The 72089-nt window shown below is 39.3% G+C and overlaps 1 protein-coding gene across 1 annotated transcript; it reads right to left on the minus strand.

Annotated features, from left to right (window-relative positions):
• Positions 1–17464: 17464 nt before the first annotated feature.
• LOC149464929 (granulocyte-macrophage colony-stimulating factor receptor subunit alpha-like) lies at positions 17465–53137 on the minus strand. The gene is made up of 9 exons (XM_089673887.1): positions 53010–53137; positions 47588–47736; positions 38770–38890; positions 31062–31182; positions 26501–26682; positions 24063–24193; positions 22863–23004; positions 20180–20276; positions 17465–17711 (listed from the first exon to the last, which is right to left on the minus strand). The coding sequence occupies exons 1-9, from the start codon at positions 53092–53094 to the stop codon at positions 17687–17689; spliced, it is 1053 nt and encodes a 350-aa protein (XP_089530013.1). The 5' UTR covers positions 53095–53137; the 3' UTR covers positions 17465–17686.
• Positions 53138–72089: the final 18952 nt, after the last annotated feature.

The following is a 72089-nucleotide window of genomic DNA, read 5'->3' on the forward strand; positions in this document are numbered from 1 at the left end:
CGGACAATCTTCATCTCCTCATGCAACAGATGTAGACTAAATGTACTGCTTGGTCTTCCCTTCCTATTAGCACCATAGGCCGGGTCAATCTTTTAAAAATTGTATTTCTACCTAAGGTTATCTATTTTTTTTGTCATAGACTGGTGCAGATCTCGCAGTCCTTTTTCTGTCCGATGGATGGTGTCGTCTCTGGGTTTATTTGGGCTGGAAGGACCCCTAGATTTTCCCTCTCTACTTTGCATCTACCTATTGATGGGGGTGGACTGACCCTTCCTAAACTGCTTTTATATTACTGGGCAGCAGTTCTGGTCACAGTGTGTTGGTGGCTCTCCCAGCCTAGGGATAATGCTGCGGTGATCCTGGAGGTGGCAATATTGAGCTCTTATGCAGCACTTCGTAACCTGATTCATTGAGGACCAAAGTCCAACTCGGCTATCACTCTTCCCATGCGGACGACCCCGAGGGTTTGGAGTCAGGCTAGAGCTCAGTTCAGTGTACATAAGTCATACTTCCCTCACACGCCGCTCTGGGGCAACCCTGCCCTTCCTCCATAAGGTGCCAGACCCTGTGGTGTGGGCTCAATATGGTATTAAAACATTGCACCATATTATGCCTAGTGGCGTCTTGCTTCTCTTTGCTGAACTCAAACGTAATTATGGCCTGCCTAACCATTTTTCTGGCTGTTACAATTGCATCATGCGGTGGCCGCTCAATTTCCTTCTCCACCTACCATACAGACTGATCCTTTAGAACAATTGCTGTCAATGGAGGACTTGTCAAAACCATTGTCCTCTCTCTCTTCTCTGTTGCTACCTCTATCTACCCCTAGAATGTAGTTGCTTTATGATAAATGGCACATAGACCTCCCTTCTCTGTCAGAGGATGACTGGGAGGATTGTCTTTTACAGTGCATCCCTACCATGATCTCAGCCAGGGACTGCTTCATACAGTTAAAATGTATTCATAGAGTGTATTACACCCCGCGATGATTGGCTGTGATATATCCTGATAGATCGGCAACTTGTCCTCGCTGTGACATGGAGGTGGGCACGTTTCACCATATGTTTTGGGAGTGCTCCAAGCTTCTCCCCTATTGGGTCAGGGTGCGGGATACTATTAACGCTGTTAGTCATTTGTCTATTCCTCTGGATCCGATGATTATGTTGTTGGGTCTCCTGGACCTCATGGAGACATCTAAGCATAATTGATTGTTCATCTTCTATGCTCTCTATTATGCTAGAAGAAAAATTTTCAGTCTGGAAATCGACAATCAACAGTGCGCTTCCACTGTATAAACGTACTTATATGAGTTGCAACTGTCCAGTTAAATTTGATAGAATGTGGGCTGGGTGGGTGGAGGCCCAGGGCCTTACAGTCTAATACTTGGGTTTTTTTGCTTTGCGGGAAAGTCCAGTTGTATTGTTTATTTGCTTGTGTTTATGTTTATGGGTTGCCTTTCCTCTTTGCCCCCTCCTCCCCCTCCACTTTCCTTCCTTCTTCCCCCCCCTTTTGTTTTTTTTTCCTCCTCATAGCTCCTGCCGTTAGATCTTTTTCCTACATCTAATTTGGTTGGAGATGATTATCTATAGTGTAATATGTCTGTCTCTCCTGATCTGACTCAGGATGACCGGTTGACTCTCTGGGATCTTTAGTGTTGGAATCTACTGTGTATTGTATATTTACTGACTGCTGTAAGCCTGCTTGTTCTCACGTACGCTGTTTTGTTATACTTCTGTACAATTTCAATAAATGCAACTGTTAAAAAAAAATAACTGACCTTACCCACCTGACCATTACCTTACTTGCGATAAACACTGCTCCCTTTTTAATATTTTCACAAATACAGGTATATCCAGGGTTAGGTTTCCCTTCCCCCCATTTACTCCCCTCTAAACTATTTTTGGAGGGAAGCTGCATTTAATATCTGGTTTTCCCCTATGTGTTCTCCTGCCTTAGATTACAGATCACATACCATTTCAGCAGAGGTGCCTAATTTACTTACTCTGGCAAAAGTATTCCAGAAACTCTACATTTGACTATTTTGTGTTTGTGTTTTACATGCAACTATTTTCATATTTCATATTGAAATTCCAATATTTTACTGCTTTTCTGTTCAGTCTTTATACCTATTATCATTTGTGTATTAATAATAATAATAATAATAATAATCATCATCATGAACTAAGATTTAACCATAATATATACATACAGTATGCAGTCGCCATTCCAGGTCCATATTTGTCTGCAGCACCTTTTCTGGATGCTTATTTTGTAAGTTTCTGAAAAACTGCACAAAGAAAGGCTGGTGTGAACACAAGTCAGCTGCTAATACAATTCTTAACTTAAATTTAGTAGAAAAACATCTGTAATTCCTGTTACACTTTTCAGGCAACTCACAGCACTATGGGTACGCTATAGATGATGCGATCGCTCGATTGATACAGTCATTGTTGATGGGGGAATCCCACCCACAGAGCTGTTGTATTCTCCCAGGGGAAGGGAGCTGCAGGGAGCCATCCCTGCCTGGAGCCCAAGGTGATTATTGCTAGCAACTATAGCCGCTGGCAATAATAGCATGTAAGAATCCAACATGCTGGTTGAACCAAAGTTATACAACAATCGAATTGGGTTCAATTAGACTGCCCATAGATGTATTGAATATTGGACGGTCCCTGCCGAACTGTCCGGGATTCAAACCATCTGTGACTGGCTTTAGTGTTAGAGTGTGTCTTCAATAGAGCTCCTACCCTACCCTATAGACTTACTTTTGTTCAGCTGAAGTTGCTCTTGTTTGTAAGGGAGTTTGTTACATATATTGCAACTCAATTAATGCAGTAAATAATAATAAAAAAAAATAGTAGGGCCAATAGTAGGAGTTAATAAAGCATCAGTTTTTTGTATATTTACTGATTATGTTGACTAGAATTCTCCTTTCAATAAAAGGCACCATAACTGTTGATTTTCAGATTTTTTCAATCTGCAACTCATCACTTGGACCTGGTTCACAAGTGATAAATTCATGCTGAATATGTACTGTATTCATGAAAAGTTTTCTCATTATTTGATACATTTTTAATTACTCTTTCTAAAATTATATTTGGTAAGAGTTTTGAAAAGCTTAGCTTGCAAGTATGTCCAAGTTATTTCTACGTAACACTGGTTTCCTAGAAGTCTAGTACTGTATAGTATGTATGTTTTCCTGTGATTATCACAAAATAGTTTATCTCTTTAGCTTCCTTCCTTATTGTTTATGTATAATGAACTCATATAGTTGCATATTTCCACTGTTCTTTGCATTCGCATGCAACACTGGTCATTGAACACAGTTTTATCTAATGTAGATATGATTGTGAAGATGTGTGGGGTTTCAGAGAAGGACAAATAAAACTATTAGGAGCTTATGAATTTATTTCCAAACTAAAGAAGATTTATAGCCTCTTGGTTTGCAGTTTTTTTTTATGAATTTGTCCACTGTTTCATATAACCTTTGAACAAAACTACCAAACTAATACAGAGGAAAATAGAGAGTCTCTGGTATTACTAGTACTGCCATGCTAATCCAGTAAGTTTTTTTTTTCACAACTTTCAACTGTGAAACATTACAAATACAGTCATGTGAAAAAGCAATTGCAAAAATGTTGATTTTTTTAGACATACTTGAACAAGCAAAAATGAGATCTTTATTCAATAAATGCCTAGTGCGAACTCTGATCAAAAATTCATTGAATAATTGCTTATTCAGCCAAACATATCAATAGATGTAATGGTGTACTGTAGAAAGAAGTACAACTTTCGTCTCAGATGCTGGTATTGCTACCTTTAGCAGGAATTATTTGATAACTGCATAATTGCCCATAATTCTCTAACATTCTCTTCAGTTGCAAGTGTTTGTGAGTTTTCATGTATGTATTGCCAGTTTCTAACCCCCCATAACATTTCAATGGGATTCAAATCGGGGCTTTCACCAGGCCAGTCCATAATTTTCCATTTCTTTTTTTAGAGACATTCTTCAGTGGATTTTCTAGTGTGCTTTGGATCTGCATTGTGTTAAAAGATTCATTTCAGCTTCACCTTCACCAGATGGTCTCAAATTCACATAAAGCTAACTTTGATATGATGTAGAATTCATATTTGGCTCAATGACTGCAATTTACCCAGGTCATGCAGCAGTAAATCAACCCAAAATTATATTTCCACCACCATGCTTCACAGTTGGTTTCTCTCCTGAAATGTTTTAATTTGCACCAAACATAATTACTGTTACTATAACCAAAAAACTCTATCTTTGATTCATCAGTCACCTTTATATTCAATGAAAACCTGCAGCGTTGTTTGATGCTCCTTTTGAACAGCAGAGGCTTTGTCCTGGCACACCTCCCATACAGATTAAAATTATTACATTTTCTTCTAATTGTAGATACATGCACTTTGACACAAACTATTGCAAGATTTACCTGAAGATCCCACAATGAAATCTCAGGGTACTTAGAGGCTACGTTTAGCATCAAATGATCATCTTCTTGGCTAAATTTGCTAGGCTAGCTAGCCCTGGACAAATCATCAGCTGTTTGCAATCTACACCACAGTGGAATGATTGACATAATTTTTTTAATAGCTTGACAGGCCCATGGGCATGGATCTCTTTAGATGCTGTATCTGTTTTATGCTATTCATAGCACTTAGGGTTCTCCTGTACTGTGAGTGCAATATATTGGGTTTTAATAAAGTGTGTTTTTAAGCAGAAGTACACTATCCCATTTCTGTCTTTTGCAAAGCAGCTTTTCACATAAAACCCTGTGCAGTGGTGTTCTAGTGCTCCATAAAGTTAGTGTACTTTAGGCAGATGGCAAGTGTCCATTAAGGCAAATAATTCACAGGAGGCAGCAAAGAGTCCATAGAGTCCATGGTCAGCAGCTAAAAGTCCATGAGTGTTTCAAGCCTCCAGACTCTACTGGGCAACAATGACTGGGTTCCCCTTTAACCACCAAAGGAGGTGATCATTCTTGCAGAGTAACAGCTACATTTTGTCAGTTTTTCTAAGGAAGAGCACACAGGTCATTTCAGTGAGCCCGTTTTATGCAGATCTCTGGAAAATTAGTAGGAAAATCTAGTCAATCAATTCCTCAGATCCACCTCACATCTACATTTTAACAATTTGCACCTGGCTGGCTCAGAAAACTTGAAGACATGAGAACAGACCGAAGAAACAGCATAGCTTGAACCAGATAGCTGTCAGCACAACAGAAAAATCTTAATCCCTTGTAGACACCTGTTTACAAGCGGACTGTAGTTCCACTCTAAACTCTGATAATTTTACAGATTTTCTTGAAAAGTAATAAAACCTGATAGTGGAAGAAGGAGCTGTTCTGGTTTTTACTTTGAAGCCTCAAGAGCCTGGCAGTGAAGTAGGATGTTTAGTATTGTTGCCCATATGGTTGCACAAAGCTTGAGAGGCTTATCCAGGGAACTGAATGATATTGTAAACTGAACAATTTTGGATGATCTGTCCTCAGGTTGTTTGATCCTCAAAAAGGAATTAAAATAGAAGTATAGCCAAAACTTTTTAATAGAGTGGTTACAACTCCCATCAAGCTTTTATTGCTGTCTGTGTCTGTTTGTGGGGATATTTCCACTTTATAATTATCCTTGTGACCATTGTTGCCAAAACAGAAAGTTATGGTAAACCCAACATTTTACATCTGTCTTCAGAACAGGACTAGAGGGAAAATCTTTCTTAGAGGGAAATATCCTTGGTAGGAAGGCACAGTGCGCATTTGGGGCTGCTCCTACACTGTTGTCAAATTTTAACATGCAGCTGTGTCTGTGCAGCTGCTGCATCTGCACCCACTTCTAGAAGTTTTACATTATACCCTCTCCTATATACACCATCGTGTCCTTATATTCATGACTCCTGCACTGTATGTGATACATTTTTGTTAGACTCCTGACTCCTGTACTGTATGTGCTGTGCTGTATATTTTTCTCCTGACCGCTGCACTATATACAGTATATTATATTGTACATTATACTCCTGACCCTTGCACTGCATATGTTATGTTGTACATTATACTTCTGACTCCTGCACTAACATACTATATTGTATAATTATACTGTTGACCTATGCACGATATACGCTATGTTGTATGTTATACTCCTGTCCCTTGCACTGCATTACTATGTTGTACACTGAATATGCTATGTTGTACATTATACTCCTGATGCCTGCAATGTATCAGCTATGTTTTACAATATACTTCTGATCCCTGCAATATATACACTATGTTGCATACAGGGGCGGACTGACCATTTAGGCACTTGGGCACTGCCTGAGGGCCCGGGGTCAGTAGGGGGCCCCATGAGATGCCCCTGGTACCTTTCATATGCTTTTTTGGGTGTGGTTTGAGTGTGGGAGAGGACACAGGGGCCCCATGATTTCATATTGCCCGGGGGCCCCATGAGTTGTCAGTCCGCTCCTGGTTGCATATTATATTCTTGATCTCAGCACTGCGCACAAGGAAAGGCACTGGTTGGTGCAGAACCATAAACTTTATCTATTTATTGTAAGGACTGGTCTGCTCATCTGTTGCTGCCAGAAGTAAACAATGCATGAAACCCAGGAACACTTTAACTAGGAATCTTATCCAGCAAGGCAGCAAACATATTTTTAGTGCAGGAAGGATTTGTAGAGGAGGTCCATAGCATTAAACAAGAAAAGCATCTGCTTGTTGAAGCCACTAAGAGAACTCAGGTCAGTTGTTTATTAACAGGGTGTCTCCTAAGGAGTTCATCATCACAAACAAGCAGCCTTAATACTTTTTAGATGTTCTGTTAGCACTCAGCCTTTTAACCCAACAGCAGACCCCCACAACAGAGTGAAAGAGCCCTGAGCATCAGTCAACTTGCATATATAAAGGGCTGTGGACAGATGAGATTATCAATGAGGTCTGACTACTAGGTAAGATGTGGACCTAGGCATGAAGGCTTTATCCCACCTAAAAATTTACAAAGCACTCCAAGACCCAGAACAGGACTTAGGATCTGAGATACAGTATATTTGTTTTCCCCCTATCAGCCAGAAACCCCTCACTATATGTATGTAAGAAATCTAAGTGACACACACATCATCCACAATCCCGCCAGCCAGTGCCTCACAATATGTATTTCTGAATGCATGTTTTAAGTGAAAAAGGGAGCAGCATCAGTTGTTTTGGAAATGTTAGTGGATTATATTTATTTTGAGGAACCTACAGTATTTGAGGAAGTTTGAATTTGAATATTTCAAAGGACTGTATTGCCCAAATAAATGTGAAACATACCAGCCTAAAAAAGATGGTGACTTTTTATATCTGAAACTATGACAAATTGTTAAATTTGAAACATGAAAATAACAACAATGATCCCTTTGGTGACATTTCCAAAAGAGAAGCTCTGTAGTTAGTTGCAAGTCAAGGGACATATTAAAGTAAAGAGAGTCTAGGCATATCACATTTTAGCATACTGGATGACTTCATTATCGTTTTTTTCCTGTAGACAGTTCCCAGAAAAAATTAAATAAGCAAAATGATAAAATATTTTGATATTGGTAACCAACTATATTTACTTTGGTAAATGATCAGGAGTACTGATCGCCAGTAAATTTCTCCATGTGACAAAATAATCAATATTTATTATTATTATTATTATTTAATAATACATTTCATATTTTATATAAAAAAACAGCTCTTATTATTTGTAAACATCCAGTATTATACAGTGTTCTAATAGGACATTCTGATCTTTGCGTGTTTTTCCCCTAAATGTTTTCAACCTTTTAATCATCAGTTCACAAACTTTCTGTGGAACTGAATTGCAAAATCTGAATCCAATGTTACTATACACATTTCTGGTTAAAATGATGTAAAACATCTAGAACAATGAGGAAACTCAAATGCAAAGATTTCAAGCCCGAAAAACATTCATTCTAATGGCACAATGCATGAATAAATACAACCACACAAATGAGTCAAAAATATGACATTGACAACAGAAACAGAGCAAAAATTCCAATGCTTTGGAAGACCAAACTGGTTTTGCTAAGTACAGCCAGATTCCTCAGAGGTGTGACTGTGATAGGTAATACTTGTGCCTTTTATATGCTCATCTATATGTGGCTACCATTAGCATGCTTCTTTAAAAAATGCGTTGGAGGTATTTCTGGATGCATACTAAAATAATTTAATGCTTAGCGGTATATAAATGCATTGCTGATTATGTCCTGACTATTGATGAGTGGAAGACAGAATATGCACTCTGCCAGTAATTTTGTTGAATATAGGCTAATATTATCTTTCTGTATGATAGCAGTTTTCTTGGAATATAGTGAACTAAGATAAAGGGGTCCTTTGTACGTGTTCCTAGTTCATTCAGGAGACCCATCCCATGTGAAGTAATTCCCTTAATAAAAAAACTATTCCTTCCTATGAGTTACTATATAAAGTCTAATAAAGAAGTACATCACTTACCTAAAAGTTGTCTGTCCTACCTCATAATCTTATGCACCCTCTGGGACTATATAAAAGAGGTATCCACCTAGGATTCTGTTTACATACCAGACACTGTTTAGCAAGTGAAGACAGGAAGGATGCACAGAGCATGGAATCCCTATATATCCCTATATAAAATGTTATGGGATCTAGGCAGGGTACTTTCAGCTTATCATGAGTTCTTTATTGCAGACAAAATTGCATGTAAAAATTGTATTTTGTGAAAGCATTTATGTACAGCTATTGTCTGGTGCATCTAGTTTCCAGGGGCATAGTTTGGAATCTCCTGTTTAACTCTTGATATCCTTCAGTGCAATGAACAAGCTGCTTTAAGAGGTGGGCTGCTCATTCAGTCCAACACAGAGCAAGTCTTCTGTATTTCAAGATCCTCCTTTAGTGTTGGTCAAGCACAGATTTATCTCCAAACGGGGTAACACATTATATTGGCTGTACGGTTAAGTGCAATACATAACTCATAGTGGAAGGCTATATATCCTTTAAATGAGGCTTTAATTTACAGACAAATCATATTGGGTGTGACAATCTATGTATGAATTACATTTATATTAACAGTCCTGAGATAAAGAACTAAAATAGAAAGTCATCTACCCATTCTTGTTTTTCTACTGCTCATACTGTCACTACTTGTTTGAATATTTGACAACGTAAATCTGCAACGTAGGTCCAGCAAATGCATGTTGTGAAAGGAACTTACAAGCAGGACTTTACACTTACTTTATTAAGTACACCAGTTCAATTGCTTGGTAACACAAATTGGAAAACAGCCAATCACATGGCAGCATTTAGGCATCTAGGTGTGGTGAAGATGACTTGCTAAAGTTTAAACCGAGCATCAGAATGGGGAAGAAAGGAGATTTAAGGGATTTGGAATGTGGCATGGTTGTTGGTGCCAGATGGACTGGTCTGACTATTTTAAAAACTGCTGATCTAGTGGGATTGTCACGTACAACCATCTCTCAGATTTACAGAGAATGGTCCGAAAAAAAGAAAATATCCAGTGAGCAGCAGTTCTGTTTACGAAAATGCCTTGTTGATGTCAGAGGTCAGAGGAAAATGGGCAGACTGGTTTGAGATGATAGAAAGGCAACAATAACACAAATAACCACTCATTACAAGGTATACAGAATACCATCTCTGCATGCACAACACATCTAACCTTAAAGCAGATGAGCTACAGCAGCAGAAGACCACACAGGGTGCCAGTGTAACCATCTTCTATTGGCTACTTCCAGCAGGATAATGCACCATATCACAAAGCTCAAATCATCTCAAACTGGTTTCTTGAATATGACAGTGAGTTCCCAGTTCTCAAATGGCCTCCACAGTCAGCAGATCTCAATCCAACAGAGCATCTTTGGGATGTGGTGGAACGGGAGATTTGCATCATGGATGTGCACCCAACAAATCTGCAGCAACTGCGTGATGCTATCATGTCAGTATGGACCAAAATCTCTGAGGAATGTTTCCAACACCTTGTTGACACCTTCTTGAATCTATGCCATGAAGAATTAAGGCAGTTCTGAAGGCAAAAGGGGGTCCAACCCAATATTAGCAAGGTGTACCTAATAAAGTGGCCGAGGAGTATATATACGTATAATGGAAATTTACACTTAAAGAAATTAATGGTTCTAGGCTGATGTCTTCTTGAAAAGGTATTACTCCAAATATTTGAACACTCCGGATGTATCTCCTTATTCACACACTAATTTTGAGGTTTCTCTTTTTGATGAATTTCTGTTATTTGTAAGCAAACACATTCTTCGTCTTCTTCAGGCAGATATTTCTTCATATTTTGTTCCTGAAACTAGAAAGGAAAGATTTCAGTGTACACATCTGATACATGCTCATGCAGAGCTCAAAACAAAATGGAAATAACTAGCCTTATTCACATTAGTGTAGCATGACACTGGGCATTGTCCTGCTTCCTGAGTAGGACAGCTCATTAATTTCAATAGGCTACCCTAAGCGCTACAAATTTGGCAAATAAACCCATGTACCATTTTTTCACATTTGCTTATTCTGTAATTTTAATTCCACATGTTTGTATGCATGATTTTGTGGAAGTTGTTACGCTACACTGATGTTGAATGGAGGCTTAAAGTGGCTTTGCATCTCAAAATTGTTTATGTGGTTTTAAAGTGAACCTGTCCCAAAACTGGGAAATGTCCTGAATGTAGAAAATAAGTAGATCCAGAGCATGAGGCAGCTAACATTCTCTGCAAATGTCAAATGTTGAACCTAACCACACTTTTTCCATCTCTTTTTTGGTCAGTTAGGCTTCCTAGTACATTTGAAGGAACAACAATGAACTTCATTATATAGGAGGGGCAGGGACAACTTTTACAGTAAACAAAGTTGAGACTGACATATAATTCTGGTTTCATCTCTGCATCTGGTGGCATTCAATTTTCATCCAAGATAAAATCTACTTCTCCATATGCCTGAGTTACCCATTTTTGTGACAGGTGTAGTTTAAGTTATAGCTAATGCTTTGAAATGCTAGTATTTTTAAGCAAACTGGTTTACCCATCACTTGTGTCCAGTGAAAGACTTTTGCTAGACACATTTTTTTTGCTCCTGTCTAAACATATTCTACAGTAGTATGGTTGCATTATATAGCAGTTTTGAATCCTGTATTTCTACACAGATTGATACCAGATTGGTTGCTGTTATATTTATATGTGGCTCAGCAGATGTTGTCTGTAACTGGGCTCTTTGTTTGCATTTTGCATGCTATCTGGACTGCTTGGCTTTGTGTAAAAAACAAAAACAAAAAAAAAAAATTTTTTGCCATTTTCCAAAAACTGTGGTAAAAAATAAATTCTTCTATTGATTCAAGATGCCTCTCAGCAAATAGTTTGGGGTGTCTACTTTCCAAAAAGGGGTCGTTTTGGGGGGTGGGGGCATTTTATGCCCAGCATTAGAAGTTTATGCCACACATCACTCACACAACCACCTGAAGATCAAGCCTTTTCTGACACTTTTTGTTCACATGAAAAAAATCTGTATTTTTTGCTAGGAAATTAATTTAACCCCCAAAACATTATATATTTTTTTTAAAACAAACACCCTAGTGAATATAATGGTGGGTACTACAATTTTTTATGTCACATAGTACTTGCGCAGCAATTTTTCAAATGCAAATTTAAAAAAAAATACACTTTTTTTTACTTTTAATGCACAAAAACACAATAATGCACAAAAAAAATATTGGCCAATTATTCGATAAAATATAAAAGATAATGGTAGCGATCAGCGACTTATGGCAGGACTGTGGCAATTGCGGCGGACATTCTGACACTGGGGGGGAACTGTCTTGGGGTCACTGACATCTTCAGTGACACCAATACAGTGATCAGTGCAATAAAAAACCACTGACACTGTACTGACACTGGGGAGGAAGGGATTAATCAAGGGGGCAATCAAAGGGTTAACTGTGTGAGGGGAGTGTTTCAGTAGTGGGCGGAGGGTGTGTACTTCACAGTAACACACTGATCCGGAAAGCTGAGCTCAAACTGACAGGGAGGAGAGCTGCAGTGTTTACACTCCCTGCCAGTGTTTGCCAGTAATCGCCGGGTTCCGGCGGGTAATCACTAGCCGGGACCCAGTGATTGACACCCGCGGCCGCAATCGGCGACGCGAGTAGGGCGGTCACATGCCTCGCGTGCGCCCCCTACCCAAAATGCAAAATCACGTATATATACGTGATTTTGCGCAGCGGTGCCGCTCTGCCGCAGTATATGTACTGTGGCTGGTTGGCAACCATCTAATATTGTTTTCTTATAGATTTTGTGAACAAAGCAATTCAATGAAAGAGAGCATTTTCCCTTTTGCTGCCTTAGGCCCTGCTGATGTTACTTTTTATGGATTGGTTTCCATAGGGTTTTGATTGGTTTTAAATGTCACTATGAACTTTATAATTGGGTTAATGTAATGTATTTAATATGACATTGTTAGACAAACATTGCTTATGATTATGAAACATTGCAATGGTTCTTTTTCCTGCAGAGGATAACTCTGTCTTAAAGCTTCAGTACGTTTTTTTTTTCTTTTTGCAAATTCCATGAGCCAATCATTTATAAATATACATGTTCACCTGAAGGTGTCTGAGGGACTGGTCATTGCTTAGGGTTTCTGAAAAGGAGGTGTGCAGTCTAGTGAAGGCTTGTTTACACCATACGTGCATGAAAACTGATGGCAAATGACACATAGAATTCACTTGCAGAGACTTCAGTTTACATCAGTTTTCAAGCACTCTTCAATTAGTTTTATATACCTTGCAGATTCACACAAACAAAAAATCTGCAGGTGATACTAGTGTTGTGGTGTAAACAGGGCACTTAGATTTAATTGCAGAACATGTGCAGAAAAACTGATGTCTCTGCACCATGGTGTGAACAAGCCCTTAATGACTAGTGATCCTAACTGTCTTTTTAAATATAGTAAAATAATAGGTTTTACTGTTACATGCACCTTTTTGGTTAGGTTTTGCAGACGCACATATATATATTTATATTTTTATATTTTTTATCACAGGTTTTTGGCACTATACTTATTATCTTTGTCTTTTTAAATATAACTGTAGTCCAGTAAAATAAAGGTCAGATGTTTGGCCATACCATTAATTCATTCTGTTCAACTGTTTCAAATATTTTTTCTGCTGGTTTTGGTATTTGTGGAAATAGCCTTTTCCATACTTGAAACCTAAATTAAAAAACAAAAAAAGCATATTTGACAATGTTTTTACAAATCCATGCAATGACTATTTGTAACTGGTACCTGCCAAACAGAAATGATAACAGAATTAATACAGATCGTTTTTGGAAATAATGTTTAACCTCCCTGGCGGTATTCCCAAGTGTAGCTCGGGGTAAAATGTCAGTACCAAAAGCGGTAACCCCGAGCTACACTCGGGCTTACCATGCGGCGCTGCATAGGGAGTCCCTGCAGAGGTTACCTTGTCCTTCGCTCCCGCGATGTGTCCCCTGAAGTGTCCCCGGCCATCTCCTCCGGCTGATGCCGGCATCCGGCTTCCGTGTTCCGGTCCCTGTGACGTCGGGACGTACGGGCGGCGGCGGGAAATTTGAAAATTTTAAAAAAATGTCATTTTTTTCAAAACAAATTTTACATAGTAAAACATTGCTGTTTCAAACCATTTCACATACATTTTGTCCCTACTGCTCTGTCCTGTCCCCTGTCTGCATTTTGACTGTTCTTTCTGCCTGGAAACTTAGAAAAGTCCATGGCGTCCAAAAAGCGTCCCTTTAGGTCTTAAGCGGTTTTAGACCGGCTAGAGAACAGCGATAGTAAATCAGAACCACTTGCAGAATTGAGTGATAATGATTTGTGGAGAAATTCGTCATCAGACAATGAAAACAATTTTGCGACTTTGCTCAGTGATGTCCGAACTTGGCGCTATAGTTCAAATTTCTGTGTTTTTGGTTTGATTATATTATTGAATTAAATGTATTTTTATTATATTATTATTTTTTATGATTATTTATTAAATTATAATTTATGATTTTGTGTTTCAAATTTTATCCTACCCGAGATGTTTAATAGACTCTTGTTTGGACAGATTTCAGTGAGTTATTCCTAAAAATTACAGCCTACAATAAAAAAACTACATATTTCCATGCAAAATAATGGTACCGCTTTCGGCACCAAAAATCTGAAATAATCATACCGCCAGGGAGGGTTATTATTGTTTGATTTCTACTGCTATCCAGGAGATCCTTGAGAGATATTTAACCTTACTTCAGGGTTGATTTACTAAATGTAAATAGGCTGTGCACTTCAAGTGTACTGCAAGTGCAGTTGCTTTATGTCCGAGGGAAAACTCTGAAATGAGGCAAAGCTCTGCTGATTTGTTTCATCCAATCATGTGCAAGCGTTCCCCTCAGATCTAGAGCAACTACACTTGCAGTGCACAGCATATTTACCTTTAGTAAATCAACTCCAGTCTGTCCTGCTTTTTTTACTTTTTTACTACAAGGAAGCCATAGGAGCTCTCCAATGATTTTTTTTTTTTAAGTAGAGGAAGGTTACAATCATTGTCAGATTTTTATGTTTGCTTGTGTCCGTGGCACAGATTTTCTTTCACTTCCTGCTTGGTAAAGCTATTATCCCCTGGACAGAGAGTGAGGGAAAACTTCTCTAAAGGAGCCCAAGGTAGCAGTAATTACCAGAGGTTTTAATACTACCCCACTTATAACCAGGGGCGAACTGACCATTTGGAAACTCGGCACTGCCTGAGGGCCCGGGGTCAGTAGGGGGCCCCATGAGATGCCCCTGGTACCTTTTTCATAGGCTTTTTTGAGTTTGGGCAAGAACACAGGGGCCTCATGATCCCCTATTGCCCGGGGGCCCCATGAGTTGTCAGTCCGCCCCTGCTCATAACGTAAAACCCCAAACATAACTAAAAATACATACACTTTAATAAAACTGCATACTGGTATGATATTGATACAAAAATAGCAATGTTAAAGGAACTGTCATAAAATGATGGAGGTTTCTGACTTTTAAAAAAAAAAGTCTAGTTGCTTGACTTTTAGGCTGCCCCACTGCCACCAATACTTTCTGATGTAGAATGTGCAGATATGGAATGCTGATGTGCTTTAATCATGACTGTCTTCCTTTATCAGCTATTGTACATATATATACATAGTTTTATAAAGCTTTTTGTACTAATACTATTTTAATGTTTTTTGACTGGGAAGGGATTCTGTAACTTCCCTTATATAGCAGGATTGCTAGAATCATGAAAGACTTAAAAGCACCCTGGGGCACAATATCAAGTCTAAGCTTTGGGTGCAACCAAACTATGTGCATGCAAAGTCTTCCACAGTAACAGGTATAACACATTCATCAATAATGGCAGGCAGGGTTAACTGAGATTATCATTTAGGTGTGCAGACTTATAGAACAAAGCAAAAACATATACAGGCCATAGACGAGACATTCGGCCGATAAACGGAAAATCGGCCGTTGCTGCCACCAATGGTTACGAAAAACATCCGTTTTTTGTAGATTTTCCAGCATGAAAGATAAAAAGAAACAAGAAGAACCACGAAAATCGTCCAACGACATTGCCCCACTAATGGTGTGAATATCGACCGATTTTTCGTTCGGACGAAAATTCGGCCTATAAACGACCCGTCTATGGCCTGCATAAGGGGGCACAAATGAGTGTGGACAATCAGCAATGGCAAGAAGCAAGGCAGGAGCAGTACATCAGAAAGCAGAATGCGGCACACTTAGACAAGTCAAGACCAATATGTAGAGCGGTGTTGCAAAGTTTATTTTGTATGTTATGTACAGAAGGATGTGGATTAGGGAAGTAACAACAGGGTGCAGGCCAAAAATCTTGATTCAAAAAATCTGTTACATTCTCTTGGTCAGCCAGTTAACTGCTGAGCTCTGCATGTAAGGTATCTACAAAGTTTGGCATTATGGCATTATTCTATCATGGCATGGTACCAGAGGCCCTGTTTCTTAAATGGAGCATATTGTTGTCCCAATCAGATAAAAAGTTGTCTGTAAGAGGTGATTTCCTTTCTGTTTTTCTTCTGCAGAATGAGTGTTACCTTACAGGCACAGGGAAGACAATAAAGACCACATAACTTGACAGAGAAAGAAATGTAATATAAGTTCCTATGGTAAATGAGAAGTGTAAAGTTTTTGGAGAAAAATAAGATTCCACTGTTCAACAGGTAAAAAGTTTTGGGCATAAAATTAGCTAATCTTACATAATTTTGGGGTGCTGAAAACGAAAATGACCCTAAAAAATGTTGATTGGCTCTAGTTTCCATGATATATTCACCCATCTAATGACGTAAGCCATTCAAAATTATGATGCAACTTCAGCTGCATATTGCGCAATTGATACTGGTGACCAATAGAAAATTGCATGTATACTGAGATGATGCAATATTAGCCTTTAATTGCATCACTTCACTGCATAAAAGCTGCAGTATCTGTAGCTGATTGTAGTTCGTCTTTACATTTCGTTTTATGCTTATATAGGCTACTCAGTAATGCCTCGAACTTGTGTGAATAAAGCAGATAATTTCTGCTATATCTGCGGTGAAATAACTTTTATCTCACAAAAAAGGAGGATAACAGGAATGATTAAGAAAGCCTACAACTTGTATTTTGGCTGCAAGATAGGAGACCAGGACAAGAGCTGGGCACCACATATATGCTGCAATTCTTGTGGGATGGCACTGGAGCAATGGTTGAATGGAAAAAAGGCATCTATGCCTTTCGCTGTGCCAATGATTTGGAGAGAGCCAACAGATCATGTTAGTAATTGTTACTTTTGTATGGTGCCTCCAATTGTAAAAGGGCTAAATAAGAAGAAAAAGTTATCTGTGCACTATCCAAATATTCCAACGGCAATACGTCCAGTTCCTCATGGAGAGGGGCTACCAATTCCTAAAGCACCAGAATCCTACGTGGTTGAGTCAAGTGAGGAAGAACCTGAAGCGTGTAGTCACGTGCAGTTGTAAGAGATAGCCCTTTCCTCGAATACAAGAGAAAAGCCAAGAGAAGCAAAACCGACAAAACTAGTGAGAATCCTAAGTATTAAAATGATTCAACTTAGCTTATGGCTATAATTTTTCTTGGTAATCCTATGCAATATATTATGCCATTTAGGCTTTGTTATGTAGTCAATATCACTTGCTTTATATTTGTGGAAAGACATCTATCTATATAATTATTGTGCATTATGTAGTCATTACGCCTATAGTAGAAAACTTTCCGTTTACAGAAAAACTAGAGCCAATTGACAAATTTCATTGTTATATTTGAACTCAGAATGTGAAATTCATTAAGAAATGGATCCTTTTGTTTCCAAAACTGGCAAAAAATAAAAATTTGTTGAACAGTGTTCTTAGTCAGCAGGATGACTTGTAAAGTATAATTCATATAATTTTTATTTAAAATGTCTAGTATCTGTGGAGAATTTTGTGAGTCATGACACCATGTACTCACATGAAATTAAACAGCTGCAGCATGTTCCAAGGGTTCTTCCATCAAATCATGTTAAGGGGGACTTTTTTTCCCTAGTTTCAAAACACAGTGATTGGCGTTATAATTTGTGGTAGATAGGACACATGGTGTTTCTGGAAGCAAAATTTTCATGTGCTGCTGGCAGAGATAAATCTGTGAACAACGTAAAAAGAGACAAAATGAGCCAAAGTAGGAGAAGGACAAGGTTGGTAAAAGTACAGGTCAGAGCAAGGTTGTGAAAAAAAGACGAAAGAAGAGGGATGAAAGTGAGTAAACACAGGAGAAGAGTAAGAGGAGCAGAGGATTAGGTGACCATGAAACAGACAGAACACACACTATTTACATAAGAAGGCATGACATACACTGAGAGCAAGAGACTCTGAATAGAAAAGCACCACTTACAGTGGACAGGCATACTAATGGCACCAAGGAGGATCTGCATAATAGTACTGAGCACACCAAGAGCCAAGCACTAGCTAACTAAAATAAATGTTAATGGAGGGATTGAGGTCACTAGTGGCACATTTTTTAACAAAAACACTCAGCAGGACACTGTGGGATTGTATTGGATTAGAAGGACCTATGGCTGCCATTGCTTCACCCATATGTGTGCTACATCAGAAGAAATGTTTGCTGAAATGTTCAACTTCCACTTTCCTCTTACAACAAAAATAGCTTTCCACAATTTTGACCAGTGTTGTTTATCATACAAATTGTTTGCTGTGGACAAATTTAAAAAATTTAACCTTTGGTGAGGATCATTGGCAACTGTGCTGAGTGGTCCCTGTAAGATTAGAAGCTGCTGCAAGCAGATGAGGCTATTTTGGTGCACTGTATTTGTAACTCTGTTTTGGGGTAACCATGTGAGATGAATTTACATCTAATTTCTCTATGTAACACCTGAAAATCTAAGCCACCACATACGAGAGAGATAGAGATATTGCTGACATCTCTTTAATTCAGTGTCTTCATTCGTAAGGGCCTTAGTCTTTGCAGTTGGGATACCCTGCTAAGAACACCCTGCCCTTAGGTAGTTCACTTACAGAGCCTGACAGTCTCTGGGTGAGGGTTAAACGTTTGTGCCACACAGTTACCACTATAATAAGTTTCCACAAACTTGAGGTACTAATGTTCCACTTCTTTAACTGAAGTTTCATAATACAACATGCACAAAGCCTATAAAAGGCCCTCTAGGTCTTGAGCTCCAACCAGGTATGTAGCCTGTTGATCTATAACTTCTACCTAAGGCAGGAGGGACTGAAAGACCTCTTCCAATGGACTCTTATAGAACGGTGCTCACCTTTCAGCTTAGTCCAACCACCTGGTAACAAGCTCACCTTAGATTGGTGAACTCTGAAACAGACAAAGCTCTCCACATGTCACAGGAACCTACTTAACAGAGTCAGGACAGTGTCAAGTCTATACAATAACATACCTGCTAAGAGCAGAGGCAATGTACTTACCTTTTCATTGGCACATGTCTTCAAATGCTACTGCTTCACTTCAAGTATCCCACCTGCTTCCTGCCATATGCTGTGGTTTCTCCCACTGGCTCATATGTCACTATAAGACATACACGTCTGTGGGAGAAACCAAAGCATGTGACAGAGGTAAAAGATATTTAACTTATGACTGATTAAATACTAGCAGTGGCCACATTTCAACACACATTCTTTTTAGCAGGTATGTCACTGTACATAAAAGCTCACAGGGTCACTTGAACACTGTAATCTAAAAGAAACCCTTATTGTGGCTGCACAATTTGTGAACAAAATTGTTTAAAATACAGATAGTATATTTATTTCCCTTTTAACTCGCTAAGGTGTTTTGGATAATTTTATAAAATTCCTCACAGGTTAGATCGTTCCTTTGGGGTAAAATAATAAGGACCCTTTCACATAGGTGATCCGATCAAATCTGCCTGTCAATTTTTCAGGTGGACCTGATCAGAATATCCATACACTCCTATTGACAAGCAGGTGTAAATGGACTTGTGTCCGTTTACACCTGCCTACTTCAAGGCCTGATCCACTCTGCTAAAAAAAAACTAAACAAAAAAAATCCTCTCTGTTTAGGCGGATCAGATCAGAAAGAAGTTGGGTTTAAACAGACAGTGGAGTTTGTTTACTCCTGGTCGACCATAGAGCAGAGGGGGCTTTGTCATTGGCCGCTCTGTAGAAACTGAGCGGTCATGGAAATGTCATCGGCTCACTATGCTCCAATCAGCAGGGGATCTGTGAGCTGATGCCCTGCTAATCAGACCAGCATCTGCCACATGTGAAAGGGGCCTTAGAGTGATAAATAACTTCTGTATCTATGCAAATGTAATAACATATGTTGCAAAACTAGCCAATAAGTCACTTTAGCCAGTTCCTTGGGACCCAGGAATCAAACACATTGAGATAATTTCCTTTAACCTAAAACATATAAGCAAGTATTTATTATAATATAAAATATCTGGTACCGTTGCCCTAACTAGATGATTTTAGTTGACAAACTCTTTTGGCATACTCAAATAAATATTGTCACATATACTATGTTTTATTTAAATTTGTTTTCTGTAACTGTTTACATTTAATACATAGCTATGAAATATTTTCATGATAATGTTAGGACTTTACCTGTGACACAGGAAAATAAGAAGGAATAGAATAGCAAATGTTATGATTCCCAATACAAGAAGATGGTGGTTTGGTGTAAAATTCGGGGAATCAGGTTCTACAGAAAAGAATATGAAAAAGTGAATTCCAGTGAAATGCTGTTGTCTAAAAATATAGCTATGAATAACACAAAAATTAACAGTCCTAAAACTTGTGCATGTGCAGATAAATAACTGTTAATGATTATACTTTCTTATACTAAAGCTCACCATTACAATCCCTTTATACAAAATTTGTACACTTTACTTTATATTTACCAAAATATATAATATGAAGGTCTACCTATACTATTAAATCTCTTTGTAAACAATCAGGCAGGTCCTAGCACTACATAGATATTGGGAATCTGAAAGAGGTGGTAGCGTCTGATTGTACCGCATGTGTTGAGCTTTAGATGTGTTTGTTATCATTTTATGAGGCTAACATAAATTACAACGTTTCAAACACTTTTCTAATTCAGCAAGAAAGCTTTTGTAAGATTTTCAAGTTGGCCAATAGGTAACACTGTTTGTCGGTTGATAAACAGATGGGAGCTGATGTTTTTGGTGTCCAGTCCCTTCACCAAATAGGTGGGGGAATGTGTGTTAGTTTAAAAAAAAATACAGTACATCTCTACAATACAAGTACAGTTGAATGGACCCAGCTCCTAAGTCCTGTTGTGGACTGACAGAAAAAGAGCTTTTGTGGGTCTGACTTCTGTCAACCCTACCCAATTTTCTTTTGCCACACTACTCATTTTTTAGGACACCGGACAGCTCTGAATTTTTGATCAACTGATTTTTTTGCACCTATCAACCAAACCAAAAACACAATCAATTGTATATTTAACCCCAAACCCAAAGGGAGCAAATAAGGGAATTTCTTTGTTAGGGTTTAGCTATACTGTAACGTAAACCATATAGATATCTACGCAACTCCAGTCTACGATCTATGAAAAATAATTTCAAAACATTAAACCATATCTAAACCAAAAAAATGAAAATTTTATATATTTCTTCCTACCAATTATTAGATGTGGTGGCTGCATTCATTTTCATTTTTCAGACTTTTTCCCTTTGTTATTACCTGGTGATCCTGCAAATAATACACTTCCTGCTCTGGGTGGCTATGCTCTTTCACTTCAATGTATCTAAGGGCGGCAGTCATGGTTATCACAGAAGCTGGACTTAAAACATGTCCAAATTCAATTATCTCCATTGCATGGTGGATTGATGGAACTAGCAGTTAAAAAAAAGATAGATATGGATGTTTGTGCTTTCTTTTCAGCTGACAAAAAGTGACAAGGACACTGCATCTATTGACTGATGAGCTGCAATAGTTTACATTTTTGGTTTTTGTTGTCGATACGCGTTAAGTAAATTTAGAGATTTAGGCAGCTGAACTTGCAAATCTCGACTTTCTCTGTAAATGTTGAGCTAAGCTTCAACCTGTACCCATGACCAGGTTTGTGACAAATCTAATTAGTTAAACAGATCTAAAACTTTATATAGATATATGGGGTTATTTACTAAAACTGGAGAGTGCAAAATCTGATACAACTCTGCATAGAAACCAGTCAATAAACCAGCTTCCAGGTTTATTGCCAAAGCTCATGAACAAGCTAAACTTTAGAAGCTGATTGGCTACCATGCACAGCTGCACCAGACTCTCTCTGTCCTAGTTTTAGTTATTCATCTCCATAGTTTTCATCCAGGGATGCATTTTTGTCCCTAACTGCTGGTAGTTGTTCCATGCGCGATTATATGCAGACAGCCATGAATAGATGTGGCCACTGTCAGCCTGTCATTCACTTCTGCAACCTGAATGGCCACAAATGTTTGTATACATCTATGATTCCTGAAACAGAAATCTGCTCTATACACGTGTGAATGAAACCTAAAACACGCCTTTATTCATCTCTGTATTTATAAGCATCGGGATAAAATTAGTTTTCAAAGTTCACAACCAAGGCACGTTTTTTTTCTATGATGGCAAATCTTGGCAGCCAGCACTCCAATGTAAACAACCAGCATCTGTTTCTAAGCCACTGAAAAACTGATTGAAACCCAACTTTAGAGTATTAGTTATAATCTTTTTGGATATATAAGAATTAATAACTTCACATTAAAAGCGATTAGAGAAGACAGGGAAGGCTTGCTTTAAAGCATTTTTACAGTTTGTTAAAAATGCATAAATCGTTTAATGTCTACAGTCTGGACACAGGTGCACTTTAACATATAAAGGAAAAACACCACACTAATAACAAGAATGTTATGTTAAATTTTTCACAGAAAGCAAAACAAATATTAACGCACAAACAAAAAGGTTCATGTTATAACTCTTTGACCCTTTTTGACTTGTGATATCTTGCTGTAGCAGCATATAATACTACTTGAAATGACACTGATTGATATGGCATCTTTTTTTTTTAAATGCAAACTTTACACAAAGAGACAATACCCAAAATATTGTACAGTGGCTGAACAATATTTAAGCAGCTTGGTTAGGCAGTAATATAAGAGGAAAAGAATAGAGTGGTTATCAGAACATAATGTCCTGTTTATCCAAACACAAAATATGTTCTTGGCATTTAACAAATATGTTTGCATAAAAGATAAACTATTCTGAACTGGAAAACAAATTGGCACTATTATTACTTTATTACCTATTATGAATGGTTCGCTCCATCTACCCCAGTTGCTATTTTCCTTGGACTTCCATCCTGCTCTCACAGAGACATTTACTTTTTCATTCATATGTAAATTACTTGTTTTGTAAGATTGTCCCCTTGTTACATTATGTTCATTCTGAAATAAAATGACTGATTTAAATATACTGTAAAGTCACCCACAAATAGTATATGGCAATTAGGTATACAGGCAAAATTTCTCTATCCTTATCAATCTGTTCTAGCTTCAGGTAACTGTTCATGTTTAGTCAATGCAGGAATAGGGAGATGAGTTGCAGACATTTGCAACACTGGCTATGGAACAGGTTCTCTTATCTATCCAATTTACCATTAGACCTCAGCTTGTAGTGGCTGTAGCTGACTGAAACATCAGATCATCATAGTTTGTTGATGATTGGACAGAATCCCTTAGCGAGTATCTGACTATAAGTATCTGAATAACACCACATAAATGTGTATCAATACCTTTTGCAATTGTTTTACCATATACATACTATATATATATATATATATATATATATATATATATGTAAGGTTATACATTTGGTCTAATCTAAACACATATTTTGTATCACAGTTGAATTGATTGTGGAGAGCCCATAGAATATCATCCATCCATGTGAACAATAATACAATATATAATATACAAGATATAACTATCTTGGCTGTGCCATACTCTTTGGATCATATATGAGAGGTGAGGAAGAGTAGGTCAGCCTCTTAGGATACTAGTAAAAAAATCAAGGCATGGCAGTTTGAGGCAAGGTCATATAGGGGCTGGCTTTTATTAGCTAGTGTCCCACCTTCTGAAAGTGGCAGTAAAATGCAATTGTCTAATAAATTTTACCTTCCTTTGTCCTGTAATGGACAATAAAGAAAAATAAATTACACTGTTTTAAAATTTTGCGTTACAGTTAGAATTTTTAGTTGCAAATGTAGTATGGCGTTCACATATATTTGCATAAATACATATACTGTACATGCTGTATATTTTTAGGAGAATACCACATTATGGACACTAGCTGATAATCATAGCAAATACACCAATTAAACACAATGTACGGATTATTCACAACATATGTGTGAATACTGAGGCATTTTTTATATGGACTGCATAGATTCATGTTTTCTAGAAATAATTAAAAATACAAAGAGAAGTGAAACAGGAGATATTACCCCATTTATATTAACAGTGTATGTGAAGTAACCGCTGTGTAGATTGCTGTACGTTTCTGGAGTCTCCCATGTAATTTCAAGTTCATTTGAATTATAATACAGGTGTATATTTCTTGGAGGATCTAAAATTACTAGAAACACACAAAAAAGTTATTGATCTAACAGTGCAGAGTTTAAAAGCTGATAGATAAAGCTCTCTATAAAAAAATAATAGGTTAGAAGAAAAGTATAGCATATTTTAAGAGGGCGCATAGTTATTATTTTAGTGCTTAGTTAAAAGTAATTAATTGAGTTACACATTTTTACATGCTTGCACTGTCATGTTTAATTATTGCAGTAAATATAAAAGTAAGAATGTTCAGTAGATAATTAGAAACTATATAGAGAAACATGGTATTAGTAATAAACACATATGAATAGTATTATTTACATTACATAGGTAGAAAAAAATTCATGGGATTTTAAAGGTGCCAACAAAAAACAAAATCATTTATTTACATTACAAGATTTTCTTTAAATACATATCTAAAAAATTTAAGGTTATACATTTGGTCTAATCTAAACACATATTTTATATCACAGCTGAATTGATTGTGGAGAGCCCATAGAATATCATCCATCCATGTAAACAATAAAGATGCGATCAGCATCAAGTCAAAGCCCAAGACTCCTTAGTACCTGCATCCCAGTACCTTTCTTTCTAGACCTTGGGTGAATGCCCAGGTCTTTTTTCCACACCATGGCTGCACTGCTTGGGAAAAACATCTAGGCTGAGTATAAATTTGACATCCAGGTCTTGCTGTGTGCTGCAGGAACTCAGCCAGCCACTTCTGTGTAAATTTAGGTTGCCTTTATACAGTTTGTACGCTTTATTGCTAAATATATTGTACCAATATTACTGATACAATGCATTTAGATTAATTTAAAGAAAACAGAACTTCAGGGTTGAATAAAAAAAAAACATTCATACTCACCTAGGTGGATGCAGCATCAGTCAACTGCTGCATCTGTCCCCCAGTGCCTCTAAGACTGAGAATTGATCAGTCAGTTCTCAGTCTTCAGTCTGCAGAGCTGTTGGCTGTCAGTTACTGGCTCTCTTTTCTACCTCTCCAATGCTCACTGGAATGCTGGGCTGTGGAGGGGTGGGAGCTTCTGTCTCAAGTTCTCAGCAGCATACTGAGAGACTGAGCTAGCTGCCAGTTAGTTTTCTGGTTGGATCCTGACTTTATTGTTGGGATCAATCCAGAATCTGGACTGACTTTGAGGTGCCAGCCCACAGCAGGCTTTAACCTCCTTTAAGTAGAGGAATAATTTGATCTGTATATAATGTTAGTTAAAGCTACATGACAATTGACAAATAGTTTGTAATAATTTTTTTCAATTTACGATAACTCTTAGTTAATCTTACTCTGCCCTAATTAACTCTTTCCTCCCCCTTTACCTTTTTTTTTTATGTTTGTAGCATCTCGATATAAAATACACATATAATTACATATAATTCTGCCATGTTTTGTACCAAAAATTTCATGGTGTCATTATCGACGGTGATTGGCACGGTGGCATGACATTTTTACTCCTGTGACACATACTGTATATATGAACATAAATGCCTGTGTTTATAAATGTGTGTAAACCTCTGAAATTAAAAATTAAATAAAACATCTTTTTATGGCGTGTAATTCCCTTGACCTAAAGCACTTGGTATGACTTCTGTCTGCTGTCTTTCCTCTGCTATCTGTATGAGTCACATCTGCCAATCTATGCCAACACCAAGAAATCCTGGGAGACTGCCTTGCAACCCTCCCCCCATCCCCTCCAGCGCAGAGCAGGTGATTGACAGCCTCAGGTCTGCATGATTCCCGAAGAGACTATGTAGAGGGCGTTATGTCCATTTCCTCCACTCAGGTCTCAGATTACACTCAGCTCCTTGCTTATGCTCTGCAGTGTGCGACATCAGATCCCTTCTCCCTGACTTCTGGAGTTAAGAAATTCTGTGTAAAATGTGTGTTTTAGGAAGATGTAGAGAGAGAGAGAGGGTGCAGATAAACAGGTACAACTTATGTAAGGGGATTTGTTTCCAGAGGCTAGTCACTTCAGTGGGCAAATGTAAGTGTTTACAACCACTTTATTGATTTCAAATGGGCTTTGTTTTCTGAATGCTTGTTGCAGGTTAGTGATTTAACAGTACTGAAGCCAGGGATAGTCCAGTATGAGTGTTTTCAGAAGGAGGCCAGCCATGGCAGCCCCAATATTTTTCTCTCTTTGGGTTTCCTTTAAGCCAAAACTTGGGGTGGGAGTTGTGCCTAATATTTTGTGCTTATAAATTATACTGGAGTGCATTGACAGAAAAGTCGGGTAATTCCAATTTCTCTGGGAACTTCAGTACTGCCAACTTATTGCTTGACTTTTCAAATAGCAATAAAAAAGTGTCAAGTTACCAAAATGATCCAGTTTTAACAGTCCATCAAAGAACTGGATTGAAGTTTCACTACTTGATCCCACCAGTTGTACGTAAACGCTCACATTGAAATAAATTTTTGGAGATTTCAAAATACATCCAATTTGTCTTCCAATAGAATCTGTTCTGTAGTTATCACATGGTGCGTACACACGGTTCTGCCTTGTTGCAAAAAAAAAATAGCATAAATAAAAATATAATTTAAAAAGTCATATTCAGCAGTTAAATACATTTTTATTTTGCCTATAGAATTAACTGTTTACTGATCTTCAACTACAGGGTTCGAGTTTTCATGTTATGACTTTCCCCTAACTGAATTCCTTAATTTTGCATTATATTTATTTTGCAAAATCTGAGTGGGCAGGTGGAACCCAGTAACACAGAAAATGGATACTCAGAAATTTAACTTTCACATGTCCAAAAGACGTATGTTCCCTAGTTAAAATTCTCAGGGTACAAATTCTTCATCAACAGTGACTTTTAAAGGGCTGGAATTTTCCACTTCCACTTCCACTTTCCAAGTTTCTTTTAATGAACAAGTCACTCTGGCCAGATCAAAGTGGTGCAAAGAGGTACAGACTACAACTGTAGAAACATGTAAAACACTCCAAAGATTATACAATTGTCTTTCCTTCCACCAGGGTGATTTCCCCATCAACACAGTCAGCGTTGATGGGGGAATCCCTCCTGTAGTGATATTGTGGTCTCCTGGAGGGTAGCTTCTCTTGCTGGAAAAACACAGTGATCACTGCTGATGACTATAGCTGCCGGCAGTGATCACATGCAAAAAATATGACAGGCTGGATGTACTGAAGTCGATCAGTGGATCAACTTCAGAACAACCAGCCTGCCAATAGATGAAAGGAATCTTGGGAAGATTCAATTCATCTATGGCCGGCTTAACCTTTGTCATGGACGAGTGTGTGTATCCACTAGCAACAGGCTGGGCAGGAATTGTTACCAGTAACTGGGTCTAAATTATACTGGTTACCCAAAGGTATTTGATAGCTTGGACATTTGAGTGATAAAAGAAAGATGTGACATTGGATATAGCATACTCCCAGGACTAAGGAGGAACAGGACTCAGCACATTCAGTGGAGTTGAGAGTTCTGAGAAGAGCCAAGGTGTATGGTCTAAGAAGCTTCCTGGTATTTTTCAGAGCACCCACAAGGAGCGATGACTTTGCTGCTGATGGCTTCCAGGTTATGGTCCTCTGACTAATCCAAACAGGCAGCTCCTTAGCAAGAGTCTTTGGGACCACAGAAACACAGATGTGAGAGTGTCTGGATCACAGGTAAAAGTCATTGGGATCACTGGAACACAGGTCAAAGTCTTTGGGAGCACTGAGGTGCAGGGAACACTGGAACATAGGTGAAAGTCTTTGGGAGCACTGGGGTGCTGAGATAACAGGAACACAGGAGTAAGTATCTGGGATCACAGGGGTGCAGGGATTACAGGATCACAAGATACAAAAGTCACTGGATTCTACAAGAGCTACAGGGGTGTACAGGAGTCACAGAGGATGCATAAAAGCGGGAACAGTGGAGATGACAGGGGCATTTGGGATCACAGGCAACAGTGTTTTAGGGGTGCACTGGGGTGGGATGTGTCAAACAACATGCCACCTAGCCCTCTACAGATAGTGCCTGATCTGGGATTGGCTACAGGGCTGAAATAGCCTGGAAGCTGGAGGCCATACGTATGCATGAAGACCCAATGCAGGAGCATGGAGCAGGTGAGTCTGACACCCCTTCTGTAGTTTATTCTATATTTTCTTTTAGCAACCTTTACTTAACATCATACATTATATATAGAGATGAGCGAATTATTCAAAAATTCGATTCGGCTGATTCGCCGAATTTGCGGAATAAATTTGATTCGATGCGAATTTATTCGCTGCGAATTTAACTTATTAAAAGGGTTTCTAGCAGTGTGAGTAGACCTGAAAGTGGCACATGGCAGAGTGTGGCGATGGAGACAGCAGCAATGGGAGGCCGTACAGGGACCCATGACACACTCTGGACCTGGCAGCAGCATGAGGAGGCGGTACAGGGGCCCATGGCAGAGTGGCGAAGCGTAAGCAGCTTAAATTAAAGGCCATACAGAGGCCTATGTTAAAAAGTCCCCCCAGCAGCAGTGTGGGGAGACGACTAACAAGAGTCCAATGGCAGAGTGGCGGAGCAGAAGCAGCTTCAATTGAAGAAGAAGAAGAAGAGGATGAAGAAGAAGAAGAGGATGAAGAGGAAGAAGAGGATGAAGAGGAAGAAGAGGATGAAGAAGAAGAAGAGGATGAAGAAGAAGAAGAGGGTGAAGAGGAAGAAGAGGAAGAAGAGGATGAGGAAGAAGAGGATGAGGAAGAAGAGGAAGAAGAAGAAGAGGAGGAGGAAGAAGAAGAAGAAGAGGAGGAGGAGGAAGAAGAAGAAGAGGAGGAAGAAGAAGAAGAAGAGGATGAAGAAGAAGAAGAAGAAGAGGATGAAGAAGAAGAGGATGAAGAAGAAGAAGAAGAAGAGGATGAAGAAGAAGAGGATGAAGAAGAAGAGGATGAGGAAGAAGAGGAAGAGAGGAGGGAGAAGAGGAAGAGGAAGAAGAAGAGGAAGAAGAAGAGGAAGAAGAAGAGGAAGAAGAAGAGGAAGAAGAGGATGAGGATGAAGAAGTAGAAGAAGAAGAAGAGGATGAGGATGAAGAAGAAGAAGAAGAGGATGAGGATGAAGAAGGAGAAGAAGAAGAAGAAGAGGATGAGGATGAAGAAGAAGAAGAAGAAGAATAGGATGAGGATGAAGAAGAAGAAGAAGAGGATGAGGATAAAGAAGAAGAAGAAGAAGAAGAAGAAGAGGATGATGAAGAAGAAGAAGAAGAGGATGAGGATGAAGAAGAAGAAGATGAGGAAGAAGAAGAAGAAGAAGAAGAAGAGGAGGATGAGGATGAGGATGAAGAAGAAGAAGAAGAAGAGGATGAGGATGATGAAGAAGAAGAGGATGAGGATGAAGAAGAAGAAGAAGAAGAGGATGAGGATGAAGAAGAAGAAGAAGAAGAAGAAGAAGAAGAGGATGAGGACGAAGAAGAAGAAGAGGATGAGGATGAAGAAGAAGAAGAAGAGGATGAGGAAGAAGAAGAAGAAGAAGAAGAAGAAGAAGAGGATGAGGAAGAAGAAGAAGAAGAAGAAGAAGAAGAGGATGAGGATGAAGAAGAGGATGAGGATGAAGAAGAAGAAGAGGATGAGGATGAAGAAGAGGATGAGGATGAAGAAGAAGAAGAGGATGATGGTGAGGAAGAAAAAGAAGAAGAAGAAGAAGAAGAAGAAGAGGATGATGAAGAAGAAGAAGAAGAAGAAGAGGATGATGAAGAAGAAGAAGAAGAGGATGAAGAAGAAGAAGAAGAAGAGGATGATGAAGAAGAAGAAGAAGAGGATGATGAAGAAGAAGAAGAAGAAGAAGAAGAGGATGATGAAGAAGAAGAAGAAGAAGAAGAAGAGGAGGATGAGGATGAAGAAGAAGAAGAAGAAGAGGATGAGGACAAAGAAGAAGAAGAGGATGAGGATGAAGAAGAAGAGGATGAGGATGAAGAAGAGGATGAGGATGAAGAAGAAGAAGAAGAGGAAGAGGATGAGGATGAAGAAGAAGAAGAAGAAGAGGATGAGGATGAAGAAGAAGAAGAAGAGGATGAGGATGAAGAAGAAGAAGAAGAAGAAGAAGAAGAAGAAGTAGGATGAAAATAAGAAGAATTCCAGTACAGCAAAAAGTGTATCTGCAGAGAGCTCCGCTATTTCTGACAGTTCTCTGACAGTTCCTTCACATTTACAGCGGTTGAAACATTGTATCTATTTGTTTCCGAATAAAAACATCTGTATCCTAAATGGAAACAAATAGATACAATGTTTCAACCGCTGTAAATGTGAAGGAACTGTCAGAGAACTGTCAGAAATAGCGGAGCTCTCTGCAGGGACACTTTTTGCCGGCTGTAGAAGGGATGAAAATCGGCCGATCGGGGAAAATTCGATTCGTGCATCCGAAGTATGCTAATTTTCGGATTCGGCGCGAATCGAATTTTTCCTAATATTCGAAACAAATTCCACTTCGCCAAGTTCGATTCGCTCATCTCTAATTATATACTACAATATGTAAGTCCTAGCATTTTTGCATTGCCAGAAATAAGGTATGAGTCAGAGTATTTTGTTCCCTCCCCAATTGTACATACTTAAGTTCACTTTTTGGCCACCAGGAGTAAGTAGATGGAGCCTTTTATGAGATCAAAGTTATAACAAAGATTATACAGTAATAAGAACCAGAGGTGTCACGGTAACGGAAAAAGAACCAGTTCCACAAGTGCAAGCAATGACATGAATAAAGGGACAGTATGTATTGCTAGGGAAAGGGGGGGAGGGTTAAGTTAATATGCTGTTAATATGTGTTTTGGCAATTATAAAGTGTATGCTTTCATAATAAATGTAAAAGTACTCACATCCCGTTCTGTTTGGAAATACATTAAATTAAAAAAAAACAATTACTTTGGATTTGGTACTTGGCTTTCATCTTGAGTTTGCCTGAAAGCCAAGTTGTATTGGGTATCTTCTGGGGCTTCTCTACCAACAGTCCATGAACAATTAACAATAGAAACATTATAAACAATACACTGAAGGTTTTCTGCAGCAGTGTTGTTCTTTCCTGAAAAAAACCCCAAAACAAAACATAAAGCAAAATAAAATTAAAGATATTTTGAAATTTGAAGCAGTTAAATATTAACACATATACATGTATATGAATCTATCTTTGTTTGAGCTTCATGGCTTTATGTAATTCCATTCATAGAAGTTCTTAGACAGAGAAGAAAGAACAACAGAGTTAGGGCTTGTGTTGCTAGTTGAATGTAGTGTGCTTTAAAGTGTGCCTAAACCCAAAGCAAAAATGTGAAACTATTGCAGCTTACTTGTCCTTAGATATGGGGCTTCACTCATTTTTTCACACTTTTTCCCCTTATTTTCACATGGTCATCCAGCCAATAACTCACTTCTGGTCCTAGAGTGACGACCATACCAAGCAGCATTGTCAGCCAAGGGCAGTGAGTGTGTTAGGACTATATAACACTGCGAGAAAATAGGAGAAACGTACTGCTAGAGTTTAGGTATACATTAAGTTCAAACAGCTTGAATTTGAGATAAGTTCAAGATGTTTTTGCGATCATTTAGGATTCATACACTGCAAAGTTTATTTGCCCTGTAGTTTACTTCCCTCTGACATGCATTTGAACTTCTGATCTTCATCAAACCTGCTTTAAGCTGTCTTTGTATTCCAATTGTCTTGTATGGGAATAGAAACAGTTTCAACATGTCTAGTAGCTCCACTTCTCATCTTCTTGAGTAGCAGGTGAGAAAACAAAAATTAACATGTTTTTTAGGACTCAAGCTATATGAACTTGCTGTTTTGCCCTGCATGACCAAAGCACAAATTTACTTTAAAATAGCCATAATAGTGACTTAGTTAAAAAAGAAGCTATATTTAGAATGGATTATAATAAAAATTAAAATACCATATAAAAAAGGCTAAATCCTGGGATATCTATGTAGGATAGAAGAAAAGAGACAGGAGGCGCCCATCTGAGTGTAGTAATAACACTTTATTTAATAGCAAAGGATTAAAAACATTCACAAAGGAAGTAATAAAACAAGCTCATCTGTGTATATGAGAGATGACCGTTCTTCAAAACATCATGCAGGCGCCACCGGTGGTTAGTGCAATAGCAGCTGGGCTGATGGAGATGGTAAGAGACACTGTAGTGGTCAATAATACAGAGTGGTGGTGTTGTAGAGCCGATTCAGCAGCGTTTGTGCAGGAAGGAGCCTAGTAACCAGCCTGGGAAACACCGGCAGGATGTGACATCACAGGAAGAGGCGGAGGGTCAGTGGGGAGGGAGAGCACAGACGTGGGCCAGTCAGGCTACATGCTCGGAGCCTCTAGCTCCTTATATTGGCCTGGTGGACCTTGGGAAAGTAGCAGCTTAAATAGAGGACACTGTCTGGCGTGGAACAACAATGCTCAGAGGAGATTTGAAGACACAGTAACATGGAAAAAACGCATATCAATATGGAACATGATCTCAAAGCATAAAGCTATAAAAAATAAATAAAAGATATAACGATAATAAAAAGAAAGCACTGAACCATGAAACAGAAAATTATGAAGGATATATATGTATAACGGTGTACACATACTGTTATTAGTAATGATAATAAAAATGGTAATAAACGTAAAATTTCACATATGGTAGTGCAGATAACATGGAAAAAAGGTGTAACAAAAAGAAACAGGAAAATGAAAGCGAGGCACTGAAAAGAGAGGGGGAGGGAATGAAAAGTCATTTTCTGGCAATTTAACCATATAATTGTTTAAACTGTAAATGTCATATACTACAACAAGATTTTGAAAAAAATGTATACCAGGCCCTTTTAAGTGGGTACCCCAGGCAAAGAAACAAAAAAGTGTGAGGCCCCCAAGAAATCCATACAATGTGGTACAACGTACCCCTTACTCATTTACATATGGAGAAGCCCGTATCTGGGTTAATAAGAGGGCTACCCGATTCTGTTAAGCCTTCACTTGCAGGACCCTACAACCACCTGGTCAGAGGTTTGGGGAAATGGCCCTCATCCTCAACAAAAAGGGGTTAGGGTGCTTTGCCAGGGAGGTGTCCATGTTACGGGCATGTGGCCTGGTATGGCTTAGAACTGGGGGTGCATGCTTGTCCTCCTCCTATCCTGGCCTGCCTGGCTGCATGATTGAATAAAGTTCTGTTATGGATTTTGGAGGAGGGGGAAACTCATGCTTTTTATAACTTGATTTTTATGTGGGTCCCCCCTTAAAATCCACACCAGATCTAAAGGTATGATTTGGGGAGGGAACCCCATGCCTTTTTTTAAACAATCCCCATCCCTTTGCTTACATGGGCAGTGATCCTGGACAAAAAGAATTGTATTTATTTTATAAAAATGTGAGTTTAATGTCACTTTGGGTATATATTATAAATATCTATTATTTATCCATTAATACAAGTTGGAAATACATGGCTTTATAATATTAGGCTACCGTATATTTGCACTATAAATCAGCAAATCAGGATGTGCATCTGGAGGTACAAAAAGCAATGATTTGCATGGCTCTGCCCACTACCCTGAAATGATGAATAATCCTCTTATTTTTGGCATATTTGATGGTATGCAGATACCCTCTGTTCTAAAAATACTTAACTGTGCAACTCAAGTTTGTGTAATAGTTTACGAGCCTATTAATCACTTTTATATTACTGTGGCATGCTGCGATTGTTTGGCAAATGTCTGTGTAAATTGCGAGCCAGTCTGTATCCACCAAATATTAACCTCTCAAAACCAAGGGAATGGACGATTGTTCCCTGACCTGCTCTGAGATTAATGATTTCAATCTCCAATAATTAACTGCCGTAATGAAAAAGCAATAATGTAAAAACAATGAACTGCTTGCATGCTATGAGATATTTAACCTCTTCCCGCCAACGTGACATATATATGCGGCCTCACAGAGGGTGAGCTTTCTCAGAGTTCTCATTTATGTGACCCAAAATAAACAACTCTCTGTGCTGAGAGTGCGCATCCTGCATGCTCCCAGCACAGATACTGGTGGGGACCAGAAAGCTCCAGAAGCATACTAGAGATCAGGAGCTTTCCATTCATGTGACCACTATGACAGCCAATCACAGCGTTCACATGACCCAAATGCCCACCTCTGCCTCCCAGAATTTAAAAGCTCTTACAGGGCCGGGAGGTGGCAGTGGTAAGGGGTTAACACAGAAAACACTACATACAACCAATGTGCTGTGCTTCTCTACTGTAAAAAACTAATAGTGCATATATTTATATTTCCTAGGGGGCCATAGCATGAAAAGGAGGAGTGGAGAGACTCAGAGCACTGCCCATGCAAGTCTGGGCAGTTGGCACCAGGATGGGGAAGAGCACAGACATTTTGGCCAATGCGCTCCCTCAACTAGGGTCTCTGTGAGGAGCTCGGTCTGGGTAGCTGCATCACTAGTAGATAGAGACCATCACCACATCTATCGCCCATATACTCCAGTTCATATTGGAACAAGCAGGCAGGCTCACCAGTCATTAGCTGCATCACCAGCATTCCTGTTCAAGATCTGAAGTCCTCAATTCATAAGGTTCCCCTCTGCAATTGGCATCCAAGGCTCAAATGCAGGACTGACAAGAGGGTTTTTAACCCAATGCATACACAGTATGGCAGGAATATTTTAATTGCCTATCATAGCCATACCCCCTTACTCCCACAGGTTAGTATCAAACACAGGTAACCAACCATAGAGTCTCATCATAAAATCTATTGAGTATTGTCCCAGTATTCCATAACTTACTTTACTTTGGACTCTTTCTCACCTACTGCTACTGTTTAGCTTCTTCTTCAAACCAAAACTACAAATCATGCCCGTGACACTGTACTTGGAACTGAATGTATGCTGTGACTTGAACCTTCATCAGTAGTGCACCACATTTAAAGGGCCTGAACAATAGCCAGCAGAAGTGACCATATAGCAACATATCTGCCTCAAATTTGCACATCTTTCACCATCTACAATTTATTTGGAGTTGTTTGGCCTAAATAAAGTCCTGCAGGAAGACATGGACCTAGCATGGTCACCCAAGGGCACTCGTGGGCAGTGTGGCTCCAAGGGTTTAGACTTACCCACTGTTCAAATTGCCCTTGTTGTACCTTCAATGATCCTGTTACGGTTTAAGCTGGTAAACTTAACTTTATCTTACTCAATGTCTTTTCTTATCCTCTGTTAGTCGTTTGCTAATAAATGGAAAGGCCTATAAGTTCTTCAAGTTTATATATACGGTTTTACTCTGCAGCTGTGTTTTCTCCAGATTCTTGAGACAGGGTTGGTGCAGGGGCGGACTGACAACTCATGGGGCCCCCGGGCAATAAGGGATCATGGGGCCCCTGTGTCCTTGCTCAAACTCAAAAAATCCTCTGAAAAAAAGGTACCAGGGGCATCTCATGGGGCCCCCTACTGATCCCGGGCCCTCGAGCAGTGCCCGAGTTTCCAAATGGTTAGTCCGCCCCTGGGTTGGTGTCAAATCTTGTGAATTTATTTTGTAGTGTCAGAGTGGCAGAGGTCTCAACACAGTCATGACTAGTATCAGAGGGCACATTGAACTAGCGGCTCCTGCACTACACAATATATGCAGCTTTTAACATATGTGCATAAAATCTAAAAATGTGAAAAATACCTTAAATCTCCTACTGCGGTAAATAAATCATATTGTGCATGTGACCTAAATTTACTTGAAGCCTAAGTGCTTGCAGTGTAAAAATTACTAAACAACAACTTTCTCGTTTTGGCCAAACGAGCTGCAAACTTTTGCTACCCTTTTGTACACACAATAATCTTTCAGGTCACAACTTTGCCTCTGGATTTTACCCCAACACAATATCTATTGCACCACACAACCCTTCTTAGAAAGGAATACTTCAGATCCCTTGCCATGCACATGGTGAATGCAGCCAGAATGTGTATACAAACCCACAGGCGCTCACAGACCATCCCACTGATCATTGAATGGTTCTTGAAAATTAACAAAACTGAGGAAATGGAGGAGCTTATTCATATTTCATATGAATGTATGCACAAATTTAATGTCACTTGATTAACTGGATCCACTGATAGCTATATGAGAGCTGGCTAAGTGGCCTTACAGGGTTTTATTTTTGCTTTTTTTAAGCAAGAGCCCCTTGTTTTTTAAGTTGCTACTCTCAGACATGATAAGTAGTAAATTGCCTAACGCCTCTTGATTTCTTTGCTGAAAGCTCAAAGGATCTTCCTGGCAGGAGAGGAGGGCAGAGCTATTTTTTTTATTTATTTAGCTATTTGTTTTTTTTTTTTGCCTCCGGCTCCTCCTTCCCCTCCCTGCTCTCCCCTTCCCTTTTCTTTTTAACATCTCTCACCTTTTTTCCATGTCCCAGTACAGGTGCACTCCCAAAAATACAAAACAAAAAGAAAACAGTCTATAGATGCTGCCTCATGAGTCCCCAATGTTGAGGGTATCTGAGTCTTAGCTCCATCTCTCCGAAAGACTCGTATGTCCTGGGGCTTTATCAAGCTTGCTTACTCATTTTTGCATTGACACAGACATAACCGTTAACAACTGATTGATATCTTCTACTTTTCTTGTTTAATAGGCCAAGTTTGATCCTGCTGTATATAAAAACGCATGTTTTTCTTTATGCTGTTGTGGTCACACTTATGTAATTTTGGCTTATATTTGTTATCGCTACTATTTGTTACCAATAAAACCATTTATGGAAAAAAAATACTAAACAATAAAATAATTTCCCTGTGTCAATAACAGTTGCTCAATTTCAATAGTAAATAATAAAAAAACCACAAAAGAGCAGAAGGAACTGACCAAAAATTAATCAGGAAGAAAAAAATATTCTGTGTTATTTTATTTTTTATTCTTTCAAGCATATAGCCTGGTATGGTTGTGGGGGAGGGAGGGGACACACTTGCTGCATGTCTCCTTCCCTAACTTTCTGGCCACCCAGGCTGCATGCCTGGAAAAGGATCTGGAAGGGGGACTCCATGCAAAACAAAAATTGAATGAAATTCATTCAAAATCCATACCAGACTCCTATCCTTGATGAGGAGACCCCTTGTAGAAAGTAAATGGAATGTGGTCTCCCTAATAATACATACCAGACCCATATTTGGGATCCCTGTTAAAGTGGAGTTCCACTCACGCTGTCTAAAAATAAAAGTCAGCAGCTACAAAAACTGTAGCTGCTGACGTTTAAAAAACACACACTCACCTGTTCCTCGGTTCTGCGGTGTGCCCCCCTCAGCCCATTTTACTGGCCGTCTTCTCTCCCTGGGTGCTGGCATCTTCAGTGTGGGCACCCAGCTGTGACAGCTTGTGACTTCACAGCCGGGTACCCACTGCGCATGCGCGAGTAGCGCTGCGTTTCCTGAATGGTCCTGTAGTTCCTCTTGGACCTGTCACGTGTCCCAAAAGACTACGGGGAGTGAGGAAGGGAGAACACCTTCCACTTCCAATCTCCTAGGCGATTGGAGCGGAAGTGGGAGCGGGTACTTGTCAAATTCGGGTACCCGCTCCCCCCCCAGCCCCCCAAAGGTGCCAATCCTTAATGGGGATCAAGGGATCAGTCTTTAAAGCGGAACTTCCCCTTTTGGCTGGAGCTTTGCTTTAACTTTATTTACTATGTGAAACAAGCAAGCAGGCGGGTAGGGAAGTCATCCTCTAGTGGCAATATTGATACTAAATAAATTAATTCCAGCTGCAGAGGCAGCTAGAGTTTAGCATAGGCAAACAGGCGAAATCTGGCTATTTAGTTTGCAAACCCCAAAAATCTAGAGTTTCAGTTGAACCCTTTGTAGACCCAAACCCAAAGCAGATCCCTACTCCTGAGCTTCCAGCCTCAGCTGCCTACATCACATGGTCTCTGGCTACCAGTCAATAGTTAGTTCAGAGTCTAATATGTTAAGTTAAAAGAAATCCCTGTGTGGCTGATTTGCAGTAAAATAGGAAGATAAGAAAGGCACAACAATGAGTAGCAGTACTAAGTATAAAATGAAGTCTGAATATATATGGAGTAGATGTGGCCATCACCATATACTGTACATGTCTAATTAGCAATTACTCAGAAAAATCATTTTTTTTTTTACACATTAATAGTGATGGTCTGGAAGTTTGAGTCAATGAACACGCGAATGGTAAGGGCGTTCTGCCTAAAGGACCTGGTATTGCTTTTCGAGGGAACCCCATGTACTTAAAAAAAAAAAAATACTGTGGGGTCCCTCCTAACCTTTCTACCAGACCTAAAGGGTCTAGTGTGGAGTAGGGGTGTGTCCCCATGCTGTTTTTTTTTTATAAAAATGTGAATTTAAAAAACAAATGTCAGTCCTTCTATACATTGTATATTGTGCAACTTTGCATGATATTAAAATGATTCTCTCTCTCTCTCTCTCTCTCTCAATGAAAAATGACTGCCCCTTTAAAAATGGTACTTTTTGAAAAAAAAAGTTCACTGATTCATGTCCCATAGACTTGCATTAAGTTTGAAGTTCAAGATCGAACAATTCATTAGGTTCGAATGTTCGACCACGAACCGAACACGGAGGTGTTTGGTCCATCACTACACATTAAAGTCATGTATTATATACACCTCTATTACTGATACAAGCTTTACCTTCAGGTAATGAAAACTCTTCTTTCCACTCACTGTCAGAGGAAATATTTATTCTCAATCCTTTGTGAATTTCAAAATCCAGGTGATCTGTAACAAAATGTTCATGGAAACATTTGGAAATCTGTAAAATATGCAACAGTTGTTATATTATTAATTGTAAAATTTCTGACCTTTGTTTAATGTCTTAAAGATAGGAGTACAATTCTACTAACTTGATATGCTGCAATTTGGAAAGGTTGAAGTTACTCAACAGCTACAAAAACGCCCCACAGAAACCAGTCTTTTATAATACATTACTAATACTTATAGCCTTAATGCCTCATTTCCAGTCTACTGCTCTTTCGTAGAACTATATCTGCCAAATCTTAAAATCTGACACTTCCAGGTGTGTTAAATGCCTGCAACCTCCATTGCTTGCTATCATTCTATCGGTTGGCTTCTACATCAAACGTATATAGAATTGTAGTGTCTAGCAAAGTCACAACATGCCACAAGGCAGGGGAGTTTTATGAAATTAGTTGGCCTGTGTGCATGATCATGAGTCAGGCCCCATTGCTTTTTAAAAAGAAAAAAAAGTGGCGTTCTTAGTGTGCCACAGTAAAGAGTGGGCTTGGTTGTCATTGTGCCAAGGGTGTTGCCATGATTGTAAAAGACCAGAAGCACCTTTGGGCCCACTAAGTATGGGGAACAGTTGGTGTGGCCAAATTGTTTTAATGGAGGGAGGGACTTAAAGGGCACAGTTAAATTTAAAAAAAAGTCGTAGTTCCATTGCTTACCAGTAGCTGTCTTTCAGCCTTCAGCAGGGTTTTTAGCCCCATCTTAGTAGTCACACAGTGCCTCTGTTTTTTACCTGAGTACCTGTATATACTACATCTGTTAGTCTGGGCTAATTCTGACATTTTTCTCATACATGTGAAATCTGCATTTTTTTTGCTAGAAAATTACTCAAACCCTCAAACATTATATATTTTTAAGTAGAGGCCTTGGAGAATAAAAAGGTCGTTGTTTATTAAATGCAAATTTTCAGAAAAAAAATACACTTAAATTAATTTAATGCATACAAACACAATGCAATGCTCAATTTTGGGTAAATTATGAAAGATAATGTTACGCTGAGTAAATAGATACCTAACATATCACACAAAATGCACACTCCAGTGGAATGGCAACAAACTGCCTATTTGGATTTGCGCGTGAGCACAGGGGGATGGGGGAACGTTACATTTTTTTTAAAAGCAGAGCAGAGACCCTGGATAATAGAATGGTGAAGCTGTAATTTTTTATGTTGCACAATATTTGCACAGTTATGAATCAAATGCATATTTCCAGAAAAATATACTAAAATGAATTTCAGTACAAACAAACACAATATTATATCCAATTTTTTGGTAATAAACATATGGGGTCACATTGAGTACATAAATATCAAACATTTCAAATCTAAATTCTGCAAGCCTGTGGAATTGCCAAAAACTATGGCAACCAAAATTCTCAATAGGCCACAATTTAGAAGCTTTTACAGGTCATCAGTTTAGAGTTAACCATGAACTATGGTCCTAGAAATACTGCTCTCACTCCAATGTCCATGACGATACCTCACATGTGTCGTGAAATTGATGTTATATACATGTGCTTGCCCTACACTAGACATGATAGAACGCTATGGAAAAGTGCAGTTAACCCGCACCAAACCCACTGGTAAACTGCTTTGCTCCCGTGGTATGGTCAAACTCGAAAGCATCGGTGTGAAAGCAACCTTAAGCTTTTTCCCTCTGTTTTCACCTGGTGATCTGGCCAGTAACACACCTCCTATATTACAGTGCACCTGCTCTGGATAAATGAGAACAGGGGTGCTTTTTTATGGGGTGTGCAGGGGTAAGGGGGAGCTTTTAATTTTTTTTTTTTAATTATTTTTATTTATTTCATACAAATATTTTTTATATGTATTTATTTATGTACTTTCTTGCCATCCCATAGGGGACTTGTTTGTTTGTGATAGCATGGACAGGTGACAAGTCCTCTTTATACAGACATTGGAGGTCTAATAGACCCCTAATATTACCCCTGTCCCCTATTGGAGCTATTCCAGCAAAAATTGAGCTGGAGTAGCTTCATCCTCGGCTACAGCTGTGACCCCAGAAGTGAAATGATACACGGCCCTAGAGTCACCCGATCACTTATCAGAAAGCTTTTTGCCAGCTCTTAAAATTGGTATCAAACTCACAAATGCAGCAGCAGCTATGAGTTGATTTAACCACTTGTCTACTATGATGTTTAAAAATGTACATTGGTAGACAAGTAGTTAAGGAAAAAAAGGCCATATGACTTAACCACTTGATCACCGGGCAAATTTTGACACTTCTCACATACAGTAAATGTAAAAATCAGCTTTTTTTGTTAAAAAATGACTTAGAGAACCAATGCAGTATATATTTTTGAAAGCAGAGACCCTGGAGAATAAAATAGTTGTTGTTGTAATTTATTATGTAACACAATATTTGCAAAGCCATTTTTAAAATGCAAAAATTCAGCAGTTTTATTTTTAGTGCACACAAACACAATATATTACCCAATGTTTTCATAAAATATTAAAGGTGACATTATGCCAAATAAATAGATACCTAACATGTAATGCTTTAAAATTGCATACGCCCGTGGAACAGCAAAAAACTAGAGTACCTAAAAATCTCCGTAGGTGATGCTTTAAAAGCCTTTACAGGTTACCAGTTTAGAGTTAAACAGAAGGTCTGGTGCTAGATTTATTACTCTCACTTGACATTTGCAGCAATACCTCATGTTTGCAATTACCGTTTACATATGTGTGTGGGACCTATGTACTGTATGTATTCACATTTGCGCATGAGCAGAGCAGTTGGGGGCACTTCTTTTTTTTAATTTTGTTATTTGACAGAAGAGGACATGTAATAATGACTTAATATGGGTTTGCTTAAAATATAAATTTTTAAAAAGGCCAGTACAGGCAAGCAACCTGCATGCCCTGCCTTATCAACTGATCACCACTGACAGACCATTTTGAAGTGATATTTTAAAGTGTAAACTAATAATATGTCATACTTACCTGCTCTATGAAATGGTTCTGCACAGAGCAACCCCGATCCTCCTCCTCTGGAGGCCCTGCTGGGATTTTTGGCTCCTCCTTTTCTCTTTGACGAGTGCCCCCACAAGAAGCCACTTCCTATGGGGGCACTCATGCAGGCTCGTTTCTGAGTTGTGCTGCCTGCATCTATAGACAGCGTGGCTCAGCCTTGCCCTCATTCCCTCATCACAGAATTTGATTGACAGCGGTAGTTGCCAATGGCTCCTGCTATTATCAATCTGCCCTGTACACAGGGAGAGAGAGGAGGGAGCTGCTGCTCTCAAGCACAGGTAGATAAAAGGATGTGGGGGCTGGGGGGGATCCTGCAGCACAGATGGGTTTTAACTTTAATGCAGAGGATGCATTAAGGTAAAAATCCTTTAAGTGGAACTTTAGTGAGAGTATTAAGTCCTGCTAGATCACTTCAGTCTGACCCCTTTGCAGGTATAGCTATTTAAACATTAACAAATAAGTGTCTATACTGTTTAAAATCCAGTAATACACTGTTGGATCCTGCTCTGCACATGCTCAGTTGCCCTCTATTTTTCAGCACAGTGCCACAAATGTAGAGGGCAATCTGCTGACAGCCTAAAGATTTACTAGTGCTCAGCAAAATGGCAGGCCTCCAGCAAGAAGAAACAGGAGAAATGCTGGAGGTAATTTATAGCACACAGTAATTTTGATAGCATAATTGTTAAAGCTGAATGTATGTTCCTTGATAAAGAACATAATTTTTTATCAAATTGTTATGGGTAAAGTTCCACATTATGCCTTTAGAACCACTTAAAAGAAAGTCAGAAAGATCCTTAACACGTTTCTAAACTAGATTTGGATTACAAAGCACGCTTTTCTTCCTTTCTTCAGTAAAGGCATCAGCATTATCTCATAGGCAGGGCCACATTTTCCATGAGGCCCAGTAGATGACAGAGGCAAAAGAAGCAGGGTTTCCTTGTATAGTTATAAGCAACACAATTAATCATAATCAGCATGAGTACAGTCATACCAAATACATTAATTTATACATTGTCACAATTATAAACCAGGTTAGAAAAACAAGAGCAAGTGATTTAGATGGAAATCTAGCTCTGTCCATAGCTATAATCTCTGGCTCACAATGAAATCAAGGTTGACTTCCTCTGGGGCTGCTTGGAAAGTTTTTTATAGGAAGAGAGCACAGTGATGAAAAGATTTGATGACAAGCATTTTCCTTGACAAAAGCATGAAGCACAGAAAAAGTAATTTGCAGTTTGCCATTTCAGTGCATTCTTAACCACTGTCCAGTACACTTTTTGAAAGAGTATTCACAGTGTTAGACAATGTTTTCAACATCAAATATATATATATAGTGATACCCCTGAAGGGGCCACTCGACACTGCTTGTCCTCAGTGGTTGCCCTGACCTTGCAAGCCCCCTGATACCCAGGATTTACATCTCAGGAGCCTATAGCCAGAGAATTCTGAAGCTCCCTTCCCCCCCCCCAAAAAAAGATAGTAAGACCAACCTTTTTTTCTTGATAAAATATTTTTATATAAATATGTGTAAAGAGTATTCCAGGCGCCGGCATCTTCAGTGTGGGTTCCCGGATGTGACAGCTTGCAGCTTCACAGCCGGGTGCCCACTGAGCATGGGCAAGTAGAGATGCACTTCCTGAATGGCCCCGTTATCTCCTGGGACCTGTCACGTGTCCCACAAGACTTCGGGGAAGGAGGGCAACTTCCGCTTCCGATGGCCTAGGTGATCGCAGCGGAAGTGGGAGCGGGTACCTGTCAAATTCGGGTACCCGTTCCCCTCCGCTCCCCAAAGGTGCCAATCCTTAATGGGGTGTGGGGGACCAATCTCTAAAGCAAAACTCCCCCTTTTGGTTGGAACTCCGCTTTAAAGAGTCTCTAAATGTTAGAAACAATGGCTTTGAAATGACAGAGCTCAATTCGTTAGGGACTTGTGGGCGTATGCCATCTGGTCCAAGTGCTTTATTCACCTTTATTCTGTCTAAATATTTCTGGACTATATCAATTTTGAGCCATTATGGATCATTTGGGGCTGTCTCAATATCATCCCCATTGTGGACAAGAGCTCCCCCATGCTCCTTTGCTTACACAGAGCTGAAGAAGGTATTTAATAAATTTGCCTTCTCTTTGTCCCTAGTACTAGGGTCCCCTTTCCCTGTGGGGTGCTAGTGAGAAAGGGGCAATGCACTGGGGCAAGGCACACACACTTTGCTGTGTACCTCTTTTACTGACTGTACCTTTTTTGAGAATCCTCTGCAGATTTGATGAGTGGAGGATCCCTCACTCAGTGTACACCTCTGCCTGTGTGTTCACTCCACACTGACAGCTACCTCTGACCGCTGCGCTGGTGATGTGATGTCTTCCATATGCCACCTTCCAACCTGCCACTCATTCCCTCTCAGCCTGAGTCCACCCTTGCCTCAGCACTTCACTGAAAGAGGCAGGCACTGAAGAAGTGGCTGTGAGTGAGATCACTCTGTGAACGGAAAGTGAACCAGAACTAAAATTTTATCAGGGAATGCAGCACTGGCAGCTTGTGTGAATATGCCTGTGAGCCGATTTAGGAAAAAAAGTCCTTTCATACTACAGGTCTTGAGGTCCTGGGCTCTTATATACTGAGTAGGCCATTCAGATCACCTGGGAGCTGCCGCAATTGGGAACTCTCTCTTTCTGTCCAGATGGGTGCCCCTCTATCAAGGGCATCTGTAGGCACAGGCCTACAGTGCCTAATGGGAAATCTGACACCTCTGACATGCTGGGTTCAGACATATTTCAACAGTATAGAATAATAATGCAAGAGACACAATGCTTTAGTAACACCTCTATATTATATTTGTTCAAAAGAGTAGGCTACAGGAATAATGGGTTTAGAATATAATAATACAACCCCAGTTACTGCATTTAAGCAGAACACTGGTAAAATTGGAATATTCGATTAGCAATGTTTGTCAGTTTACACAGTCATGAGTAGCAAGCTTCAACAATGTAATTACAACACCAGCAGTTGGCTTATCAGCTCCCCCCGAAACAGGGCACCTAGAGAATTATGTAAATGTATACTCTGGCATAAATAGATATAAATATTCTACATTGAACAACAATGGCCTTATAAGAGAAAAGGTCCCTTTAACTAGATCAGATTAACTTGCAACTTGAGTCCTGCTATGTTTAAGGTTCCTGATATGGTGGTATCCACTGTCTTCTGCTAGCATAAGCATTAGCCCTGGTACTGCTCAAAACAAAGGTCACCTGGTAACTGAGGTGTAAAGGTTTCTGCAAGCAGTGTCTCTAGAGTGATGACAGAAAGAGGTTGGGCATCCACCCGCTCACCAATCCTATAGATTGCACAGTCTCCTAGGAATGACAGTTCTTGCCCAGGCTCAAGGCTGTTTGCAGGGATGTGCAGAGTTGCTGCCTGGTGGTCTGTCAGTGTGGCGAGCAGAGATGTCTATGTGAAGACTGGACAGTGACAGTCCTGATGCAGAGAAACTGATCCTGGTGTGGCGATCGGCATCACCGCTGTGCTGAACTAATGTGCAGAGTCCCGCAATCTGTCTCTGGAGGTGACTGGCTGTCCTTCTGTGTTCAGCTTTGAATCCCACATCAAGAAAGAGAGCCAGTCCTTTGCTGTAGAATATATCTGCTTTACCAGCATCCTTCTCATTCCCCATTTCTCTGGTAGTTGTAGTTCAATCAGCTCTCAGGAATACAGTATGTACTGGCTATAGGATTACACGTCCCAAGATCCTCTGCTGTCAGAAAAACTGAATCTACCCTGCAAACAGAAAGTGATGTAGCAGTCCCTATACTGGGCACTAGGGGGGGAAAGAATTAACCATTGCCTGATCTGTAACTGTCCCTGATTGGCATAATGATATAGCCAGAACCTGGCGACATCTAAATCTCTCCATTATACCACTTAATATACATTATGAATATTAATATATTAGGCAACTTTCCATCATATGGAATTATATACTGTATCCTGGCTAGAGCTTGAACTTCTGTCCATAGAGACAAAGATCCACATAAACACAGTACAATATACAGTACAGTACATATGTGAACAGTTTTCTGAGGCTCTTTACATTTTACAAATGAAAGCTTCAACTTTGATTCACATAGCTACTGCCAGCTGGGTACTGATCAGGCTGCTATATCTGAAAATAAAGGTGAAAATACTTGATATGCATTTTAGTTTGGTGCATGCAGATTTACTTTTCTAACCCAGTCACATTGTTATTTTTTTCAGCAGGTTATTTCTGATATGTGTATTCTGTGGTGTACCTTATAGAAACAAGAGGCATGAAAGCAAAATACTTTTGTTCAATGCACACAGCAAACTAAAAATGTAAACATTAAACATCAGCGTACAATCGGCTAGATAGATTCATAGATGACAGTTGTGCTTGTGAGCAGGGGCGGACTGACCATTCGGGAACTCGGGCAGTGCCCGAGGGCCCCGTGTCAGTAGGGGGCCCCATGAGATGCCACTGGTACCTTTCATAGGCTTTTTTGGGTGTGGTTTGAGTGTGGGTGAGTATACAGGGGCCCCATGATCCCCTATTGCCCGGGGGCCCCATGAGTTGTCAGTCCGCCCCTGCTTGTGAGAAGCATCTTTGCACATGTGGGCTCATCATAACCTCATTATTTACTCCTGCTCTATTTTGTTTAGTAAATCAGTCTCACTTCATCATTGGAAAAACTAAGAAAAAAGGTAGAAAAGGGAAAAAAAAGAAGAAAGTATCAAGAACAGGGAAAGAAGTAGAAAATAGTGTAGCACCCCTCTAGTTAGCCAGAGGGAGCTAACTAGGCTTTCTAGTTAGAGGCTGAAAAGTAACCTGGTATGGGGGTATTGGACAGCCTGGGACAAGGAGGCATGGGGTCAGGACAGCCCTCAACTATGAGAGAGCCTGATCAGGAAGTGGTCGGTGTTGGGTGGAAGATGGAATGAGAAGGCTGGAGTGTAGAGTCTGGGAGGGGGCCCAGGAGAGAGGCCTACCTGCAGGCAGGAGCTGGAGAGGAGAATCTCTTTGCCTCACCATTCCCTAAAAGAGGATTACCCATGAAGCAGGGAAGGAGCCAGCCCGTTGTAAGGCCTGAAGGCAGCCATCAACCCACCAAGCTCACAGGAAAGGACTTAGTGAGTAATCCTACACCCCCTCGGCCAGACCAGGGGAGAGGGCAGTCAGGTGGTAAACCCAACTAGCTCCTCATCTGAGACTACTTTTCTAAAGTGGCAGTTTCTGGGTCCCCTTGATCAGGGATTCCCTCAGGCAGTTAGGTGAAGAGGAGGATTCATCTGGGGTCTGAGGTGATACACCAAAAGGGCTGGAGAGCTCTTCTAAGGAGAAACTTTCATTATTTTTGTCCACATTTGTAGATAGTTGCTAAGGAGTTTGTCCTCAAATTTCTACAGTTCCTTGGACATCCCATACACCCCTCAACCCCACCCAAGTGCAATACCCCTTAATAAAACTAAGAAGAAGAGCTCAAGGACTGTTTACTGTCACCAGTGTGCAAGAGTGGAAGAAAATGCATGTTTCCTGGTTGTGCAGGACTATGGGGGGACCCAAAAAACTCAGCAACTCCTAAGGGGGTAGTGCTACAATAGTAATCAATAGCATTAAAAAATAATTCCAACCCTTTTTTAAGAATAATGATGTGCTTTTTTTAAAAAAAAAATAAAACCTTTAAAATACTCATGCTTACATTAATTTCTTCCTTGATTCCTTTTGGAAACTCAATATGATAAGGATGACCTTCCAAAGATGTTGTTCTATTGCAGTCCCATGTCATGTTGATGATCCCCGGATATAAATGTATTTTCAAACTTGTAGATAATGGGGAAAAAATGCCTGCTAAAAGAAAAAAAGTTATATTTTAAAATTTGTACATTTTTACTAAAAGGTACCATGCAGAAGTTCATAATATGTACTCTAGAATTGGGATTGTGGTGCCACATTAAATACTTTTGTTTAGATATACAGTGTGTGTGTGTGAATCCTAGATACTGTAGGTGTTAGGTTAGGTATATTTAGTTCTCTCCTGTAATCTGTTTCCCCCATCTTCTGGATGGTTCTGAAGGGTAGTAGGCTGGGAGAGTCAATTTTATGTATATTTATGTAATATTCGTGCATACTTATGTGGCCCCAACCAACGCCTGGAGGAGGGTGCCCAGAAGGTGGCTGGGGGGGAGCCTAGATAGCTTGAAGCCTGGCGCAGAAGGATTTTTGTCCAGGAGGAGGAGATCCAAACTGTGCCATTGTGCAAAAAAACAAATATGCAGCGCACTAACAAGCCAGGGGTATATACGGCAGAGAGTTATTCCATAGGCATCCGTCAAGGGCCATGTTCAAAGCTTTTTATTAAAGTCATAAAGATAAAATCAGTCACAAACTTGTATAGAGACAATAAAATTGTGGACAAGGTCCAATAGCTCCTTCAGCACACTGGTAAGATTCTGGTATAAATGTAAGGATAGAAGTCAATGAACACATACCAGCTGGGAAATGCACATGGATCATATCAATGAACCATCCATTGAAGATCACTCTGTATCGGCCTCTGTGTATTGTGAATCATCCAGAGAGACTCAAGGCAATGGACATGTCATGTGGGGTCCTGGAGCCCAGAGATGACATCACCAGTGGCGCCGTGGATGAGAGGAGATGGCGCCGCTCGGCCAGAAAACCAGCTGCTCAGCGACTTGGTGGCTCAGTGGCTATGACGAAGGATGGGGGAAGACCTAGGAACATATGTTCACCAATGGGATAACATGTTTCAAAGTATCCTGCATCTTTGTCAAATCCAACAAGGTGAACGTGCAACAGGGATTAAATAGGGAATGGAGAGACCCAGGGGGAGGGAAAGAGGGAGGGAGAGAGGCTAATTTGTTCACTGACTCCTCACTCTTACCACCTGAGGCTATTAAATATGTAGATTGATAAATTCATAAAAATAAAATAAAATATACAGCAATACATATGTCTCTCTCACTCTCTCTTCCTTTTGGAACATAGGGCACATACATATTCTCAGAACTATTAGCAATAAAAATACATAATAATCAATAAGTCTTAATAAGTCTGGTATATTTATAAATTCATTTATATTTAACATAAATAAAATACATTATCTATATACATTTTTCCAAATCATTTTATATAATTAAAATCATTTCTGTTTTCACTAAAATGTGATATTATTATACTATGATCACCAAATTAAACATCCACAAAATAAACCAGATAAATTAGCTATGAAAAATTATAATAAAAATATTATTTTAAATAAGGAAATTAATACATACGCCATTGTAAAAGGTTTGACAAATAATAATAAATAATAAGTAATAAATAATAATAAAAAGATAATACAAAATGATAAATATATTCATATTACCAATATTAAACAAAAATAATAGCTTTTGATGAATATTTTGTATATAACAATCATAACCCCTCATGGACTATAAATCTATACATACGTGCGTATAAGGGAAATAAAGAAAAAAAAAAACAACAGGGCAAAAAGAACATCCTATCATATCAGATCAAAGGATAACTCTCTGCCTTATATACCCCTGGCTTGTCAGTGCTCTACATATTTGTTTTTTTGCATTCTGTCCATTCCTCCAGTGGATTGCCAGCAGCACACACCGGTAGGAAATTATTGATACCATCAGCCCTAGTGACTAGCGCCTTTAGTCCTGTGTTGTATTTAAGATCAACTGTGCCATTTTACTGCTCATCAAGGTCCCAGCTATACTGGCAATCCTACTGAACATTGCTGGAGCTGACTGAGGGACTTCTTTTTGTGGATCTGGTCTGAAGAATTCACAGGAGAGGTATTGAAAGATATTGGAAGACATACAGACCAGTGTGGGAAATCCCAGTGGCTCTGTGCTGCTATTATCCCTCTTTCAATAGAGTTAGTTTGTACTTAAAAAGTGGACATTGTTCATGGTGTCCCAGTGTCGCTCAGCTTAACATTTGCTGCTGTAAGGACTGTGCTCTGAATCTTTAGGAAGAAGATAGTTGTCCTCAAGTTGCAACTTGCTACTTAACACTTAATAAAGCATCAAAAAGAATATCAATAGATCTATATTGATCATTGAACCAGAAGAGTGATTGAAACAGCTAGTACACCTACTGGAAAAGAACCTTTGAACCTAAACAGAGGACCCTTTAGGGGGTCACATATTTATAGCCACAAATGATATAAATCTACTTTGTATGCACCTTCCCAAACTTTTATTTACCATGTAAAAATTGTGTTAAGGTTTTAATTGTGCTACAAAATTGTGGGGAGAGCTGAGCTATAGGTTCCTCTTGGAACATTGAATCCCTCTAAAGTAATATACAGTATGTGCTTGGTAGGTCTGAGGCAGGCATAAACCTGTGTGTAGCACTACCCCTTAGAAGCTGCTGAGATTCTGGGTCCCCCTATGGTCCTACACAGCAAGGCAACACGCATTTTCACATCTACTGCATTCAGGAGTCAGTGACCAGTCCTTGAGCTTGTTTTGAAATTTTATTAGGGGTTTAGAATTTGGATGGGATAAGGGATGTCAAAGGGAACTAAGAAACCTAGGACAACTTCCTGAACTATGTAGTTTTTACACAAAGATTCTCTTTGTGGAGAGCTAGCCAGCGTCTCCTGTTGTACCACCCCAGACCCTAGATATTCCCTAGATATTCCTCTATCTAGCTGCCTGGAGGAATCCCTGAGTCCTGTCCCTGAGTCCTGTCACTTTAAGAGATAAGACAGTCCCAGGTGGCAGCTAATCTGGTTTCCCACTAGAGTGCTTCTTCCCCTATCTGGCCTAGGGGGTGCAGGTCTACTCACTCAGTCCTTTGTTGCTGATGGGTCAGTGGCTGCTACCAGGCCTTTTAGCTGGGCTGCTCCTTCCCTGCCTTACAGGGGGCCAGTGAAGTCTCGAGTTTTCCTCCTTTCGAGGTCCTCTGCCTGTAGGTGAGCCCCTTTCCTCATAGGCTCCTTCCTCTAGCCTCATATCCTTTCTATCTTCCACCCTAACTCTCCTGCTGCTGAGCCGCCTCAGTTACTCTTAAAGGATATCCTGGCCCCTTGCCAAGCCTCCTGCTGGGGATTGGCCAGGATCCTCTAAGAGTACAGACCAGCCATTCCTCAGATCCACCCACTGCTTCTAGATCTTTCTCCAAAGTTCTAGAGCAGTGTGATATTCCAGAGGGCTGGTCTGCAGGGCCTCTCAATGCTGACCACAATCTGACCCACCTGGCTATCACACCCAGGCTGCTACTCAGCCCTTCCTACTTGAACTATTGAATTGAACTAGAGCTGCCCCTAGCTGACTAAGAGGGTGCTACAAAAGTGTAATAATAGTAAACAGTATGTTGTATTGTAAACAATTACCTTTTATAGCAGTGAAAGCCTATCTAAATCTCACAGAATGTCTGCATGGCTATCTGTGAGGAACTGCAGCACCAGGCTCATTCTGTCTGTTTTACATATATTTTCCAAAGTTAAAAGAGGTGTATAGATGATGACTGATTAGGGGAACAGAACATCAGGTCTACAGTATCTATCATACTGTACTGTAGGTGGCCTTCATAGGTGGATACAAACCCAGTCACTTTGTACAAGGAGAAAAAGTAGCAATGATCAGTCATCATTACAGGAGACGCTGCAGAGAGGAAAAGTGCAGAGGTTGTTTCATCTTAGATTACTCTTGAGATCTTGAAATACACAAAGGACACAGAGATTTGAGTAAGGTTACACATGCCTCTAGTGTGTGGAAAATATTTGTTTAGCCTGGAGTTTGGCTTTGACCCCTTCACAAACCAGATACCATCTACAAGGCACTTGAGGAATAATACAAACAAAATCATGTTTGCTTTGTAGAAGTAGACCCCTCTCATCCACAAACCATTTCATCTGTTCTCTGCATACCCATTTGTACCCATGCCAAGTTTTCACTGCTATCTAGGACTTTGTTGGAGAGATTTCCTCTCATTTACTGCTACATTGAATTGGGCTGCAGCAGACAGTAAACTATGGAAAATCTGCAAGTCAGAGAATGATAAAAAAAGATGTCAGGGTTCTAGCCTTCACAAACTTTACTATCATTATTATTATTATATGGGATTTATATAGCGCCAACAGTTTGTGCAGCGCTTTACAATATAAGGGAGACAGTACAATTATAATACATTTCAGTACAGAAGGAATACGAGGGTTCTGCTCATGGAGCTTACAATCTAAAGGAAGGGGGAGATGATACAAAGGGTGATAGCTGTGGGGGATGATCTGTTGGAGGTGATTCAAGACTAAAAAAGATATGTTTATTTACGTGTGTTTAGTTTTGGACATCTTGTAAGGAAGACAGTTATTTTTTTGGGGGGGGGGGAGGGGAGGGGGAGGGGGAGGGAGGTAAATATATTTCTGTTAGCATTTTTAAAACATTTTTCAGGAAAAAAAGGAGGGGTAGGGAAAAAGGTAGGGTAACAAATGTTGAAACCTCCAAATGCTTAAAAACAAATCCAAATTTTTGAGTATTGAGCACTCCATCCAGTTTTGGAGCTCTTTCTAGTATTGAGCTCTCCATCCAATAGGCTCTCCCTATGTATTTGATTGTTCTTGATAATTGCACAAGAAGTTAAGTTTTTAATTTAATTGTCCTGAGGCCCTGTGGATGTATGTGGACACACGGTTCAGGAACCTGAGCTCTTTTCACAAGTTGCTCATTGTACCATTAGCATGCCACAGCCCATACTTTATTTTTTGAAAGACTTAGAAATGCTTGTTCAAGATTGATCTAAAAATGTACATTTATTGACTTTACATACCAAAAAAAAATGGTGCAGCAATTATATAGGTTATATTAATTTAAAAAAGTGGCATTTCCCTTTAGGTGTTTTGGTGGTTCTCAAGACAAAGATGAAAAGAAGATTAGGAGTTATTTTGCTCATGTACTGTAAGAATAATCTCAAGAGGGTTGATGGGCTGCATACATTTAATTGTCAGTGGACAGAAAAAATAACTCCAAGACTCATGTTCCACCTGCTGTTGAAACCTGATTTTCCCTAATTAGCGTCAATTTTACATATTTAAAAGAAACTGATTAATGATTATCACTGTGTTACCAACTTACTTGGAGTTGTCATTGAAGAGTTACATACTACTTCAAACGGAAACCACAAAGTGATGAAAAACACCAGACAAAATGATTGCAACATTTCCGTTTGGTGAGACGTTGTATTTTATTCTTATCTTGATTCTAAAAACAGAAAGAAAATACATGTAAAAGCAACACAGTACATCTTACTTATTTGTTAATAAACTGTGAATAATGTGTTGATATATTTTGGATTGGCAGCAGCTAGGACAGGTAAATTCACTTGTAAAGTATGGATATATAATGGAATAATTGGACACATAATATGTAAAGAACTTCCTTTAGATAATGGGATGGAGGTAGAAAAATTAAAGATAAGGTGGAATAAACGGGGATGTTCTGGTGCTAATAGAGAAGTATAATTCCATCCTAGAGTATACAAACACCTGGATAAATGACTTAGGCATGCTTCAAAAACAGTTAACAAAGGAGCATTTCCATGAAGCTGAACTTTTTAGAAGAAACCTTGGTCAATATGACTGGGAGGGGGTAATGGAAGCTTTCGATCCTACTGGGAAGATACTGTCTGCATTTTTCTTGAGAAAAAAAAGGAAAAGCAAAGAAATATATACTAGAAGATGCCAAAAGACGAATTATATGTTGCAGTTTGTTACTGTCACATGGCCCATAGCAAAAGATATTATGTCAAAAGGTCAGAAACCTGGTCAGGTTTCTATTGCTGTCTATAACCTTTGTAGAGATTTTCCACCTCCTTAAAAAACTGAATGCTAAGGTAACGTTGCCTACACATTGTTGATGTTTAAAGCTGGATCGCAGGAATTCAGCAACTCTGCAAAAAGCTCTGGAACCCACCTGGAACTCTGCTCCAGGTGGGTTAACCTCCTATTCATCCCCATATACATCCTCAGGTCAGGTGCCAGCCCAGCTTGTATGCTGCCCAATGTAAAGCAAGGTAGATCCGGATGGATTAATAAGTGCTGGTACTAGTGCGAAACACATTTACCTGTTATTCCTCTACTGTATATATACCACCTGCCATTTTGGTCTTTTATCTTTAATAAAGTGGATTGTAGGTGTACAGCTGTCCGGATCTTCTTTGTTTTACATATTTATATCTGACATTTTTTTGGCTCTGTGGAGGCTGCTCTGAGACACTAGGGGCAGAGAGAGAGTGGAGAGAAGTACACACATCAGCTATGCCCGTCCTTCCCATCTGCTGCCCATTCACAGAAGCCTTTCTATTTTGTAAATTGGTTCACACAATGCAAAAGTTTCAATGATTGGGCAGAAGGAGAGGAGGGCATAGTAGCTGCATCAACTCTACATTTGAAGAAGCTGAGACCAGAGTCAGGCAGCATAGGTGCTCCACTTCGGAAGCTATCTTGCTGAAGGTTAATAAAGCTGTCAGACATAAATATTAGAGATAAGCCCACAATGTGGCAGCCACATGGTTGGAGGTACCTCATTGTGCCCGACACTCTTTGCAAAGTTGTTGAATTTCTGGAATTCTATTTTTCTGGCCCTGAGTGAGACATTCATTAGGAAATGGTGTCAGTGCAGACCCAAAATTACTCTGTCCTTCAGTCTTTAAGAATGTATGAGGGCCAAAGTCATTCTTTGTCTGTATCTTCCCCTTTTTGTAGAGAATTACTCATTTAAGGCCCAGGAAGATGTAAACATTAAAGCCCAGTACACACATGTTGATATTCAGCTGGCTCAGCAGGAATTTGCTGACTTTTGGTACATGTGTATCACTGACTGACTGTTCAGCTTCTCCTGACCGGTCTTGCTGGAAAACCAGCATTAAATCATTGTATTCTGGAAGGAGGGCAGAATACAATAGCTCAGTGGGAGAGATTGCTGCATCACACAAAGGGTAAATTTACTAAAACTGGTGCACTCAGAATCTGGTGCAGCTGTGTGTAGTAGCCAATCAGCTTCTAACTTCTGCTTGTTCAATTAAACTTTGGCAATAAAACCTGAAAGTTGATTGGTTGCTATGCAAAGCTGCACCAGATTTTGCACTCTCCTGTTTTAGTAAATAAACCCCATTGTGTTATATTGATGCAGGGATCTGTCTTTTTTTTCTGTTTGTAAACCCACTGGCTGAACATAAAAAGAAAAAACTACACGTGTATACCCAGTTTAACAATGTGTAGGCAATAGCAGTGGCGCAGAATGAGCTCAGCTCATAGGAACTACTACATACTTTTTTAAGCAGGATCTTGCTATAATATTGTTATATAAAATGACTATGTATGATCTTAAAAATGCAGATTGTATGCAAAACAAGACAATGAAGGAAATGTGCTAATCCCAATTAGACTGCAAATCAAATAAAACAATTTAAATAAATTAGTGGTTATATATACATACACTGTATATCTATTAAACTACATTCGAAAAATCCCACTGAGTTCCCCTACTGCCTGCTTCATATTCATGATATTGAGATAAGTATTTACAATAGTGGACAGTTAGACTTTGTGCTAAACCATACATTTCCAAATGTAGCAGTAAAGTTTTCAGATTAAGTTCACACTTTGCGGGTCCTGTGTACAGCATTTGCACAGACACAGCAGTCCATTCATTTGATTGGGCTGCTGTATCTGTGGGAAAAGTAGGGAAAAAGTCCCTGACTTTTTCTTTAAAAAAAAAAAACTACATAGTGCTTTGCGCATCTGAAAATGCACCACATTTTCAGATGCATGGGGGGCAATTAATGACACCCCCATGGGTCTGCTAAAGAGCAGAGCATTTTGTCTGTGAGTTGGGGATCAAGTGTGATTTACGTGCCTTTCTGGACCTGCTACAGTGTTTACCTAGGTTAATATAGATTTGCAACACGTTCACTGAACATTCAGTGCATGTTTATTACATTTTACAGTAACAAAGAATGATACTGCTATACATTCAGCATTCACCAGTTTGAACATTTACCATCATCTTATACTTTGCACTATTCATTTTGTAAATGTTGTTGGTGAATGTCAGTGAATCCTGCAATGTTAATGTACTTTAACAGGTTTATATAATAAATACATTTATAATAATAACATAGAAAAGAGTGTAACCAAGTATAATTCCCTCTTGTGTATCATAAATAAAAGTTTGATGCTGTGATTATCTCAGAATACAAATCTGTAACATTTTAACAGCAACACATTCAGGCCAGAATATTGCTTATGGCAAAATATTTTGGTAAAATTCTTTTGTGATACATCTATGTTGCTCTCTAAGAACATTTTAAAAGTTTCTGTTACTGCAATTTTATATTTCCCACCTCATTTCTTGAAGATTCCACTGTTCTATGAGAGCCAAGTTCAGTCTAACGACTGACAAAACAATACATGAACATTGTAAAGAGTATGTTTTAACTGCCAAGAACCCGCCCAGTCAGTACAGTGATATACGTATTGTATATATCTCAGAGAAGGGAGGAGGCATAGCCTTGCTTAATCTGGATGAAACATCATAAAACATTTACACATGTCCACATGTTTATGACATTTAAAAAATCTGCAGATTTACCAGATCAAACAAGTTCTACATTTAAACTGAAGAGTATGTGTTTAAGCTGAACTCCAGGAATTATGCTTTTTGTATAATTACATTGATCCAATGTTTGAATGCATATATCATACCTTGTGGGCTTCTGGGGAAGCTAACAGTCACTGCAGTAGTTGTCATTACTATAGTTAAAGCCATGATCTTCTTTGTTCTCAGCGAGTGGTTTCCCCTCTGACCACTGACCACAAGGAGTTGCTTGCTTAGTACTGCTACCATTCATAGAACGTCATGTATTTTTTCAATGTAGGCATTCTCTGATCAAATGAGGTGGAGAGGTGGGACAGTAATGTCACAATCTCCACCAAGTCCAATCACAGAATAGCTTGTATTCATTAAAAAGAATAAATGATGCTCTTTGACTGGCGGCAGTGCTGACCAAGCAACCCTATGGTTAGTGGGAAGAGGGGAAAACCTTGTCCTGGAAGAGCTCAGCTATAACTGTAGTAGCACCAACTGCTACAGTAGTTGTCAGCTTCCCCAGTGACTCACCAGATATAGGATATGCATACTTACGACGTGCCAAGCTGGACCAAGGTAAGTATTAAATAAAGATATGTGGAATTCCAAGCTACTATTGTAATCCCCCCTAGAATTGTATAATTATTGACATCAACTTTTGTATTATCCACTTATTAGTTTTGTGAATGGCTGTTAAGAAACAATCATCTAATTATGCCTCCTCTTACTGACCACCACGGCTTGATTTGCACTGCAGAATATGGCTGCTCACTGACACTTCCAAGTAGCGTTATCAGTCTCCATTTTTACCTCTGTAAAAGTAGTGCAGCGCTAAGAAATGATAAATTAAATCTTATAAGAAAATGCACATAAGTAGTAAGTGCGTTTTAACCATAAAAATGCTCATAAACACATGGAATCTCCCCACATATAAATTAGTTCTTTAGTGAAAACATGCACTTAAAATGAGTTTAAAACATAAAATGTCAATAGCATCTTGATAAAATCTTCAAAATAACTGTCAGAATAATCACCAGGTGACTGTGTTAAATCCCAGTATGCAAGAAAATCCTCAGGTGGGTGTGCTGATAGGTATATAAAATGCGCACTCACCAGATGAGCATATATAAAGCGTGTTGTATCATATACTGTTGGACAGTCAGGGATCCATTCTTACGGTGGTCCGGGGTGTAGCCTGAGGGTGGGTGGCCTTCCTTAGGTTATAGGATAATGGCAAGCCAGGATATGTGGATCAACCTCTTCCAGGCACTGTGATGTTCACCGGGGATCGCTGGGGAACTAAAGTGCTCGGTGCAAAGCAAAGAAAAGGGATATTCCCATGGTGTAGTATTTTAAATAATACTTTAATGGTGCTAATTGGTAAAAGAATAAAATCCAGAAACATACACTTGTTGCAGTGCAAGAAACAAAGCAATATAATGAAAATTGCATGAATTCAAACTGACCAGCTAAAAAATATGGCCACCGGACCTAAGCAATCCGGCGGTGTGCCGTCACGGCGTGCAGGGCTCCTTCTTGACGTGTTTCGTTCTACAAGTACATTATCAAAACGGGTATGCCATTTGCAGCCTGACGTCTGTACATTGCTATTTATATCTTTCAAAAAGTGCGCCTTGATTGTCGCACGCCATCTTGCTGAAGACAAGTGCCAATACGCGAAACCGCGGGTGCCATTTTGCGTTGGTCCGCAGCAAGGAAAAACAGAGCTAGAGACCAACATTGTATTTTGCATGCGTGGGCACCATTTTCCCTTGGTCTCTAAAGAGAGAAACAGCGCAGACGGCTATGTGTATGAAACCATTCAAAGGCAAGGGCTATGCAGCTACAAAATTAATATTCTTTGAGAGCATTGCCTTAGGGTACTTGGGGCTATACTAATTAGGCAAAACATATTAACAGATGCATATTAATGTCCGCACATGCAGACGGCTATAAGCCTCATCCTTATAGGGACTTTGCAGCTAGTAATCATTATTACTTTAGCGCAATAATTAAGGTAAAAAGATGAATAAAAAAACACATCAGTGAATATGTGTTAATAGGAAAAATATGTGAATGTAAATGACTTTATAATAAGGAATATAATGTGTTAATAATCTTAACGCATATAAGATATACATGGGAAAAGAAACATACCTGTATGCTATAAAAGCCGTCTGGGCTGTATAAATACCATATAGGGAAACATCAACGAAAGTCTGTTGTACATAACCAAAAATAAAATGCGACATTATATGATGTAAAAAAAACTTAAAACCTGAGTCATGGTAATAATAATAATATTCCAAAGATATACAAAATGGATATAGACCAGGATAAACTCAACAGGTGGTAAAAATACAATAAGACATGTAGAATAAGATGTTAAATGTGTAAGAAACCCAATATATACATCTTAAAAGGATAACGCATCTTAAAAAGATAGAATATCAATATAAAAATATATAAAAATCAATATAGACCAGGATAACCTCAAAAAAAAAAAAAACTTCCCAAAGAAGGAGCTGATAATAGGTGAAAAAAAATATGTAAAAAATATATATAAAGTGTATATAAAATTCATATAAAATACCAAGGAATAAACCTATGTGATACCAAGCAATGAGTAAAATTATAATAAAAAGACTCAATTACTAACTGTTGTCAATAAAACAATTTATGTCAATGTCCACATTGTGTCCGGCCGGTGTCATTGTCTTCATATCAAAAATCCATTTAGTCTCGGCTTGTGAATCCAATTTGGTTTTATTTGACCCTCTCCAATGGTTCTCAGTGATTTCAATACCGATAAATTTGTCTATAATGTTTTGACAAAGTGTGCTCTTTGAACCCTCTTTTAATATAAATATGTTCTCGGAATCTGTCCCTAAAACGTCTAGTGGTACGTCCAATATATTGTCTTTTAAATGGGCACTCAAGAAGGTAGACTGCATATTTACAGTTAAAAGAGATAAAGGAGGAAATCTCATATGCTTTACCCGTATCGGTAGATGTGAAAGATTCTATCTTTCTAAGCGGGATTTTGCTTTGCTGACATATAACACACTTTTTACGGGAGTGAAAACCTTTCATTTGTGAGAAAAAAGTGGATCTGATTGGAGGGTCTATAATATTAGGAGAGATTCTGTTTTGGAGGGTAGGCACCTTTCGAAAGACTATTTCTGGTCTCTCTGGTAACGCTTTTGATAAGACAGGATCTGCCATCAGAATATTCCAATTCTTGTTTATAATTTTATTTACTGCTTTGTATTGAATTGAAAATGTTGTTACTAAAGGACAGAATTTGCCTGTTCTTTGAGCAGTGGAACTAGATAGCATGGGTTCTCTATCCATCTTAGCTATGTGATCTATTTCCTTACTCAATTTGACTTCATCATAACCTTTATCGATAAACCTTTGTTTGAGGATTTCTGCTTTAGTGTAATATGATGCTAAATTAGTGCAATTCCTTCTCACCCTCATAAATTGGCCTTTGGGTATATTTGATAGCCACGAAGGATGGTGGCAGCTGTCTGTAGGGATATAGCTGTTTCTATCCGTGTTTTTAAAGTAGGCCTCGCAAATGATGTGATTTCCATTATTTATGAGTGTTACATCAAGAAAGTTTATTTCTTTTGTGTTGTACTCATAGGTGAGTTGAATGTTTAGATCATTATTATTAGTTCTGAAAAAATTAACCAGAGCGCTTTGCCCTTGCCACAGCAGAAGAATATCATCTATGTAGCACCTGTAAAACTTAAGCTCAGGCCAATCCCTTGCGTAAATTAAATCTTCTTCCCACCTGGCCATGAAGAGGTTGGCCAGGCTGGGAACGAATTTAGCTCCCATAGCTACTCCTTTCTCTCTCTTTAACTCCCCTCCACATTCTCATTTGTTACAAGTGGATAACCTGTGATGTCAAATGACCATATTCCACCATCCCTCAAAATCTATGGGGAGGGGGTATTCTTATTGAATTACAATGATTTTCGTATTTGATGGAACATGATATTTACAAAAAAGAGAAGCTTTCAGGGAAGGTAAATTCACATCTACATACACAAATTTGTATATGAGGAGGTGGGAAGAGTGCCACATTTATAGTGATGGCAACCCATACCAGAGTCAAATAATTTCATTCTATCACTATAATAATGATTTGATCTTTAATGTTGACTGGCTTCCTTGTCTATTTGAATGACAATAACGACGACCTTTGGTTCACAGGTGAAAAACAATATGTAGAGATGCATTATTTAGATCTAACCCTTATTGGGTCAACAGAGAATCAGAGGGTGTATGCTAAAACCTAAATGAAACCTACCTCTAAGAACTTTTTGCTATATCTTTGTCATCCAGCTCATGTCCTGAAAGCCATTCTGAAAGGGCAATTAATTAAAATAAGATGCAATTGCACTACCACTCAAGATTTTGAAAGAAGTGGTTCTAATGGAAGAAAGATTCCTGGAAAGAGGTTACAACAGGTCAGTGATCAAAAGAGTATATAAGCAAGTCAGGAATATGTCTAGTGTGGAATTGATTAGCAAAAACTCTTCCACTGGTAATAGATCATGGTATCCTCCTGAGAAAGGACTTAAAACTTTATAGTTTAGATTTCCAGAACATTGAACATATCACTAGTTAACTTCAGGAATTTTATGCAGATCCAATATATAGATCCATATTGACCCAGGGAACAAAATCTGTAGCCAGGAAAGCTTTGACTCTCGGCAACATACACTTTCCTAGTTTTTTAGCTCTAGTACTCACAGTGGTACCTGGCTCAATACCATAGGGGTTTTTAGATGTGGTGCCTCCAGATGTTCTAGCTGCAAATATTTTGGTGATCGCCACAGAGTAGCATCTTGTACACAAAGAAGCTTGTTCCCCCATTAGGCAACTGGTAAACTGCCAGACCAGGTTTGTAATTCATAAATCTGCGCAATACATTATGTGGGTCAAACCACAAGATATTAATGCTTTCAGATAAATATACATAAGAATATATATATATATATACAGTATATACATAAGAACACTAATGTGGCCAAACTTTGTATTTATCATCATGCCTCTAATCTATAATCATTCAGATTAGAGAGAGAGAGTAGATCATCCTAAGAGAGGGAGAGACCATTTTTCAGCTTAAAAAAAGAAAAGCCTGTTGAATCTTGAAATTAGATATTCACATACCGAAAGGGTTTAATTATCAGTGGGATATTAACCAATACTAGACCCCCCCTTTTCCTTTTTCTATTTCTAGGCTTATTTCTTTTCTTTTTTTTTTCTTGTATCATATTTAATGTTTGGATGGTGCATATACTGTAGAACACAGCAGTTCTTATAAAATTAAAGTATATGTAAACCCTCACTTTGTAAAACAACCAATTTAGTTTAAAATAGAAATGAAAGACAAAACATTTTATATGTCTCTTCTCCCCTTTGTTTACAGGTGATAACATACCCTCTACATAAGGATCTTAGAGAGGTGAGGCAGGAGAAGCAGCAGCACACTGATCTTCCCAGAGACTGGCTGTACAGAAAGTGTGTGTGTGTGTGTGGGGGGGGGGGGGGGGGGGTTTGACATGTCAGCACAAGTCTGATAATAGGAGGAGAAGGCTGAGCTCTCAGCACAGCTAGAAAACTGACCACATTGTGCTCTCATGCCTAATGTGGGCAGTGTTTAATAAGGAAGCAAGGGGACTGGCAGGAACACTAGGTATTTCACACATAGGAAGCACTGCAAAGAGAACAGGGTGCCTTTTCATCCGAGTATATGATACTCTAGGTACATACCAAGAATATGACATTTTGGGTCGAAGTTTTCCTCTTGCAGGTTGTCAAGCATCATAAACCTTTGATTTTCATTATGTTAGCATAATTTTGTCTTTTTACATCACACACATAAAATATAGGGCATACATAATTAGATCTCATTATGTGTTTACTTCATATATCCATTTTTCTCTCATCAGGTCAGTATAACTATTTACATACATTTACATATGATATACCATTCCTGGCTATTTTAATTTATCTTATTTTTATATTTTAAACTTTTCTCACATGCATTTTTTATTGGTTTTATCTTTTTGATTAAAAAACTATAGTTTTTTATTGGGATAGGATCTAATTATGTACATAGCTCAAAGAAACAACTCACTGTGTGTAAAGGATACCATATGCAAGTATCCAACAAGGATGAACAGATCAGTGGACTGTACCTTAAGAAATCAGGAACCAGGCTGAATGAAGTTAAATAACGTTTATTAAAAAAAAAATACACCTCCAGCACCACCACCAGTAAACCATAAACAATATATAGTGACAAATTAGCATGAAAGTGCAGCAACCCAAATGACAACCTAACTGACTATGTACAAATGGAGGGAGCACACACAAGCAGGGCAAGATCAGGACAGACTCAAGAAACAAGGGGAGACTGGAGCAAGGTATTGGAAGCTGCATTCAGGGAACAGGGTATAGGAGCAGGTCACAGGAACAAGGTCAAGACCAGGCAGAAACACAACTCACAGGAAGAACACAGAAGCACTGAACCTCAGCTATGGACAGAATTATATACCTCCCAGCAGCCCACATCAGGTGCAGCCTAATTACTGGGATAGCCCAGCTTCTGGGAGACCCCTGCTGGTGGCCACCAGAATTGAGCTCTTTGACTCCGGGAATAACAGTGACACCAGCAGATGGCCCAGGTAATAGACAATCCTGACACCGTGCTCCACCTAATATCCCATTAGGGTTTATGCAAAGATATCAGTGCTCTAAATTAGGCTCCTAATAGCCACTAAATGTTTAAACATCCAAAAAAGTCAGCACTCAACAGGATCCTAAAGATATGAATCTTTTATTGATGCATAGGGTAAAAAGCAATGTACAGAGCCCCGCTTATGAGTTTCAACCTAAACAACCTTAATCATTGATTGACTACAATGACAGCAATTTATAATACATAGACCCCTTCTCCTCAGCTAATACCTTGGGTGGGTAAATAAGAAATTGAAAAAAATAAAATAAAATAAACCTGATTTATAGATTAAGATAAACACTGTTGAAAACAAAAAAGCAACAATTAATATCCATAGTGCTTATTTTACATAAATTACTTTAAAAACAAATTAATATTCCACCTTTTGGAACTACAAGTCCCATCATGCCTCTGCCTTTGGCAGTCATGCTTGCAACTGTCAGCCTTGCAATGCCTCATGGGTCTTGTAGTTCCAAAACAGCTGGAGGGCCACATGTTAGACATCCATGATTTAGACCATTGGGTGTTCAAGTGGCAAGTTATAGGATCCACCATCCCTCTCTCTCTAACAGATCTCTGTTTACATCTCCTCACCTAAACAGCCTGATAACCCTTTCTACACCACAAAGCTGGAAACTAGACATGTCCCCAGCATGCACATCTTCAAAGTCTTTAGAGACCAATGACAATTATTTGGCAATAACATTAATGACATTGCAATAATGTTCACAAATGCAAACTTCAAGGCTAGCCATACATATTCTTCTAACTTTCCTTTAGATTTACCAAAAGCATATAACATGAGGTCAAACGTAAACACTTTCAATTGTATGCAATCAGGCAGGTACTTGCACTACATAGCTAGTAAATCTAAAGGAAATTGAACAAGAAAATTGTATGATGTATGGCTAGTCTTTACACAAAATGCTGCAACACACAAATCATATGTTGAATCACATAATGAACATTATTGGTAATGTAATGCTGTATAGGAATTGACTCTCATGTGACCAAGGATTTGATTTCTGTCGTTTTGAGATGTACTGGCAATACCAATGTATATTCATGTATATTCATGCTAAATGTACATGATCCAACAGTACACAGCCAGGGTTTATTTGCAGAAGGTTGCAATTGAACAAACTAGGTGATAATAAAGATCCAAATGTAGGGGCTCTTCTGCTGTGAAAACTGCATACCCCCCCCTCCATGAATATCCCACAAATTACTATCTGCAAAGGAAATTGGCATTTTTTCCTGATAATATCAGTTACCGTATATACTCGAGTATAAGCCGAGTTTTTCAGCACATTTTTTGTGCTGAAAAACGGCCCCCTTGGCTTATACTCGAGTCAACGTCTGCAGATGTCTAGCAGGGGGACAGAACAGAAGGGAAACTAAGTACAGGGGTGGGCAGGGGGCTGCTGTCTCTTACCTGGCTCCGGTCCCACGACGATCCGGTCCAGGAAGCGCGGCTGCTCCTTCATTCGGTTCGTCCACTGGATGTTCGCAGGGCTGCTTGGCTCCGCCTTCTCACCGGTGATTGGCCGCCAGAACTGTAGCTCAGGAAAGGCACACAGGCGGCCAATCACCGGCGAGGAGGCGGAGCTGAGCGGCCCCGCAAAAATCGAGTGAAGGAGATGCAGGTAAGTGTGCCGTGCTTAGGTGCTGCTGCAACCACATATGCTGGCTGCAGCAGCACCATACTGGAACAGGGGTCAGCAAGTGTCAGTGGGAGGAATAGTGCCCCATCATTGGTGTCACTGATACCAATGATGGGGCATTATTCCTCCCACTGACACCAACGATGGGGCACTTTTCCTCCCCCCCACTGACACCAACGATTGGGCACTATTCCTCCCCCCCCACTGACACCAATGATGGGGCACTATTCCGCCCCCCACTGACACCAATCATGTAGCACTATTCCACCCCCCACTGACACCAATCATGGAGCACTATTCCACCCCCCACTGACACCAATCATGGGATACTATTCCTCCCCCCCACTGACACCAACGATGGGGCACTATTCCTCCACCCCCCCACTGACACCAATGATGGGATACTATTCCTCCCACTGACACCAATGTTGGGACACTATTCCTCCCACTGACACCAATGATGGGACACTATTCCTCCTACTGACACCAAAGATGGGGCACTATTCCACTGACACCAATAATGGGGTGCCTCATTTCCCACCCTCGGCTTATACTCGAGTCAATAGTTTTTCCCAGTTTTTTGTGGTAAAATTAGGTACCTCGGCTTATATTCGGGTCGGCTTATACTCGAGTATATACGGTATTTCCCCATATTGCAAAGAGTAGATAGTGATAAATGTGACCCGACTGTCTATAGGTTCACATCTGTACGGGTGGTGCCGCTGAGGATCCGCATGAAAATCTGTGCATCTGCACCACCCGCACAGAGGAATGTGGACCCGTGGGCGGGTGCCATTAGTTCTAATGGCATGCTGCCTGCACTGGAAAACACAACAGTACTGGGAACCGAGGTTCCTGTGCGGGTTGCATTTTCAGAGGAAGTGCAGGGACTTCTTCTTGGGGCACGGGAGTCCATTTAAATGAATGGGCTCTCGTGCCTATGCAAAACATGGCCCGCACAGCCGCATATATGTGAACCAGGGCTTAGCTAATAAGGTGGAGTTGCCTGCACAGGACATTTGCAGAATCTTCGTGTTAACTATTCCTGTGCTGCAGTTTTTGCATACATGTGCCAGGAAACTAGTATTAATTATCTAGATGTCACATTGGAGAGTGACTGAGGTGGGGAAGTTTCCTATTCTCAGAATACAATAGCTCATTTGGAAATATTCAAGTCAACCCGCTGGTTGAATTAAAAAAAAATGCATGTATGCACTGCTCAAGACTCACCACAAAACCTGTGCAGGCAACTCCACCTTTTAGCTAATAGCTGTCATCCTGCCCATACAATTAGAGGAATCCCCAGTGGGGAATTCCTTTGTGCAAAAACAAAGACTCAAAGAATTTATCCTGATACATTATTATTTAGAGGCTGTTACATTTCTCACTACCTACTCTTTGGAATATGGGGAAACAACAGAGATTGTCAGAAAACTTTGCCAATTGTATTTGCAGATGGTAATGTGCAGGATATTCTTAGGGGGTTGAGCTGCTATTTTTTCAGCAGAGCAGCCCCTACACTGGATCTTTAGGCCTCATGCACCGTGGACGTTTTTACAGCTGTTCCCAGGGGCATCTGGCATTTTATTTCCTGTCTCTAAACTCCCCTGCATGTTAGCCTATATGCCCATGCACACATAAATCTTTAACCACATGCCTACCTGGCACTTTCACCCCCTTCCTGCCCAGGCCAATTTTCAGCTCTCTGCGCTGTCGCACTTTGAATGACAACTGCGCGGTCATGCAACACTGTACCCATATGAAATATTTATCACTTTTTTGAGACAGATAGAGCTTTCTTTTGGTGGTATTTAATCACCACTGGGTTTTTTATTTTTTATAAACAAACCAAAAACAGCTGAAAATGTTTTTTTAAAAAAGTTTTTTCTTAGTTTCTGTTATAAAATGTTGTAAATGAGTAATTTTTCTCCTTCACTGATATGTGCTAATGAGGCTGAAGTGATGGGCACTGATAGGCTGCACTGATGGGCACTGATGAGGGGGCACTGGTAGGTGGCATTGATGGGCATTGACAGGCATCATTGGTTGGCATTCACAGACATCACTGATGGGCACTGAAAGGCAGTATTCATATACGACACTGACTGGCACTGATAGGTGGCACTGACTAGCAATGTTAGATGGCAACAGATGATCACAAGACAGAGCCAAAGTCATCGATCGCTGCGCTGCGTGCCCCTGGGGGTGCACACACATGGTTAGAGTGGAAGGACATCATATGACATTTTCCCAGAACGAGAGAACCGCCTTGCACCCTTCATTTCCTTATATGGCAGGCAGGAGGTGGTTAAAGGCTTTAGTGGCATTGCCAGTGTGTCCAGAAGCAGCAGAGCTTTGGCAGAAAAAAATGCTTGACATGTGTAAATGCACATTAATGCGAGGCGCGCTTAACACTTTGGAGTGTGAGAGGAAACCGGAGTACCTGGAGGAAACCACGCAGTCACAGGGAGAACATGCAAACTCCAGGCAGGTGGTGCCGTGGTTGGGATTCAGAACCGATGACCCCAGTACTGCCAGGCAGAAGTGCTAACCATTTAGCCATTTATTAGGTAGTGGTAAGGCTGGTACGTATACATTTGTATTACGGTACCTGCAAATTTGTTAGGGCCAATTACAGCATGACCCCTGTTCCCTGAAAGCTAAAATGTATCTTTTGGAAAAATCTTTAAAGATAAATTGAGTAAAAAAAATGAATGTATTCTGTTTATCACTTATTTCTGTTATTTTTTTCATGTAGTAATAGGCTTGAGGTATTTTACCATATATTGGAAATTACTCCTGCAATTTAGTGCTTGTAGGCAAAAATTACCATTTAATTTTCACATAATTCTGAACTTTTTTTTTTTTAATTATAAAGTTTTATTGAGCCCTTTAGCAATATACAAATACCATGACATTTGGCCAACAATGTGCATAAATTGACAGAAAACATCCAAATAAGGGTCATGAAGATAAAGTAAAAATACTACAAGTTATTTCCCAGAGGCACTGCATCTCTGCCTATGTCCCAATATAATACCTACAGTAAATGATAAGTACATTCAAAAGAACAAAAAGAAAGAAAGGGAACTACATACTGATACCAGGCCAGATACAAAGGTGCTGTGAGGCAATGTACCAAACATAAGGTCAACCAACCTTCTGTAGTATGAAGGCACACCAAAGGACTTTCTTTTTTATTTTGTGTAGAAGAATATGCTAGGAGACAAGTAGAAACAAACATTTGGTAAATATTAGAAATATTTACTGGAGATAAAGTCCAGAAAAGAAAGACTGAAGGGGCAGAAAAAGAGGGAGAAGGGTTAGGGGAACTAAGACAATAACTGGCAGAATATACCTATAGGTGCTTAAAACTCTTGTTATGAAGAAGATTGAGTCACCTGAGTTGTGAGTGTGACCAAAGAGCTGTATTCCTGCAAGAACTGGAATTTGTGTCAATAGTACCAGGTATGTTCCTCCTTGCATTGTAAAGCTCCAGTCACCCTCCTGTGCATAGTTGAGGAGGTGGATCAGGGGAGATTTTTTATATCTATGGCAGAAAAGTGGGGTGAGATGTAAAAGACATGCTTTTGGGTGGTTTTCTAAGAAAATGACAGCTTAAAAATTAGATGTTGAATTTCTCTCCAAAATGGATGTATAAGGGGGCAGGTCCAGGACATGTGAATCAGGGTACCATTCCCCCCTCTGACATCTCCAGCACAGTGGTAAAATCACTGGAAATATTATATGTAGCAGGGTGGGTACCCTGTACCAGTGAGTCAGCAAATTGTAACTTACTTTCCGATATCTGCTAGAAAGAGATTTGTGAGCAAAGAAGAGGACTTGGCCTTACTGTTGTTACATTTATGTCCTTCCCATATCCTCCACCCATTTTTCCCCAAAAACACAGGAATCATATCGTTGGTGGGCTTGTTCACTAACAAGTTTGAGTTTGACAGGGTGTGCCACAATGATGCGTTATCTAAACAGTACATCTCAAATGGGATGGCAATATTTACTGTAGGTGAATTGTGGATAGAAAGTTATGTATTTGCATAGCCAGCTAATGCTCCAGTTGAGAAGAGATCATGTTCTGTATCCCCGCTATTGACCACCAATGAGCATCTCATATGAAGCTCCTAATTCTGAATTTACTGGTGGACAAAAATGCCTGGAAACGGGCATCTTACAACCCCGAATGGGACTTCTAGAAACTGATCACTGGGGAGGTGAGGGGGTTGAAGAAGATGCAGATAGACACCCTGATTTTACCACCATAGACTTAAAAAATTTAATGTAAAAAATGTTATCAATTATTCTCTTACTCTGGGCAAAATTTAAATATGCAGTAATTTACACAGAAGGGTCTATAATGAGTGCTGGTTCCTGCAGTTCATGATGCCCCCCCCCCCAAAAAAAAAAAAAAGAACTGGAAGTCATAGACACAGAAGTGAAGTACCTTCAATATGCCAAATATATGTACAAGGAAGTTAAAATTAGTACCAGAAAAAACGATGAACAGCAATCACACTGGCATCAGAAACACATTGTCATTTGCTCCTTTGCCCCCAATACTTTTGCAAACTCCCATGTTTATTCAGAAAATTCATCACATCTATAAGTTGTTTTGTAGAAGTTTTTGTTGCAAAAGGATCTAGAGAATCCAACTGAATATAATACTGTGACATGTGAGCATTTCCTTCACCTAGTGACAATTTTCATCTTGCTAGGCTTCACTTGTTCCTCTATGAGGTGAGACCTAGCAGCAAATTTCTGCTTGGAAAGTTTAGCTTTAAGAAAATTACTAAATGTTAGAAAGTTTCCAGTCCTTTATTCCCCTTGTCATTGTAGCAGTGAAGCCAGTGGAACATGCATCCGTGGGAGAGGAGAAAATGGGCAGACAGCACATGGACCAACCATTTCACCTCATCACAGTTCATAAGATTTGGGCTCACATGATGGTGGTATTGATAATGAGGGGTTTATTTACTAAAGCTGGAGAGTGAAAAATCAGGCTCACTTCTGCCTAGAAACCAATCAGATTTTAACCTCAGCTTGTTCAATTAAGCTTTGGAAATAAAACCTGGAAGCTGATTGGTTTATAGGCAGATGTGAGCCTGATCTTGCATTCTCCAGCTTTAGTAAATAAACCACTGGAGAGGTGTACTACCCAATAATCTCTGTGCTTTAATAACTTAAAGTGACACAAGAAGGCAAAGTAAGTACCCTCTTGACCGCTCCATTTACTTCTATTGACTCAGACTTTACCCAGAAACAGTTACAGCAGACTCACAAGATTGTTAAAAAGAGTTTTATTACATGCTGAAAGACTTTCCATGATACAGGTATTTAATTTAATACTATATGCAAAAAATGATGGAAATACCAAATTCAATACATTATATGTGATAGCCACTAATAAGTACAATCTCCAAAGCAAGATACAGGAACTGGAAGCCATCTGGTTTACTGCAGAGCCACTGGTAGTATGAATGTTGCACTGCAGGTGACTTCCAGTATATTGCTAACTGAGCTGCTTAATTAAATAATTTTAGGGAAGGCAAAGGTATGAAGTTAAAGGTCATAAGGCATTCTACCAGATTGTTTCAGGCTGATATTTAAAGGCAAGATTACCATTCAATAGGATACTTGTTAGATTAACCTAACCCAACCACAAACCCAAAGCAAAATTTACTCATTTAAATAATCAAGCAACGTGAAAATGGAAAAGAAAAAAGTTTAATAAAGATGATCTGAACAAAAAATTAATTAGGGAATAATAAAAACAAAACTAATTAAAAAAACTAATAATATTGATTAGTTCATTTTTAGATACAAATCATTCAGCCTGTGCTTAAGGATTTAACTGAAATATCCACTCAATGGGTGTATTATAGATTTAGTAATTGCATTTTAATGGAACTGCCATTAAAACAAGTGGGCAGCACAGTGGCTAAATGGTTAGCACTTCCACCTGGCAGTACTATGGTCACTGGTTCAAATCCCGACCACGGCACCACCTGCCTGGTGTTTGCATGTTCTCCCTGTGCCTGTGTGGGTTTCCTCTGGGTACTCTGGTTACCTCCCACTCTCCAAAGACATGCTAGTAGGTTAATTGGCTCCTGTCTAAATTGGCCCTAATATGTGTATGTATGGATGTGAGTTAGGGACCTTAGATTGTACGCTCCGTGAGGGTTAGGGACTGATGTGAATGTACAATACATATATATGTAAAGCACTTTGTAAATTGATGGCACTGCATAAGTACCTGTCTTCTAACAAAAACTTACAGAGCACTTGTGAATTAAAACTTTGCTAAGACTCTCCACCAGAAAAACATATGGTCTTTACAAATCACCTATAGGTGAGAACCCCTGTAAAGTGCTTACAAGCACCTATAGGCAAAAAAGTAGCAATAAAGACTGCTGTTGTTGCTCTCTCAGCATCAAAGGCTGTCATGATCCTTCTGTGGGCTCATCAGTCACAGGATAAAAACCTTCCTTATGCCATTGCCCTAAGAGTCATGCAGATTCCCACCTAACTGGACAGGGAGGGCACCCAACTCCAGTACAATTGTTTACCCATTTACTCGTTCTGGGTTTCTTTATACAAAAAAAACTTCAGAAAAGAAGTTAGTAGAAGGTGCCCAATTCTACCCCCAGAAATTGCCACAGTACAGGTGCATGCCACCGCTACTTACTGAGTAAATAGTGTTTTAACCATTTGATGCCAAAAGTTCAAAAATACTGGGGATACAAACAAAACTTAGTAAAAAAAGTGTGTTTGTTATCCAATGAAACAGAGTGATTTTGTTCACAGCAGTTTAAATTTCCCCATCTTGCTGTGATTGCCCAGTGACCTCTTCAGGTTGTTGGGCAATCACATCAACAATCTACAAGTAAATAACTTTTGGCCTTAAAAAAGTTAAAAAAGATAAATGGCAATTTAATAATAAACTTATTAAAAGATAAAAACTTAATTTTTTGGAATCTCCTTGTGTGCCCAACTTACAGTACCTTTGCACAGCCATGTATGGTCATTTCATATTATGAATCTCACATATATATTTTAAATTTGCTGAATATGTAATGTGCACACCAGTCAATTCCATACACTGCCTAGTGCAATGATCACCAG

Source organism: Staurois parvus, unplaced genomic scaffold (genome assembly GCF_062004578.1).
Source record: "Staurois parvus isolate SC_StPar_1 unplaced genomic scaffold, SC_StPar_1.0 ptg000145l, whole genome shotgun sequence".
Classification (NCBI taxonomy): domain Eukaryota; kingdom Metazoa; phylum Chordata; class Amphibia; order Anura; family Ranidae; genus Staurois; species Staurois parvus.

Excerpts from the sequence above, each read along its gene's own strand:
- LOC149464929 (XM_089673887.1), bottom strand. The coding sequence starts at position 53,094 with ATGTTGCAATCATTTTGTCTGGTGTTTTTCATCACTTTGTGGTTTCCG. Across the intron at positions 20,277-22,862 it reads GAGCGAACCATTCATAATAG|AACCTGATTCCCCGAATTTT; the intron begins GTAATAAAGTAA and ends TCTTTTCTGTAG. Across the intron at positions 17,712-20,179 it reads CTTATTTTCCTGTGTCACAG|ATTTATCTCTGCCAGCAGCA; the intron begins GTAAAGTCCTAA and ends CGTTGTTCACAG.